This window comes from Hibiscus syriacus, unplaced genomic scaffold (assembly GCF_006381635.1).
Source record: "Hibiscus syriacus cultivar Baekdansim isolate YM2019G1 unplaced genomic scaffold, ASM638163v2 tig00110890_pilon, whole genome shotgun sequence".
NCBI lineage: Eukaryota > Viridiplantae > Streptophyta > Magnoliopsida > Malvales > Malvaceae > Hibiscus > Hibiscus syriacus.
In genome coordinates, this window is record NW_024062900.1 from 4,212,255 (window position 1) to 4,284,343 (window position 72,089).

The following is a 72,089-nucleotide window of genomic DNA, read 5'->3' on the forward strand; positions in this document are numbered from 1 at the left end:
CGGAAAGATGATCAAGCCATTCAGACCTAGTGCAAAAAAGGTCTATAGTCTTCCATTCATCAGGGTGGTCATTCATTAGTTTCCTTATATGGATCCACTGAATTCCTTGCCCGTTACCTTTGTTTCGGAGTCGGTCAGTCACCCACTTTTCATCAACTCCTGCAATCTTAGCCAGTCTGTTCTTGAAAGGCTGACTCTTGATGTGTTTGATATAGGCTCGCTCCAGTTTAATGCTTTCATAGTGCAATAGTGTAGTATACTCCTCGATGGTAGGTACCATGTCCTCTTGGTTAAAAGTGAAGCAACTGTATCCCGGGTTCCAGAATTGAACCAAGGCTCTGATTAAGGGCTCACCGGTCTTAACATGAAGCAAAAGTGCAATGTCACCATACCGCTGACTGAACTTCTGTTTTTGATCATTCTTCCAACTATCCCAGATGTCTCGAAGTTCTTGCACATTGTTTTATTTTACACTGATAGAGGCATAGCTAACAAGCTCTGACACATAACTTCCTTGAAGAATGTCTCCCTTTTCTTTCTGAGTCTTCTCGGACCATAGTCGTACCTCGGGGTTTTTAATCTCCTGTATTACAACACCTTTGTCCATTAATGCAGATTATTTATGGTTAACAAACACGTTTTTTTGGTGGATCAACACCTCTTTTGAATGATACAGATGATGGAAATAAAATAAAAGAGAGGAAAAAAATGAAAAGAGTTAGTAAGGTAATGATAATAATCAAAGCAATCATGAAAATAAAAGTCCTACCCCACATGATATCTACCTAACATGCTTATTATTCCTACCCGGACATGATCTCTATCCCGCAAGTTGATTTTAAACAAGTCCTAACCTCATAAATTTCTAGTTCACATGTTTTGAACAGAAAGTAAAGCAGAAAATAATTTTGGCATCCTAGGGTTTAAAACGAGGTTTTGGGGTAGACCCTAACTCCTTGTAATCTCCGGGTTTAGGTTCTAAAAAAAGGTACTCGAGTTCTCCTTGTCGGTGCCCCATTGGGCTTACCAGACCCTTAGTCCTAAACCCATCAAAGGGCTTGTGTGGACTAAGTTAAACTCGAGAGGAAACATTCCCTTATGCCCATACGGAGAATAAATTCACACGAAGGCATAAGGTATATGAATCCCAAAGGTTACTTGCTAGGCGCATACGATGAATAAATTCACACAAAGGCATCGCTTTTACCCCCACTTAAAACGGGTTCGGAGCTCGGATATAGAGCCTTTGGATGAAAAATCTTTAAGGGCTGAAATCATTAAAAACGGTCAGTACAACTATTTACTCGAAAATATAATCAAAAGTAAGTAATAAGGATCGAAATGTTACCTTAAAATTTAAACTTACCCTTTTCATTAAAAAGATAACTGGAAATTACCTTAGCCTGACTCACTAACCTGTGTCCCCAGCGGAGTCGCCAAGCTGTCGCAACCGTATTTCGGTTGGGCCCCGGGATTGGGCTTCGACTTGAAAAATGTGGATTGGGAGTCGCCACCGATCATTTATTTAAAAATAAATGGGTTGATCGGATACCCTATTTCTTACCTGATCTGCGTCTTACCAGAAATATGTCGGGCTCGGGAGTCGGTTACGGTCAAGGAAGGATTAGCACCCTTGAACCGCCCTTTCGGTACTACGTAATTTCTCGTTGTCTTAATTAAGAAAATTGTAATTTTAAATTAAAAGGTAAAATTTGATAATGAATTACTTACCTCTGATTAATTGACGAAAATACCCTTAAAAAGTCATAAGATGTGTCAGAGGGAAAAATAAATAAATGAAAAAATAAAGAATAAAAATAAGTAAAAAAAATAAAATGAAATATAAATAAATAAATGAAATATTAATATATATATATATATATATATATATATAAATGAGTAAAATAGAAAAATAATAATTATGACAATAATAATAGTAATATGAAAATATAATATAATATAAAAAACTAAAAACAAAAATAAATAAATAAATATATAAACCAAATATAAAAGTATACATATAATGATAATTGGCTTATAAATAAACTATTTAAAACATACATATATATGTATAATGATAAAGTAAAAAAACTAAATAAACATAATTACAATATATATACATATATATAGTAATAATATGCTTATAAGTAAAATATTTTTAAAAAAAGTATATATATATATATAAATAGTAAATATAGTATTAAAAAATAACCAAATGAATATAAATAAATAAAAAATATATGTATAGATAATAATAATATATAGTGTAAAAAAATCAATTGAAAATCATTTAAAAGAACATACGTATATATTTTATATAATGATAATGTAAATAATAAATAAATAAAATATCTATACAATAAATAAAAGGATTATAAAGAAAAATAAAGATTGGGGCCAAATTTGAAAGACAATTAACGTTGATATTACGCATTAGGGGGATAAAAAATGAACACGCCTCGGGGTAGATCTAGGTTCGAAACTTCGAAACCCCACCTATTTTTGGTCATCGGCGCAACCCACGTTTTGGGTTATTCGAACCAAATCTCAAAACAAATAACGTGCACATGCGAGAAATGAACGAATAAAAAAATTGCTACCTTTTATTTCCTTTTCGAATCGTTTACAATAGCTTTGCCTTTGTATTTTCCGTGTTTTCCTCTGTATTTTGTCTGTAAATCCTCTTACAATAGTGAGTTACAATGGCTATTTATAGTGCTTGTGGATCCTATCTTTAGGAGTTTAAATCATAGTAGAACTCTATCCTATTTTTAGGAGTTTGAATCCTAGCAAAATTCTATCCTATTTTTAGGAGTTTGAATCCTAGTAGGACGAAAATGTGTGTTGACAATGTGGATGACTTAGAGGAATGCCGATGCATTAACAAAGTAGAAGAAAAGAAATTCCTTGGAGGCAGTGAATACCTAAGGCTCGATGAATACAATGTTTTTTACCAAGACCATACAACCGAGATGCATGAACAAGAAAATTTTGGCCCAGGTGAATTATTCTCAGAAGACGATTCTGAGAAATATGACCATGACAACAGAAATCTAAACAATGAGTGCCCTGAAAACAACACCAATACAGGATACAAAGGAAAGACAAAGGATCAATCGAGGCTTCTTCATAATAAATCATGTATGAAATTCTAACCCTTAGATTATGATGAAGTTAATTCTCCAGAGTCATCTTTACAATCTACACTGAAATTGGAACTTAAAACTTTGCCATCACATTTAAAGTATGAATACCTAGGAACTGATGAAACTTTACCAGTAATAATCCTTGCCAATCTAACCTCTAAATAATAGAATAGTTTGTTGAATGTTTTGTCACAGCACAGAAAGGCTCTAGGATGGACAGTGGCTGAGTTAAAGGGAATTAGTCCTACCATATGTATGCAAAAGATCAATTTAGAAGATAGTCATAGCACTTCGGTGGAACCCCAAAGAAGGCTCAACCCAATCATGAAAAATGTAGTCATGAAGGAAATTATAAAATGGCTAGATGCGGGAGTGATTTACCCTATATCCGATAGTTCATGGGTCAGCCCAATGTAGTGTGTGCCAAAGAAGGGTGGAGTGACCGTGGTTAAAAGCGAACATGAAGAGCTCCTTACCACTAGAACAGTCACGGGCTGGCACATATGCATGGATTATATGAAACTTAATAAGGCCACAAAGAAATACCATTTTCCCCTCCCTTTTATAAACCAAATGCTTGATAGGTTAGCGGGAAAAGCATTTTATTGTTTCCTCGATGGATACTCATGTTATAATCAAATAGCTATAATACCAGAGGATCAAGAGAAACCACTTTCACATGCCCATATAGTACCTATACATTTAGACGAAGGTCGTTTGGGATGTTTAATGCTCCAGCTACCTTCTAAAGATGCAGGATGGTAATCTTTTCAAACATGGTGGAAGAATGCATGGAAATATTTATAGATGACTTCTCCATCTCAGGTGATGATTTTGACCGATGTCTCGATAATTTATACAAGGTACTGAAATCATCCATTTGAATTTACTAATGACTGTTTGAATGCATTCACAGATTTGAAGAAGAAGCTCTCGGCAGCACCAGTCGTTATACCACCAGATTGGAACGAACCTTTTAAGCTCATGTGCGATGCTAGTGACTATGCACTCGGAGCGGTGCTAGGGTAACGAAAAAGTAAAATCTTTCATGTTATCTATTATGCAAGTCTTACTCTGAATATTGCACAAGTAAACTATACCACAACTGAAAAAGAACTCTTAGCAGTAGTATTTGCATTCGATAAGTTTAGGCCATATCTAATAGGCACTAAGGTAATTATGCATACATATCATTCTTCCATTAAATATTTGATAAATAAAAAATATGCAAAGCCTAGGCTAATTCGATGGATATTATTACTACAAGAGTTCGATTTAGAGATCAATGATAGAAAGGGTACAGAAAATCAAGTGGTTGACCATCTGTCTAGGCTAGATAACAAATCTGATTATCCTGACATAGAAGAAATTCAAGAGGATTTCCCTGATGAGAAAATATTATTTGTCACGGCTGCGCTGTGCTATATTGACATAGTTAACTTTCTTGTTAGTGGTATTGTTCCTCCTGATTTATCTAGCTAGGGCCAAAAGAAGTTTCGACATGATGTGTGACACTACTACTAGAATGAACCATTTCTATTCAAGCAAAGTGGAGACCAAATAATCCGAAGATTCATTCCAGGAGAAGAGCAACAAGATATTCTACTCTAATGTCACTCGTCACTGTATGGAGGGCACTTTGGTGGAATAAGAATAGCGGCGAAAGTGTTTCAGTCCGGATTCTGTTGGCCAACCTTGTTCAAAGATGCGCATGAATTCTATAATTCATGTGATAGATGCCAACGAACATGAAACATATCAAAACGGCATGAGATGCCATGGCAAAATATTATGGATATTGAACTTTTCAACCTATGGGTAATAGACTTCATGGGACCCTTTCCCACATCATTTGGAGATTTATACATTCTATTGACAGTGGATTATGTATCCAAATGGGTTGAAGCCATTCCAACACCTAAAATGATTCCATGACGGTGTTAAACTTTTTTCACAAAAATATATTCACCTGATTTGGAACACTATGAGCTATCATTAGCGATGAAGACACACATTTTGACAACAAATTGATTGCCAAGGATTTGAAACGATATAGAGTGCGACATAGGATTGCCATGGCATATCACCCTCAGACTAATGGACAATCCAAAGTGTCTAATCGAGAAATCAAATAGATCCTTGAGAAGGTAGTCAACCCAAGTAGCAAGGACTGGTCGCCAAAGCTAGATGAAGCTCTATGGGCTTATCGCACAACGTTCAAGACACTACTGAGAATGTCCTCGTTCAAATTGGTCTACGAAAAATAATGTCATATACTTGTTGAACTTGAGCATAAAGCCAACTGGGCCATCAAAAAGTTAAACATGGATGCTCAGCTTGCTGGAGAAAGAAGACTCTTGGTATTGAACGAGATAGATGAATTCAGAGCACACGCATATGAAAATGCCCACCTATACAAAGAGAAAACAAAACGATGGCATGACAGAAAAATATTTTCAAGGAAATTTTATTCTGGACAAAAAGTACTGCTCTACAATTCACGCCTTAAGTTATTCCCAGGCAAGCTAAAATCACGATGGTTAGAACCCTTCATCGTGCATCAAGTCCATAACAATGGAGCAATAGAAATCAAGAACCAAAATGATGGTTCCATCTTCAATGTGAACAATCAGAGGCTAAAGGAGTACAAAGGAGCCCTAGTCATGCGTGACAAACCGAAATTAATGGCACATGATGCCCAAGAGTTTGCCTTACTTATTTGAATAAAATTCGTTGCCTAGGCAACAAAAATTTGAATTTTGTACATAAATAAATTAAGTTATTTTCTTCTTTCATTATCTATTTTATTTTATTTTCTTTATTTCTTGTAGGCATGCATAGTACACGTGGCAGCATGGGGAGATAGAGCATGCATGAAAAGAAAGGAAACCCTAGGGTAAAAGGTTTACGCGGCACAATTAAAGAGGGAAAACAATATTTTTCCCCCACTTTACGTCCAATCATATATTTCACATTCAATGAAAATCTTTTTCCCCTCGTGCAAAGACCAATTTACATCAAAACTACTCATTACTTTCCAAAAAAAAATGCCCAACTCCTTCTTCTTCTTCATCGTGCCTCACTCTCTCTCTACCAAGCAAGAAAATATTTCTTTCTCGCAACAAAATCTTCCCCATCGCAGCCGCTAATTTCACCTTAGCAACCAAGTACCATGGCTGTATCGAGAAAAACCCCAGCCCCCAACACCGAACTTTGAGCGTTTCCAGACAGCCGAGGCCGAAGCACGCATCAAATCCTCCAAAAATGACAAGTGTATTTGGAATATGGGTTCATCTTTCCAGCAGAGGATGAAGAGCCGTTTGGACCAGAGGTAATGGACATGATAAAGAAGCACAACTTGGAGAAGTTCGCTCGCCATCCCAAATCCGTAGCACCAGCTATGGTTAGAGAGTTCTACGCCCATCTCGAAGACCCGTCCAGCCACACGGTATATGTCCGAGGGAAGCTCCTTTGATTTTCCCCTTTAGCACTCAATAGATACTTCAAGTTGGGGGAAAGTGGAAGAGCAACACAAGAAATTTGTGGCCGATGAAGACCAGGAAACATACAACGGAGTTCTATAAGATTTATGCTTCAGGTGGGCTAAGTTCGAAGGGAATGCCCCAATGAGGAAGAGAGTCGATCACCGAGCCTTCAAATCAATCGTGAAGTTGTAGAACCATTTTCTCAAGGGCAAGCTTATGCCTAAATCTCAAAACACAACTATGCTCGTGAAAATATTGATGCTCTTGCACTTGATAATATACGGGATGAAGATTGGCATTGGAGAACTCATCTTCGAGTAAATCCACGAGTGTGCAAAACGAAACCAGGGAAATATATTGTTTTCCAACTTGATAACCGCACTGTGCAGGAAAAAGAAAGTCCCCGAGGAGCCCTTTGAGGATTTCATTAAATCCAATGAGGGTATCACCAAGAAGAAGGTACCCGAGATGATGAATTTCGATGACAACGCCCCGTATAAAGGTCTGGAGCGGGGAGCAAAATCGGTTGCCGCGGCCAGAATGACCGTAGTGGTTACGTACACTCGAGAAACGTGTGAGAAGATAGGGTTCCTAGAGGATCACATGGAGATTTTTTTTTTAGTATGTCAAGGCAAGGGACGCGCAACTCAACGCCTTTTTCAAGGAGTTGCTTCTGATCACAACCGCAAATCTGCCGCCCTTCCCCAGCGTTATCCTCAAGTACAATGCTGGTAGCAGCACATTCCATTCTTCGACATCAAATTTCCCCCCAGAGGTTCCCCCAGAAGTACCCACAGATGTACCACCACTGGCAATCCATGTCTCGTCTGTACCAGAGGAAGGCCAAGGCGACATAGAAGATTTCCTCAGCTCCTCATCTTTCTCGACCTCCGAAAGCAATCAAGATAGCCCACCCAACTTCTTCTTCGACGAAGCTTTTATACCAGCCCTGAAGCAACCCAAGCGTGATCCTATTCAGTTCCCTGTCAATCAAGCACCGCCAGTCCCGGAAGTAGCTCAAAGTCCAACAGTAGTTCCTGCACAACCAACTCCTACTGCCGAGCAACCAACTACAGCATAAGCCTAGACCAATAAGAAGCAAATCAAGCGAACGGTAGGCCGTATACTTCAGCTGTCACCCTCGACGACAGCAGCAGTAGACTCGGGATCAGAGAGTCCCTCTCCTCCCAAACGACGTCAAATGAGGGCGTCCAGTCAAGCCACCCAACCACAGTAAGTTTACATTCTAGATTTTTTGTCTTACTTTTTTGCATTTTCATATAGCATCATTTAGTTTTAGTTCTCATCCGTTGAGGACAATACATCCCTCAAGTTTGGGGGAGGTATTGTGTCATATTTTGCCATACTTTGTTAAAAAGTAATTGATGATAATTGGTTGAAAGTTTTAGTTGTCATGACATAAGTAGGTTATAAGATTATTGTTAGGGATGAATTAGGGATGCCAATGATGAATGCATAATTTGATTGACTAGGGTAGAAGTATTGTTAAGACGTTTATGGAAGAGAACCAACCCTACGCCTGATTCTTTAAAAAATTTACAAACACAATTGTAGGTTGTCCCTTCTTAAGGTAACCTGTAAAATTTTTAGGAAAGAAATTTATGATTGTCGAGACTTCAAAAATATTGTAAGGTTAAGGTAAAACTCCCTTGTGTTTAAAACTTGAAAAATAAAATAAAAGGGACACTCCTCTATGCAAAGGCATAAACAGAAAACTCCATAAGAAATTAAGAGTTGTTGAGGAATATGAGTGAATGAAAGTAGTCACAGGATGACTCTGCCCGACTAGCTTGGGGTGGAAGGTATGCTCCCTTTCATCTAGAGTGTGGGACGACAGGTGTGATGAGCTGACTCCCCAAACAAATAAAAAAAAAGTTGATAAATAACTAGGAGTATAAACTAAGCCTGACAAATAATTTGATGCCTTGACAAACCAGAAGCGCTTACTTTAAGTTTTCTACTTACCTTTATGCATAGACTAGTTACAATCATGCACACACAATAGTAGGAAATCCTGACTAGGGAAGGGACTTAACTATTTATGCATAGACTATTTATGTGGTTTAATTAATGTTGCAGAGGAAAAAGGCTTTGCTTAGATTGTGAATGTGTAGGAAACTTACAGAGGAAGAACATTTCAATCGTGACAACATAATTTACAAAGGCCAATGGAACAGATAAGAACGTGAGGAGCAGATTTATCTCATCGAGGCAAGGTTTATTTGAAGAATCTGAAGTGGGTATGATAAAATTGCCTATGTTACACGATAGTTGGATAGCCTACTTCACGTGCAAGCAAGCCTTAAATGTTCTGACAGCCGCCAGCCGCTTTTCCTTTTTAAGTCTGGGCAGATAACAATGATTATTTAAGGATTCTCAAAATCATGCGAATCCCTAGGAGATTCTTCTCTATAAACAACCATCCATAGCCGCAAAAAAAAGAGAAGGAAGAAGAGAGATAAGAGTTTTACTCAAGGCGTAAACGAGCAACTACAGTGCTTTCTCATCGTTCACCCACCAACCTTCCTTGGCGTCCTCCATATCCAGACTATAGCAGAGCTGTGATCAGGTCTCGAGAGAGGCTGATCACCGAAGCAGGCATGGTGTTGAACAGAATTGTCGCGACAGAGCCCTGGTTTTTTGGAGTCGTTCTTCCTTTGTTCTTAATCTCTTTATATATTTGGCATTGTAGTAAACGTTGAAACTTGGATGTTTTTTATAGCACAATGATTGTCTTACTTGATGTTAAACTTTGTGTTGCCTAAACAATTATTTTTTGTTTAATGAATGATGAATTATGTTTTGCTCATGACTGTTTTGTTCATTGTTTGAATATTTTACCTTGACTCTGTAAGAGCATCGAGAGATCTCCTGGGGTTTAGGTAAAACATGTCTTGGCAATATAAGAGCATCGAGAGATTGCCTTTTGTCTAGATAGTGATTCTTAGATTCGAGAGAAATAAGATAGATCCTCGTGAACAAGTGAATAAATCCTGGATGGTGAAGTTCTAACTTGTCTACCTTAGAGATAAGGAGCGGGTTTCAATCGACTAAAAGGGATAGATGATAGAGTAGGATAGACAACGACTATAATTCACGCTGAGATGTATTGCTACAACAACAGTCTATCAAGCCAAAGGTTGTAGTTAACGCTGAGTAGTATTGCCATAGCAAATCCTGTCTGGCAGCTTAAGCAAGTCATAATAATTCATTTTAGACTTAGAGTAATTATTGTCGATACAAAAGTTTAGCATAAGTGCTCTGTGATAAGTCTAAATATGTGAGGTTGTTTGAATCATAGTAAATCAACACTTGTCTTTATTTTTATTTATTATGCATATTTATTTTGCCTCAACTAAACTTTTCTGCAATCATTATAATATTTCCTTGTTTTGTTAATATTATTTTCTAAGTTGACAAGCCAATAGGAATTAGTTTGTGACAACTAGTTCTAGTTGTGGTGAAGATAAATTTCTAATCCAATCCCTTTGGAGACGATACTCACTCACTACTATATTACTTGCATCGATTGTGTATACTTGCACATATTTGCTTGCCTTAGCATATACATTTACAAGCGATCACACACCTAGGGGACAAGTTCTTCCTTGGGTATCCCTTCATCAATTCCTGAGCTAACAAAGTATTGTCCACAATACCTACCTTTGATAAAGGTTGACTTACTTAGAGAAATCATCCCTAGGAAATACCTAGTCACCAAGATCTTTGTTATTATCTTGTAAAAGATTAAACAACAAGAAATAGGACTAAAATCCCTAGCCCTACAAGAATTGGGGATTTAGGAACTAGGAAAATAATAATTGCATTAAAAGTAAGCAAAATATCTTCCCTAGTAAAAAATTGTCTAACAATAGCCAAGAAATAACACCTAACTACCTCCCAAGCATATTTAAAAAATCAAGCAGTAAACCTATCTGGCCCAGGACTTTTCTAATTACCTTATTTTTAATAAAGCTTCCTCAATCTCCTTATTAGTAACCTCCTTCATCAACTTTCCTTTAACATCAGAATTCAGCTTGAAATCAAGCAGATATGCTAACTGATCAACCTAACACACCTGAACATTAGAGTCCATATTCCCTATTAAGTCAGTAAAAAAATCTAACCATCTCAGTAGACATGCTATCAAAATCCTCCAACCTATTCTCATCACCATCATACAACAGCCTAATTGTATTCTTCTTCTTTTTACCTATAACAATGGAATGAAAGAACCTAGTACTTCTATCCCCCTTCTTAAGCCACTGAACCTTGGTTTTTTGCTTATGAAATGAAGCCTCAGCAACCTCCAATTCCTAAAGTTCAGCCTAAATCATCTTATTTTCCTCCAACTTCCTATCCTCATGAGTAAGATTAAAAAATTGTAGTTGTTCTAACTACCCTCTCTTAGCAGCCACTCTACTAGAAATATCATCAAAATAATTCTTGTTAAGATCCTTCAACTTGGGTTTCAACCTCTTCATTTTACCAAAAAACCTCTCCATGGAACCACCCTCATCTCCTCTTGCCAAGAGCCCCTAACAGTGTCCATAAACTCAGTATGAGAGGTCAAACAATTGAAGAATTTAAAAGGCTTAGATGATTAGTCTGATTCTCTCTATGAGTCCATACAACCTCAGGACAATGATCTGAGACTCCTTGATCCAGAAATTCAATAAATGACTCAGGATAAGCAACCAACCATTGAGCATTAACCACAACCATGCCAATCTTCCTAGCTAAGAAAGTTTCCCCTACTTATTAGACCAAGTGTAAATAAGACCATAATAAGGATGGTCCATGACCTCAACCTCAACCACACACTCTTAAACTCAACCATATTAGTAGATTCATAAGGGCCAACTACCTTCAGGTCTAAGCTTTCATCAACACAAGTGAAGATGTTAAAATCTCCACCTACCAATTAAGGAGAATCCCCAACATCTTTCATTAAATCCCTCAGTTGGCTTCATATACTCCTTCTAATCACCCTAATATTACCTCCATAAACTACAATGATGAACACTCTGCAACCCACATTACCCCCACGAATAGACATGGACTGATCATCCTTCGCATCACCCTAAAAATAAGTTCTTTTCTCTAAAAGATCCAAATTATCCCATTATCAGCAGTATTATGATTAGAACATCAATTTCAATCAACAACAAACTTAGAAATACACCTATTCATTTTCACTCTCCTTATTCTAGATTCCATAAGACAAATCACATCAACCTTTAATTTTACCATTCTATCCATTACCTGACCATGCTTAAGGGGTTTATTAAATCCCCTTATGTCTAAAAAAACATACAATCGATGTGTCAAACTGTCCTCTCTTGCACGAACTAAATTAGACTCTACAACTTTATCAATATGTTGTTTCTTCTTAGCCTTTATTTCATTTAACAGTGTATCAACTCCTAGTGAAGCTGCCCTTACCTTCTTGGCCTTCATGTCATTTAACAGTGCAGCAACTCCTAATGAAGTTGCCCTCACCTTCTTGGCTCCCTCTATGCCTCCAACATTAGCCAAAACCTCAAATATATTTACAGATCCAACAATTTTCTTCTTATCCTTAGGCCTACCCCTAGTCTTCTTCATTTATGACAAAAAAACCTGTAAAGTAGGAAAGTCCTTATAAACACTCTTCTCCCTTCCTGCCACCTTGACAACTTGCTTACCCTCCCTCTGCATTACAACATATTTAGTTTCACAAAGTCTCAATTTCAGCAACAACATATTCATTCACCCAAGAGGTTTCAGTAGAATCTACACCCTCCTTCACACCACCAGTCTCCTGAACAACATTCCTATTTTTTATAGCAGCATACACTTTCCTAACTTTTTTTACTCCCGATACAGATGCAGTCTTTGCTACACATACCTTCTTAGTGTACCCAAACATTTTACAATGTACCACAACATGAAGGCATCCAATACACCATAATTGAAACAGAAACAATTATTTATCCCCTAATAAAACATCAACAAACTTTGGGATCACATCTCCTACACCTATTTCAACACAAATTTTATAATACTCCAACCTCTTCCTAAAAGTAATAACTGAATCCATATAAAGAGCAGCACCTATAGCACTAGCTATATAAATCAAACCAATCGTTGAATAAAATTCTAGTGGCACATTATACAAATGAAGCCATACAAACAACCTAGAAAGATCAAAATTAAGCTTTTTTAGCCCTGGTTCCTATTTTTGAAGAATCAATAGCTTATTTTGGATATACCATGGACCGTTTTCTAAGACCCAATTTCTAGTAGCAGTTGAAATAAAAGAAAACACATACAAATTGGGCCTAGCAAGACTCACCTAAACAGGAGCTATTTTCCCCTGAAGCAAATCAACAATTCTCTGAATTTAGATAAAATTCGAAGAGGAACCAATGAATTGGCCAACTAGCAACAACTTCCACTCAGAAACCCCCTGTTCTAAGACATCAAAAGGCGGTTGAACCACCATGATCCCCTCTCTAACCATTAGAGAAAAATACTCCAACGACTGACCAGTCGTACCCATGAACAATTGCTTCCAATCAAGTTTAGGAGAATCACCCAAAAGTCAAGAGAAAATGAAAACCAACCCACCAGAATTAACAGCAAAATCCAATCAAAGCCAACCGAAGCACCACCATAATTTTCATATATTAGTGTAATGGACGATGTCCCCTAAAATTAACACAACCTTTTAAATTTCGTACACCCGAAATTAGAAAATGAAAGTTATTTATGTTTCTCTCTTCAGCAGAATATTTTTGAGAAAAAATATTGAAAAATATTAAATTGTATATATGATTAGGTTGTGAACAATCTCTTATATAGGAGTGGTACGTAGATGCATAAAAGTATTAAATGATAATTATATACTCCAAACACTCTAAATATATGTAACTCAATACTAATAGGGGTAAATGAATCAAGCTTGAACAAATAAGATTGTATTCGTGTTTATTTGTTTATTTTTAAAGATGTTCATGTTCGGTTCGCGTTCGTTTAAATTTTTAATATTGTGTTCGTGTTCGTTTACTTATTTTTGAAGGTGTTTATGTTTGTTTGTTTACTGTTTATGAACATGTTCATTTAATGTTCATGGACATGTTCGTTTATATGTTTGCAAACATGTTTAATTATATGTTCGCAATAGGGATGAGTATTGGACCCAAACCTGAAGGGTTCTAACCCTACCTCACTCGATCATAGTTTTTTCCTAAAAAGATTCAAATTCAGGTTAGATCAGGTTTTTTAGAAAAATGTGTTTGGTTCAGGTCAAGTTCGAGTTTAAGGTGAAAATTATCCAACCCGACCAGACCCGAAAAATAATTTAAATTTACCTTATATATTTTAGGACAATTACATTAATAATCCTCTATATATTATATTTTTAATTAGATCCCTATTTTTTATAACTATATTTATTTTAGATAGGGTCGAGTCATGTTCAAGTTTTATCTAAAAGAAGTCACCCCTAAACTCCGATCGAATAGGGTTTCAAATGGAGGGTATATATTTTTAGAGTTAGGTAGGTTGATCAAAAACCCGACCTGACCCGACTAATTCTCATCCTTAGTTCGCGAACATGTTCGTTTAATGTTCAAGAACATGTTTGTTTAACGTTCATAAACATATTTGTTTATATATTCAAAAAATTAAATGAAAACAACTAATGCTAAAAAAGATGGTAAAATTATGACACTAGTACTTAAACTCCTCAAGCTTCACAATTTAAACACTAAATTTCACTACGTGTTCAATTTAGTCACTACATTCACCAATATTTTAAAATGTAAAAAAAAAAGTAAACAAGCATATAATCGATCTTTTTCATAAACATAAACAAACAATTTGATAAACGAGTCTGCTCATAAACATAAACGAATGAGTCGATAAATGAGCTTTAAAACGAGCTTGATCGTGAATATAAACGAATCAAACACACCTATGTTCGTGTTCGTTCGTTTATTAAATGAACATAAAATTTTTGCTCATAATCGTTTATTTATCTTGAGAAACAAACGTTATACAAATGATTCAGATACAGTTCACTGAATGCTCTATTCATTTACACGCCTAATCCCTAAAATAGTCTCTCACTATTTGCATTACTAACAAATATGGGGGCGATCCTCTCAACACAGTTTTCTCTATTTACAAATGCCAAAATTCAAACTCTTAACCTTACTTAAATGATCTAATAACCTAATTCAATTAATTTCTGCAATACGTTGGTTCGGATAATTTCTTAACCAAAATCAATAAAGTGTTGGGTTCAATCTTCAGATTTTGGGGGAATAAAGGGATGTTAGCGGCCCATCCCATTGGTCCATTGAAGTTCAGTTTAGACCGAGTTTCAAGGGTCCAATAAAAGCCCCGTTAACTGCCAAACAAGCCGTAGTTCTCCTTTAAGCTTTCAATCCAAAGCACCCTTTCTTTTCATGGTTGGATTCTAAGACACCCTTTCTTTTCATATTATTTTGGTTGGATTCTAAAGCAAACACACACTCGATCAAATTTCTCCATCAAATTTCCCGGAAATTGAATCCAAATTTCTCCTTCGCCACATCTCTTCTGTTTCCTTATCGTTACTGGAAAATGTTGGAAAAGACAAAAAAATTGTTATGAAATTTTTAGTTTCAGTAGTTTGATCGAGCTAATTTAACGTAATCTCAGCTTAATTTAGATAGGATTTCTCTGCTTGAAACTCTTAGGTAGCATAAACCTTAAATTTGACCATTATTTATGCTTTTTTCTGTAGCAAACTTTTTGAGCAGATAAATTATAAGCTTTCTTTTGGTTAGTGTGCTTGTAAGTTGTTGCTTATGTTTCAATTTTCCAAAAAAGCAGTGTAATTCTGATTTAATTAATTAATGAAACTTTCGTGTATTATCACCCGGGCGGGAGGAGAATGGAAGCAATGCTCCTAATAGCAGTGATAGAACAAGAACAAATTGGACGCCTGCAATGGAACGATTTTTCATTGATCTTATGTTAGATAAAATGCATAGGGGCAATAGATTAGGTCATACATTTAATAAACATTTACATTTTTTTATTAATCTGTTCATAGATAACTCTCAACCATTTAACATTGAACACTCACACCCCTTGCATTCCTGTAGCACGAACTCGAGATCTCAAATAATAACAATAATTTATTTACCACTGAGGTCACTCACTTCGTGTAGTTACAGCACCTTAGCTTACTAATACATGTTCTCTTCCTCACATATTTTCTGCAAACTAAGCCAGGCATTCCTTTTTACTTCCTCAAGAGACATGAAATTTTTTATGATTGGGCTTTTTCCCCTGCATGTTTCATAAATGATATGAAATGGATTATTATTGCATTTAAATGTATTCATCATTTGGCATAACCTTTTTTTTCTAATGAAGAAAAATGAACAAACTTTTCTCTAATTCTCAATTCTAGGTGTTGGAAGTTCCATTCCGCAGCAAGTGACGAGAACCCAAATATTGAATGGACACCAGCCATGGATCAATCCTTCATTGAGCTTATGCTGGAAAATCTTAGAAAGGGCAATAAACGTAAGAACACTTTCGGCAAACAAGCATGGAATGATATGCTTGGTTCATTCAATGCCAAGTTCTGTTTTCAGTTCGCAAAAAGCTTTTTATGGTGTAGATATAGGAAACTTTTGGGACGATAAACAAAAAATGATAGTTGCTGATGATCGTGTTTGGGATAACTATACCAAGGTATATCTCTATCTGCATTCAACTTGGAAATTGATTGATTAACACATTATAATTTCCTTCGTTATATTTTAGGCACATCCAGATGCTCGTACCTACAGAATCAAGAAGATACTGAACTACCAAGATTTCAGGTTGATTTATGAAAATGCAAGCAATAGTGTAGTTTCAAGTCATACACGCCAAGGAAGATGCACTGGGCCTAAATTGTTACCAACTTGGATTGGTAAGTTTTGTTTGTGTGCAAGTAACTTTGAAATTTCTCTTTAGAAGGGTAGGTAGTGTAATGCATCCGATTGTTGGGCGAAGTTAGCAACATTGAAAATTGACAATAAATGTGGATAAGCTATGCTAATTATTTTCTTAGCCTTTTAGTGCTTGATGTATTTTTCCTGGTTGAATATGGATCTCTGCCTTGCTTATCTTATTACTTTTTCTTTCTGACAGCAAGCTATAGGAATATTTGTCTATGGTGATAGATATTTGAATAAATTGGTCATGTTTTCATACCTGAGGCGTGGAAACAAATTGTTGCAATGTTCAATGTAAAGTTTGAATGTCACTGTGATGAAGAGGTTTTGAAGTCCCAGGCCAGACACTTGAGGGGCCAATATAATAGTATAAAGATACTACTCGAACAGAATGGATTCTCATGGGATGAAGCACGAGAAAAGGTCATTGCTGCAGATTATGTTTGGGATGCTTACATGCGGTGAATTTCGGTATATCTCTAACTTTCTGATCTCTTTGTGTCATGCTATTATTTTAGCTCAAGTGTAACAAATGCAGGCACATCCCAACACCCAATCATACAGAAACAAAATATTGCCCGACTTTCACAAGCTGTGTTATACTTGGTCAACAAAGTTCTAATCAAAGGTACAGTATGGCCCAAAGGGTGTGTCTGGGTGTGTCTTGAAAATGAGGACCCAGATTTTGGGGATTGGTATGCATTTTCTTATCTAATTCCTAAACTACCCATAATCCCCAAACTAATTAAATTGGAGGCGATTGCGCTTAAGCACACTCAAACCTACGGCCTCCAGGTTGTTGTAGTAGCAACGGTGCCAACTGACCTAAGACTCAATTGGCCGTATGCATTTATTTTGAACAGAAATGCATATTTTATCAAGTTTCCCCTGGCTGTAATGAGGCTATTTTCCCATGGAATACATTGTAGGAAATGACTCTCAATTCCATGCCAGTAATGGTTTTTCAAGGATAAATTGGACTCTCCGATGGAAAGACATCTTATTGACCTTTTGTTAGAGCAAGTGCGTAGGGGATTTTTCTTTATTTATCGTACAAACTAACCTGAGAATGAACTTGCCTCCGGAATCATGTTTCGGTTGTTTGGATTTTTTTGCTTTTTATTTTGGGTTTAAGTTGGGTCTATCACATCAGTTTTCTTTCTCTTTTAATTTTATTTCAAATAGTTTCAACTTTTGAACTATTGGGTAATTATGCTATGCGGCAATTTAATTTAAAATTTAAAGTTAAAACTAGTGATTTTGAAAAATTTAATAAAGATTGATAAAAATTATAATATTTTAGGCTAGCGTAAATTAAAATGTTATATTTTACTAATATTTTTATTGAACATAAAATGTTGTCAACCGAAAATATTACGAAGAATGTAGTATTTTTTATTTAACTAAAAAAAATTAAAAAAAATAATATTTGAGGTTGTTTCTGTAACACCCTAAACCTGATTAGACCTAAAATACCACATAGGTTGCCGAGGCAATACCTGATTTTCAAAACTTGTTCATTTTTATTTTAAAATATATTGCATGATACCAAAATATACATATATCACAGTTATAACTAAGTTTAAAACAAATAATACAACTCAAAGTTTAATAAACCAAATACATGAGTAAGGTTCTATGAATACACATGCCCATTAAAGCTACAGTGTAGTATTCTAGAAGAAATATTGGAAGTCCTACTGTTACGGTGCTCCTCAAATGGCTCAAGTTAATAACATGCAAATAAAAAGCATCTAAATGTTGTGCTTACAAAGCCTAACAATATAATCGCTAATCTAGAGCAGCATTATGTGTCTAAAAAACACAAGCATGCTAAATACATGGTACTAAATAGTAGGTACATGCATGATCATAATCAAACACTACATATTTAAGGTTCAATTATTTTATCGTTGTAGTAGGAGTATCATGCTTCCCTTAATCCTCTACTAAGGGCAACGTCATGAGTACATCTCTATTGGGTCTCTAACCACAATGACTAACTATTGTGCATACTCTAAATACGAAGGGCATTGTTCAATCTCTATTGTTACTTCTATTAATTTATTAAGCTACTTTATTATAGTTCATTAACACTGAAGGGCATTGTGGTCATCTCTACCTCTAAGGTCTCTAGGTGTTTCATGAATTTAAGACGAATATTGTTACTACTGCTCACTTGATATACTATTTTCTATCCCAAAGTTCAACTTGGGTTTGTTACTTGGTAGTGACACTCTAGTCGCTCTTATCATACTTCTTCTCAGCTCACCCTTGAACCAGAGGAGCAATTTGTGAGTCATCGCTTTATCGATATTCATATGATACATGATTTCCCTATCACATCATTCGTACAATACACCACCTCGATTTCAAACATATAATTCACAATGATTCATCATTTGCAATCGTTCTTTGCGTCATTAGGGATATTTTGGTAATTTATGCTACCTAGGGGTATCTGAGTCATTTCATATATTACAACCTTTTCTAAGCTTAGTTGTATATATTATAGCAATCTATAGACATTCGAATTCAACAACCAGGGATTTAAAAAGCAGTCCGCGACCATGATAGCACCCATGATATAGCGATAGAACTACCTTTTGCGACCATTATTATATGATCGTGACCCTCTTGACCGGAGTCTGCGATGATCTGGCTGTCTCGGTATCAATCCTGGACTATCACTGGGTCACATTGAACTGTCTAACTCTCCTGCTCAAAATCCTCTCGACCGCCTTAGCCTGGCGAGATAACTCAACGAAAACTCAGGGAGGGTTAACTGCTAGGTTTGACAGGATATCAAGGTGTTGGCCTTCTCTGAACCTACAACAACGACATTCTTTTATGGAGACCAACTCGGGCGCGTACCTACTTATTCATAGAAACTCACACTCGTACTATATCAATATTCGGTCAGCTTGGACCACATGCATAAACTATTCTCTCAGATCATCGGTGTAAGCCTCACCAATGTATTTCTTTTTGAACTCGAAAAGCAACATCTCATATGTCGACATCTCTAAATCCAGTGCCAACTTGATGGTCTCCCACTATTCTATAACGTCACCTTTGAGCAAGGCAATGACACACTCAAGTCTACCCTCACGGGTGAGTTACAACTGTCTAAGGGTACGGAGGGTCTCTCTGAGCCATCGATCGGTTGTTATGGGATCCCATCCGCTGTAACAAAGAATTCGATCGTCTTGTATCTACGGAGCCTCTCCATTAGAGAATCTTGAGAAATTACCGCTGGTTGAGGTTAGGGTACAGGTGGGGAAAGTGGTGCAGCTGAAGTACTAGGTAAGGACCTAATGAACTACCCAAGTACGAGGTGAGGTCCCTGAAGAATGTCGCCTCCTCAGCCCCCAGATCTATTGAGGTGTTCTGCCGGTCGGAGTCCAGAAAAAACTCATCCATAAACCTATTACTGTGGAAGCAAGACTCTTTACCCTACCATCCTGAATGTGGGTTGGATCATATGCCAACTGAAATTAGAAAGAATAGGGGTTACTATCGTCATTCCAGTCTTAAAAGTACTCTTTACACTCTAGAGGTATATACACTTATAGACACTGAGTCTAACCTATGGGTCCTAGAACTGACTAAACATGATGCTCTAATACTACTAAATGTAACACCGTAATCTAGTACGACCTAAAAATCAGTGGATCACGATGTCATACGGGACCACCAAATCAACTAACCCAAAATTTTCTTTTAAGCATAACTGATAATAAAACATCTTATACAAATCCATCAATATGGAAAATAATAAAAGAATAGTATTTAAGTTTTACAAATACGGGGGAGCTCCCAAAATATACAACGTTGAGTTTAAATAAAGAGTTATGATTGATGTACAAAGGTCCATAATGGTACATGCCTTCTAAAAGTGATTCAAGACATACTCTCAAATAATTGGGTTGTTATGGTCTGCTGCACTAGAATGCCTGGTGAAGATAACTCCCTACGAATGGTCTCATAACCTACGCACAGAAACACATTTCGAACGTTGAGCTTACGAGCTCAGGGCCTCACTAAAAATTATATTATACAACATGCATTCGTTAAATGTGCTAGTGAGTGGCACAAGTACAAAAGCACGAGGGATATTGGTCTACTATACCATGGAGGACATCAAGGTACGTCTGAGGGTTCTGCATCTCGGAGCTCACACACCCCTCTAGCCTACTTGAATACCCATAGGTACTCTTAGTAAGATATGGAATCTGCATCGGAAAGGTACACCCGGCTTACTCACTCCGTTGAGTCTTGGGGTATCTATACTCAATTGGTTGTAAAGTGCCTTGCCACTGACTGACATATAAAACTGTATGATCATATTTGCTAAAATGACTTGGGTGTCCTAATTGTGTCTCGAGCATCAAACGAGGCTAGTTTTATTTCACTCTATTTTTTCTGTTTTTAATTATTATGAGTTGATTTAGTGTTCTTTCTTGTAGTTTTATTTTATGGTATTCTAGCATGATATTAAGGTTAGAAACCAGATTATGTATACTCATGGCGAGATCTTTAGCAATAGACTAATGGAAGCATGATACTCTGACAATTATGATAGTAGATGTATCTTAAATAAATGCCTTAGTAACATTGATGACATAGTAGTATTGCTTTTGTGATTGTACTTGTTAGCATGCTTAATTTATGAATGCATATAGTATAATAGAGGTATTTATGATGCGAGACTTGCGAACTTAACGTTCAAAATCTGTTTTTGTTTGTAGGTTTCAGGTTTCGTAAAGTACGATGGAAAAATAATATCATCAGAGGAGTCTCAGGGGAGAACAAGAGTACAATGATGACATTTTAGTGGGCATGTATAAGTCATGATTTGAAATGAGTCGACTTTTAATATTTTATTTATCGAGTTTTTAAATTAGGGCACCACTTTTGTAAATGGTTATGGTTTCATACCTTGTGTAAACATTTTAAAAGTGATAATTTTAAAAAAAGGGTTAGTCTCTTTGGTGATTTCATGTGACACTCAAAGTCAGGGGATTTGGGTGTTACATTTAGTGGTATTAGAGCTAGATTTAGTCGGTCCTAGGTTAACCTAGTCAAGTCCTACTGCCCTCAAAAGTTGTAGAGTGTACTCGCAGATTGAGACTCCGATATCATTAGTCAATCAATGATTCGTAAGTTAATGGGTTAACCTTGAGTAATAAATGTGTAATAGAGATAAACCTATAAGAAAAATTTTAGAGGATTAAATTCTGAATGATAACTCTAGTGAGTTTGTCATAAACAGGTGCTAAAATATACATGAAAGGTTTTAGTGAGGAACCTAGCCTCTCATTGGGGGATGAAGCTTAGAAAGTGTTGTTTTGAATCTATAAATGATAAGTACTAATATAGAAGTGTAGAAAGTGTTGTTGTAAAAGAAAAGTTTTATGCCTTAACGATAGATTTGTGTGAAAGGGTAATCTTATCAGGGTGATGAGTGATTCATTAGAATACGAGTCGATTCGACTATCTCCATCTAAACTTTCATATGTCGTAAGTGAGATTAAGTTTTCTCCCTCTAACTTACCTTGAATATTAGAGTGCGTAATGAAAGCGATAACATCCCTAACAATATTTCTATTATAATTTGAGATTCTCTTAGGACCTCATTTTTATGAATCATATTCAGCTACCTGAGCTATTCTGGGAGAAAGGTACATGTTATTCCTCTAAGTAAATGACTCGTGATGGGAAAAATTCATAAAACTAGTATATTAGTAAAAGTGACCTTCTATCTGATTCTTATAGATTGTATGTTCTCAATTTTATCTTAGGGGACGATACTTGTGGTAGGTGTCTCCACAACCTTCATGACTATGAATCTTCGTTATGATCTTGCCATTTTGATGTTTGATTTCATCAATGTCATTCTTATGTGCTCGATCCAAATCTGGAACCATCGAATAAATTGTTTAATTAATTCAGTAAGTGAAAATATCCTCAGTTTTGAAGATTTTCTACATGTTATCCTTAAGCAGTGTTCACATGTGATCGGATTGATCTTTTCCTTGCCTTGATAAGTGAATATCCTTCCAACCTTGTTAAATGAATACTCTGATGTTTCTAGTGATACTTCTCAGTTGAATGCCATATGAAGGCAAATGGTCATGTTAATTTCCAAAATAATAACCTCAAACTCTAATATGAGTCGTTATTGTGATGATCCTTAGGGTTGTTCATAAGAGAATCATTAGTTTGAGTTTGTGTCAGCTTAAACTCTTGAAATTCAAATTTTTGAAATGGAATTTCGTATTTTATGCACTATAGAATTTCTCATAACTTGTTAAATTCACTCGGATTCAAGTTTCCTTGACCTTGATGAATTCCTTAGAGTATGCCTCATGTTCATTGATCAAAAATGATATTCTTTGATCAATTCTCGATGGAGTCTGATAATCAAGCTAGACCTTAGAGTATGTCTCATATTCGTAAATTAGCCCAAAATGTGAAAACTTATATTGTGAATTCTTCGGATGCTTCGCGCGCTTCGTTAACTTTCTTTTCGTTAAGTTTTAGACATTCTATTACATTCATATGATTCGATCAACTCTAATTTTCAATAAGTTTTTATGTATCTCATTTGAGATGCATCAGGGGTTCATATCTATTCCATACTAAGTTTGGGCAAAGCAAGTATGGTAAGAACCCCCTGATCATGTTAGTGTTCGTCTTATTGTTAAAATTTTGTTCAGCCTATGTTTTACATTACATTCAATTGTGTCATCTTTATTTCCTCTAAGGTGTTTTTTCTCGAACCATAGTATCGTGGAACATGTAGGAGGAATGTTCACAAATTAAAGATTTAGTTTCTCTTAATTCGATAAAATTTGACCAATATCCTTTGAATCTCTCGTGCATTCGTAATTTCGTGGTATAAAAGAAAAAAATATTAATGTTAGATAACTTTTCCATCGTAATTCTTCAATGATATGCAAAATATTCTGAAATATTTCGCTTAAAGGTATGCAACTCGAATGTATGAACTAGTAGTTTCATTTAGGAAATTTCAAGGACAAAATTTTCTTTTAGGATGGGAGAGTTGTAACTCCCTGAATATCGATCTAGTAGTTTTGTATCGACCCAATAATTTATTTAATAGAGTTATTGTAGCATGAAGTTCCATTGGATCAAAATTGGGATCAATCGAGTAAGAAATTAACCGTATATGAAATAAAAAGAGTATTTTTAAGCTTGTGATAATAGAAGAGGGATTTAGATAGTAAATTTCCCATTTAGGAAAATTATGGTTGAATAGGGAAGAATTGTTTGTTTCACGTGGGCCTATTTTGGGTAATATGAAGACTCTTTTTTCTCATCTCTTTCTAACACTTCTCTTCCTCTCATCTATTTCCTTCTTTTTCTTTTTTCTTCACCCAAGCAAAGCTAGAATTAAGGGCTTCTCCTTTCTCCATCTTCTTTACCCCATTCAAAAATCTAACGCGAGCTTCACGATCTTTGAATTATAAACTCTAAGATGAGCTCAACATCTTCTTCAATGGTGCCATGAACTCATTTTAGGTTTTGGCACCTCATTTTAGGTTTTGGGAGAGTTTAATCTTCAAGAACTTCCTCCCATGATTTCCATTTAATTATCATGTAGTTTAGTTATTTAACACTTAGTGTCCTTCTTTTTCATGTTGGAACCTTGTGGTGACTTTTGGGTGGTGAGTGGTACAAGAACCACTAAAAAGGAAAGAATTAAGAAGGTCGGTTCTTAAAGGATATAGAAAGATATTTGGGTAGCTAGAAGTTGAGGTAACACATTACTACTCTTCCTTACTACTTGTGTGTTTAAGGTGAGTTTAAGGGTGTTTCCTAAGCAAAACAGTGTGTTCCTGAGCACTAGTATCGATACTTGTTGAATTAGTATCAATACTATTCATATTCTGGATGGAAACTAAGTTTTTACGAACTCGGTAGAGATACTCGCTCATCTAGTATCATACTTATCCCTTAGTATCGACACTGAGGATTGTAATATCGGTACTGAAAGCTCAATATCGATACTGGTGGGCTGGTATTCATACTAGATAAACTGGTATCCATATCGGAGGACTGCTATCCATACCTGATGAATTGGTATCTATATCAGATGGATTTGTATCCATATCGAAGAATGAGTATCCATACCAAAGGCTTGATATAAATTCCTAAAGTGGTTGAGTGACCTTTATGATGTTAACTAGCCTTGAGAGTGAAAAGGTTAATATATATTCGAGATTGGGCATTTAGCTTGAGTGCGAGGTTACTAAAATGCCCTTAGGGCTAAAATTTACCAAATTACTCTTTTGGGACATAGTGAATGTAATAACCTATACAAGTAATAGTTTCAGTTGCATATTGGTTAAATAATGATATGAGACATTTTGCTATATAACAAGAAGTTGTTCATGAACAATCAGTAAGAATAATACAAATGACTAATATTAGGGTTTTTTTCTAGGTAGTATTGGTACTCTATTCATAGAGTATCGATATTGTTTGTAATATATCGATACCAAAGGGAAAGGTGTTGATACATCGTTAAGTCACAAAATCCAATAGTCATTTTTGGTATCGATACCGAGAATGGTATCAGTACCCTAGAATAGAAGTATCGATACTCCAAGTAATAGTATCATACTTCAAAGCCTTTTCATATTAAAGAATGTATTTTTGGTATCAGTACCAATGGTGAGTATTGATACTGAAGGGTTGATATTAATACAGAAGAGCTTAGCATCGATACCATCATATTGAATTGGGCAAGAAACCTAACTTTAGCTTAAGGGCTTGAATAAATATCTTAAGAATCTTATCTAGGAGATGCCCTAAGACTTACTCTTGTATAATGTTCTAGGTGAAAGAGTGACCGAGATAGTAATGAGTGAATATATAACTATCATGACGATTTTTTCGTTTGGTAAGGATTTGGGAGTCGTGTGTTTGACGGAAATTAAAAATGCTTTGAAAAGGTTAGAGTCGTTATCGACCTTTAGGGTTAGGTAGGTCGAATATCTGGGAAATTGTCCTTTTAAATAATTTTAATAAAAAAATTAAAAAGACATGAATGGTCTGCGTTTTAAGAGATTCTGGGCCCGAGAGTCAATTACGATTGGTGAATGATTAGCAACCCCGCAGCGCCCGAAATCTATATCGTCAATTATACTATTGTCCATATTATTATAAATTTAAGAATTTTAATTTATAATCCCTTAATCCTCGAAATATTTTTAGAATATTTTTATAAGAAACAAAATCATTTTTATTTATTTCTAATTAAGGAAGAAAATAACTCTCTAGTTATGTTAAGGAAATTATTCTTATGTTTTAATTGAAATAATATTGGCATTTTTTACATTTTAGAAAATTAGGAAAAATATGACACAATTTGTTTATTTTTAATTAACGATGAAAGTAACTCTATAGTTGTGTTTAGGAAATCATTTCTTATAATTTAATTAAAAATGTTAAGAAAATGTCATTAAAAGTTAAAAAAAAAACAAATAATAAAACATAAAAAACTAAAGATTAAACAATTAATCGGGTTATTGAGAAGAGGAAATTAACATGTATTTATTAGTCAATAAAACCTAATTTAATTTTAAGTGACCACTTGAAAATTATTTATTTATTTGTTAATATTAAAATTGAACGTATAGTTATAATTTGAGCATTCTTTTCAATATTAGAAAACAAACAAATATCTTTCAATTAATCTCAATTATGAATATATACTGAGTTTCTAAAAATTTTAAAAGTATTTGGACTAATTTAAAATAAACTTAACCTAAAAGGCTTGATTTCCTAAATTTGTTAGTCTAATTTTAAAGATCTTAAGTCCTAAAGGCTTTAATCTAATCTAAATTTTTAATCTAGTGATATAATTAATAAAGTTCTAAACCTAAAATTTAATTCTAAACTTAGAAATTAAAATGAAGAACTAAAATAAAACAAATCTAAAATCTAAAGGGCCTAAAAGTCAAGTTCTAAAGAGTGATTAAATCTTCATCAATGGTTCAGATGCAATCTTGCTCGTTCACGCGTTGCCATATACGATGACGCGACGACCATGCATCGTCAACACTCCAACAATGGTGACTGTCTCCGGTGATGACGCAACACTCTCTTGGTCATTGGATGAAATCTTTATCAATGTTTCAGATGCAATCTTCCTTGTTCACTTGGACTCATGAGTTACAACATTAATTACTTCCTCAAAAGTTGGTGCCTCATTAAATGCATTGTCCCCTTCAAAATTCAAAAGTCAAATCCCTTCCCTCCAAGAACAAAAAGTGGCGGCAACAGTTTATATTGGAGCTAGTTTTTTATTTTTAAAAGACAAATGGGCTTGTATTAATTTGGGCCTCATTTTATTTGTAAAATGGATATTTATTTTGTAATATAGATATTATTTATTAATGGATATGGACTCTATTTATTTTAATAGTGATTTATTTTTGTAAAATGAAATGAACTAACATAATAGATTTTATTATATTAATATACTATATTCTAACATGCAAATTATATTGTAACTAACATCAATACTACATCCACAATAAACCAATTCTGAAATATATAACTAATATAATATATACATCATTCTATGTAATATGAAAATCTTATATCATATGTATTTAATATGTAACACTAATGAAATAAACTATACATTTAACACAAAAACTATATACCATCATTATATTTACAAAAACTACATACTAAAACTAATACTAAAACTAATACTAATACTAATATTATATTTAAGGCATAATGCAAACAAATACTCCTAATGTTTGACGGTACATGCAAATTTGACCTTATTGGTTTTTTGGAACATTTCACCCCACAACGTTTTATTTTGATTCAAAAGTCACCCCGTTAGATAGAAACTGTTAGTTAACTGACGGTCAATGTCTTCAGCTGACTAAGCAAGCACATGTGGACACAAATGATGATGTGGCGTGTCCACATCACTAAGGTATGCTGACGTGGAGTTGACACGTCAGATTTTATTTTTGTTAAAAAAATAATATTTTTATGAGAATTTTCTATCAATGAGAGAGTGACATGTGTAAGGGGACTCGAACATGGGGCAAAGGCATGAAATGGTATGCCTCTCGACATCTGGCCAAACGGACTACTCAATTTTATAATGAAACAAAACTTTATTTAACTTATAATTTTTTTCAATTTAATTAAACAAAATAGAAAAAATGCATTATATATCACATGCAGATGAAATCAAACCAATTAACAGTTAAATACACAACAACTACTTGACGCGAGTTGTAAAAGCTGTGGAGATGATCGTTAAACCAAAACTGCTCGAAGAATTAAATAGCATGGAATTCACCTCGGCTCTCGTCTGTAATCTACAACAGCCTAGTTATTTCCCTCTTGACAACGATAACTGAGACCTACTGTTTGGATCCATTTTATGATGTTTATGGGTACAACGAAATCGAGAGATTTTTTATCCGGAATATACAAAAGTGGAAGGAATTCTAGAGAGATGTAAACAACTGTAAATGGAGACCGTAAATGCTGTACAATTTATGAGATCCTTACAAAATCATCACATGAATAGAACCGACCATGCTTCATCATGGAATCGTCAGCCGGCAAGATACCTAAAACTCAACACCAATGGCGCTCGAAACACCACGACTGGTCTAGCAGCATGCAGCAGATTCATTATAGATGATGTAGATAAATGGATCATGGGCTTCACCAAAGCAATAGGACGATGCTCGATGCTTGATGTAAAATTGTGAGACATTTATGTTGGCTTGTGCATGGCATGGGATATGTCAATGAGACATGTCATATTGGAAACCGATTACAAGGAAGTCCTTTCCATTATCGACTGAGGAGGTTTTTTCATTATTTTTAGATTACTAGAAAAAGTTTGGGATCCAATATTTACTTATACTCCGTGGAAACTTAAAAAAACCGCGGATGGAATAGTAAAATTGGCGTGGACAGTACCTTTCGTATCCAATCGTTCTCACTACCACCTACGCATAGATAATTCCCTTACTGCAGGAGGATAGCTGTAATGCTCCAAGACTTGAGCAATAGGTTCTAGTTTATGTTTTACTCTTAAACAAATCAACGCAGTGTAAGAAAACATTTTAAAATATAATCCATTTTAGCACCAAACATTTCGTAACAAAAAGAGTATTCATTTTAGAATATAGTGAAGTTGTTGTTTGCAGAAAGAGTGACGAGAGATTAGAAAAGAATCGGGACAAGTGAGATGAGAGGCAGAGCTTTAAGAAAGAAACGAGCTTTATAATGCACGTGTTTTATTTTGTTTAATTAAATTGAAAAGAAATTTTGGGTTAAATAAGATTTATTTAATTATAAAACCTACTAGTCCGCTTGGTCTGGTGGTAAGAGGCATACCATTTCACGCCCTTGTCCTAGATTCAAGTCCCCTTACATGTAAAATGTGTTTTTCTTCATTCCTCTAAAACCGTACTAATAGGAGAGCGACATGCCATGTCATCATTTGTAAAAAAGTCTCATAAAAATATAATTTTTTAATAAAAATAAAAAAAATAATTTTTTTAATAAAATCTCATTGGTAAAAAATTCTCATAAAAATATTAGTGATGTGGACACGCCATGTTATCATTTGTGTCCACATGTGCTTGCTTAGTTAGTGGAAGCTTTGACCGTCAGTTGACTAATAGTTTCCATCCAACGGGATGACTTTTGAATCTAAATAAAACATTTTGTGGTCAAATGTTCCAAAAATACAATAAGGGCAAATTTGCATATACTGTCAAACGTTAGGGGTATTTGTTTGCATTATGCCTATAATTAAAAACTAAGAACTATATACTTATATTTACTATATTTAACCAAAAAAACTTTATTTAAAACTATATACTATATATTTATTTATAAAACCATAAGACCCATTTTAAAAAAAACGCCACCACCACTCGGATAAAATGGGTGATGACAACTGCCCCTCTTTGCTAATTTCTGTGGAACGGGAATGAAGTAAAGACAAAAAAGCACCAATTTTATTTGACCAACCATTATCACCAAGATCTATATTTTTCAATTGCAAACCCTTCAAAATCTTGTAACAGTTAACTCTGGTCCCCAAACGATACAAACACTTCTCAATCTTTAACAATCTTGGGTGGAACAAACCCTTTTGTATAACTTATTCTCATTCTATAATTATCTTGAACATAAATGATGGAACCTTATATAATAACCTCTATCATTTCATAAAATCAAACAAGGTCGAACATGTTGATTTACATCCTTCTGTGATGAAATCGAGCGAAATGATAATGTTGACCCACATTCTACTGTGATATTATCGGAAAAATATTGATGCTGGCCTATTTCATTATGTAATGGAGTAAAGTTAAATGGAGTACTGATCTAACTCTTTCTGTGATGGAATCAAGTACAAGGATTATGTCATTCCACCTCATTCTGTGATGGAAATGAACAAATGGTTGATGTCGATCTACCTCATGCTATGATAGAATCTATTGCGACATGATTGTTGATCTACCTCCTTCTATGATAGAATCGAGCAAAATAACCATGTTAATCCACCTCATGCTATGATGAATCGAAAAAAATGTCAACACTAACCCACTTCCGACTGTGATGAAGTCGAGCAAAAAGGTGTTGATCCAACTCCTGCTGTGATGGAATCAAGCACAATGGTAATGCATTCCTCCTCATTCTGTGATGAAAATGAGAAAATAATTGATGTTGGTATACCTCATACTGTGATAGAATCAAACGCAACAAAGGCATTGATCTACCTCATAACGTGATAGAATTAAACAAAATAACCACACTGATCCAACCCTTTCTCTGATAGACAAATAAAACCACATTGTTGATTCATCTCCTTTGATGATGGACAAATAAAGGAATACACTGATCTAACTATTACTGTACTGGATGAGTGGAATGTGTATGTTGATCCACCTCTTTCTATGATGGATGAACGAAAGGAAGTCGATCCAACTTCTGCTATGATGGTTACAAGCACCAAAAGTTGATGTTGAAACCAAATTAGTTCTCCTGTATGAACTTGTCTGACATCAAACAAATTCCTGCCTAGTATATTGATTCATAAGTTTTGAGTTCCTTATTGAACTCTGACTTTCGTTGGGGAATGTCTACTTTGAAATCTTGTTATTCCTGCAAAAAATATGAAATGTATGAATGAACATGCATGATCCTATTTACAAATGCCTAAATATGAATGTATGACGTTAATTATATCAGGAAATCTATTTTTGTCATCTTGGAAGAAAGACACTAAGTGTTAAACAACAACTAAACTACATGAAAATCAAATGGAAATCATGTGAGGAAACTCTTGAAGCTTAAACTCTCCCAAAACCTAAAATGAGTTCATAACCACAATTGAAGAAGATGGTGAGCTCATCTTAGAACCTATAATTCAAAGATCATGAATATCACCTTAGATTTTTTTAATGAGGTGAAGAATATGAAGAAATGATAATCTTTTAACACTAGCTTTTCTTAGGTAAAGAGAAATGAAGAAGAAAATATATGAGGGGAAGAGAAGTGTTGGGAATAAATGAGAAAAAGAGTCTTCATATTACCCAAAATAGGCCAATGTGAAATAACAAAAATCTTCCCTATATCAGCCATATTTTCCTAAATGGGAAATTTACTCTCTAAGTTATTCTTTCATCACAAGCTTAAAAATCCCTTTTTTATTTCATATAAGGCTAATTTATTACTCGATGGATTTGAATTTTAATTCAATGAAACTTTATGCTATAATAATTCTATTAAATAAATTCTTGGGTCGACATGAAAATAATAGACCGATATTCGAGGGTTACACTTTCTTTCTCATTTCCTTATTCTCATTTCCTCTATAAGTGCCATACCTAATAGTAAGTTCCTGAGCATCTTGTATGTAATGTCTCAAATGGGGTTAATAGTTTTGGGTTAATCCAAGTGAGTTAAGTAGACTCCATTAGCCTTGTTGAGAAGCTTGGACCAAGCTAGCTTTGAGTTTGGGCTTGATTTGGGCTCAATCATGTTACAAATGGGTGTTTTTAAAACAAGGATAAAATTAGGATGGCGAGGAAGTAATCCATTTTTTTAAAACAAAAATTGAAAACCAATTAAGGATTGGTGATATCACGTCTGAACCTTTGCTTTCTTTTTTTCTTCACAAGCTTCGCTTATTCCCTTATTCTTTCACTCATTCCTTTTCCCTCTTACAAGAGCAAGGTGTAAACTTTTTTAGTTATTATTCGCATTCTGAGATTTTAAGGTAATAATCAAAACCACCATCTCCTTAACTTTCAGTCAAGCTCCCAAGTGAAAATTTTGGTGAAAAAACCCAAATGTGGGTTTAGTAGGGGTTTTGGAAACCAATTGTTTTAGTTCGATTTAGAGAGATTCAAGTCTCTAGAAACACTTTGAATTCATCTCTAACTTCCCAACACCATTGGTGACCCTTGTTTTGATTTATTACTTAGTAAAAGAAGTTGGAGAAAGTTCCAAAGCTAAAGGAAAAGAGAAGCTCACTCTTGGTTGAGCCTTGGGTGCTTCCATCAGCTTAGAATACAAGGTAGCTCACTTCAAACTCAGTTCTACCACATGTAGGTTATTTAAATATGTTTGGGAGGTTGCATGAGTTAAGTAGCATTTTCATTGTAGCAATCGAAAATCAATGTTTCTATCATGTTTATAGACTCTTTATGACCCATTAATCATACAATAGACTTTAAAAAGAATAGTAGGTCTTTTAGAATGGAAATACTACATTTTTTCGTGTCTAAACAGGGTATTTTTAGCTAGGGTATCAGTATTGGAACAATTACCGATAATGTTTCTTAAAATAAAGAGTAAATTTTATAGGGAGTATTGATACCTATTCAAAGAGTATCAATACTTTAGGGTTGGTCTCGATACCATAGGGTGGTATAGATACCCAAACTATTACTGATACCACAACATCAAAGTATCGATATCCATATAGGAGTATCGATAATACCCACAAAATTAGCCTAAATCAGTCAATTAGTGTCGAATATCTAAAGGTGGGTATCAATACCCAAGGTTCAATTTCGATACTGGAGGGCCAATATCGGTGCAAGCGTGTAGTAATGGATAATAATTAAATGTTTTCAAGATTAGACTTGAGGGGCCAAACAATACTAGAATATCATGAAATAAAACTACAAGTAAGAACACTAAATCAACTCACAATAATTAGAAACAGAAACAAATAGAGTGAAATAAAACTAGCCTTGTTTAATGCTCGGGACACAGTTAGGACACCTAAGTCATTTTAGCAAATATGATCGTACAGTTGTATATCTCAGTCAGTGGCAAGGCACTTTACAGCCAATTGGGTGTAGATGCCCCAAGACTCAACGGAGTGAGTAAGCCGCGTATTCCTTTCCGATGCAGATTCAAAATCTTACTAAGAGTGCCTATGGGTATTCAAGTAGGCTAAAGGGGTGTATGAGCTCAAAGATGTAGAACCCTCAGCCGCACCTTGATGTCCGCCATGGTATAATAGACCAGTATCTCTCGTGCTTTTGTACTTGTGCCACTAGCTAGCACATTTAGTGAATGCATCTTGTATAATATAATTTTTAGTGAGGCCCTGAGCTCGTAAGCTCAACGTTCGAAATGTGTTTCTGTGCGTAGGTTATGAGACCATTCGTAGGGAGTTATCTTCACTAAACATTGTAGTACATCATACCATAACAACTCAATTATTTGAGAGTATGTCTTGAATCACTTTTAGAAGGCATGTACCATTATGGACCCTTGTACATCAATCATAACTCTTTATTTAAACTCAACGTTGTATATTTTGGGAGTTCCCCCGTATTTTTAAAACTTAAATACTACGCTTTTATTATTTTCCATATGGATGAATTAGTGTAAGATGTTTTATAATCAGTTATGCTTAAAAGAAAATTTTGGGTTAGCTGATTTGGTGGTCCCGTATGACATCGTGATCCACTGATTTTTAGGACGTACTGAATTATGGTGTTACATTTAGTAGTATCAGAGCGTCCGATTTAGTCAGTTCTAGGACCCAAGCGTTAGAGTCAGTATCTGTAGAGTACTTTTAAGACTGAAATGACGATAGTAACCTCTATTCTTTCTAATTTCAGATGACATATGATCTAACCCACATTCAGGATGGTAGGGTAGAGAGTCTTGCTTCTACAATAATAGGTTTAGGGATGAGTTTGTTCTGGACTCCGATCAGCAGAACACCTCAGTAGATCTGGGGGCTGAGGAGGCGACATTCTTCAGGGACCTCACCTCGTACTTGGGCAGTTCGTTAGGTCTTTACCTAGTACTTCAGCTGCACCACTTCCCCCACCTGTACCCTAACCTCAGCCAGCGGTAGTTTCCCTAGATTCTCTAATGGAGAGGCTCCGTAGATACAAGACGATCGAATTCTTTGTTATATGGGATAGGGATCCCATAACAGCCGATCGGTGGCTCAGAGAACCTCCGTACCCTTAGACAGTTGTGGTTCACCCGTGAAGGTAGACTTGAGTGTGTCATTGCCTTGCTCAAAGGTGACGTTATAGAATAGTGGGAAACCATCAAGTTGGTATTGGATTTAGAGATGTTGACATGAAAGATGTTGCTTTCCGAGTTCAGAAAGAAATACATTGGTGAGGCTTACACCGATGATTTGAGGGAGTAGTTTTTGCATGTGGTCCAAGCTGACCGGATAGTGATATAGAACGAGTGTGAGCTCCTCTGAATAAGTAGGTACACGCCCGAGTTGGTCTCCATAAAGGAATATCGTTGTTGTAGGTTCAGAGAAGGCCAACACCTTGATATCATGTCACAGCTAGCAGTCGACCCTCCTTGAGTTTTCATTGAGTTATCTCGCCAGGCTAAGGCGGTCGAGAGGATTTTGAGCAGGAGAGATAGATAGTTCAGTGTGACCCAGTGGTAGTCCAGGATGGATACCGAGACAACCAGATCATCGCAGACTCCGGTCAAGAGGGTCGCGATCATATAATAATGGTCGCAAAAGGTAGTTCTACCGCTATATCATGGGTGCTATCATGGTTGTGGGTTGCTATTTAAATCTCTGGTTGTCGAATTCGAATGTCTATAGATTGCTATAATATATAAAACTAAGCTTATAAAAGGTTGTAATATATGAAATGACTCAGATACCCTTAGGTGGCATAAATTACCAAAATATCCCTAATGACGCAAAGAACGATTGCAAATGATGAATCATTGTGAAATATATGTTTGCAATCGAGGTGGTGTATTGTACGAATGATGTGATAGGGAAATCGTGTATCATATGAATATCGATAAAGCGATGACTCACAAATTGCTCATCTGGTTCAAGGGTGAGCTGAGAAGAAGTGTGATAAGAGCGACTAGAGTGTCATTACCAAGTAACAAACCCAAGTTGAACTTTGGGATATAAAATAGTATATCAATTAAGCAGTAATAACAATATTCGTCTTAAATTCAAGAAACACCTAGAGACCTTAGAGACAAAGATGACCAAAATGCCTTTTAGTGTTAATGAACCAGAATAAAGTAGCTTAATAAATTAATAGAAGTAACAGACAAATAAACCCTCGCATAACATTCTAGATGAGAGAACGGACAAGATTGTAGATAGTGAGGGGATGAACTCACTTTAGTGTGTCGAGTTATGTTTGGGTGTATCTAGGCTACCTTAGGTTCCTTAGTGAGGCATTGTTAGTGTTGTGTGGACTCTGAGCCCTTAATCATGCATGTATAGTTGCATCAGTCCAATATACCAGATATCTTTATAGCTTGGCTCGATGCTATGTGATACGAGCCAATGCTTTGGTAGGGCGAGAATTTTACTGATACTAAGTGATATTGGGTTCATCCTCCATGATCTACCTGATGCTATGTGATAACAGGAGATCATTTAGTAACTTAGTGGGAATTTCACCGATATTATGTGATACTGGGATTTCCCCACAACAGTCTAGTATATGATGCTATGTGTACTAAATACTAGTAGTGCATCACAAGTCGTATTCAGATAATACACAATGGTGTGTCATTTTTTTCATTTAGATAATGCACAATAGTGTGTCATGTGTCACATTCAGATAATACACAACAGTATGTCATGTGTTGCGTTTAGATAATGCACAATAGTGTGTCATGTTCCGCATTCAGATAATATACAGTAGTATGTCATGTGTCGTATTTAGAGTATGCACAATAGTTAGTCATTGTGGTTAGAGACCCAATAGAGATGTACTCATGACGTGGCCCTTAGTAGAGGATTAAGGGAAGCATGATACTCCTACTATAGCGATAAAATAATTGAACCTAAAGTATGTAGTGCTTGATTATGATCATGCATGTACCTACTATTTAGTACCATGTCTTTAGCATGCTTGTGTTTTTTAGACACATAATGTTGCTCTAGATTAGTGATTATATTGTTAGGCTTTGTAAGCACAACATTTAGATGCTTTTTATTTGCATGTTATTAACTTGAGCCGTTTGAGGAGCACCGTCACAGTAGGACTTCCAGCATTTCTTCTAGAATACTATACTGTAGCTTTAATGGGCATGTGTATTCATAGAACATTACTCATGTATTTGGTTTATCAAACTTTGAGTTGTATTATTTGTTTTAAACTAAGTGCCCGATTTATAAAAGTGTTTTTATAACTGTCATATATGTATATTTTGGTATCATGCAATATGTTTTAAAATAAAAATGAACAAGTTTTGAAAATCAGGTATTGCCTCGGCAACCTATGTGGTACTTTAGGTCCAATCAGGTTTAGGGTGTTACAAACACAACCTAAAATATTATTTTTTAAACATTTTTAGTTAAATCGAAAATACTACATTCTTCGTAATATTTTTGGTTGACAACATTTTATGTTCAATAAAAATATTAGTAAAAATATAACATTTTAATTTACGCTTAGCCTAAAATATTATAATTTTTATCATAATCTTTATTAAAATTTTCAAAATCACTATGTTTTAACTTTAAATTTTAAATTAAATTGCCGCATAGCATAATTACCCAAATAGTTCAAAAGTTGAAACTATTTGAAATAAAATTAAAAAGAGAAAGAAAACTGATGTGAATAGACCCAACTTAAAACCCAAATAAAAAGTCCAAAAAATCTAAACAACCGAAACATGATATCCGGAAGGCAAGTTCATTTGAAAAGGGTAATATGGTCAGAAAACCAAAAAAAGGAAAAGAAAACGCAGAAAGAATGGGAAGTCCGGGTCGTATAAAAGTAGCATCTCAGTTCTGACATCAGATTGTCAAAAGCCAAACCAACTGCAGCTTTTGTTGTTTCCAATCTCAGGTTAGTTTGTACGATAAATAAAGAAAAATCCCCTTTTCAAAACACATCATTTATTTATTTTTTTCTATAATAAAAACAGTCTTTTCTTCTTTTCAATGTAACCCTAAAATTTTCCTATTTTGGGTTTCTTTTCTCACCCTACACTAACAATTCTATTAAAAACACTTTTTCCCTTTTGACATTTCTTCAATCTCAGACTGCTCTCAATCTTCATATCAAAGGTACGAATTCCACCCCCTCCAACAATGGTTAATCTTTTTCTAAAATATAATGATTGGTTTTTGATTGAAAAATCCATTGATCAATTGCCATTTTTTGCTTCTTTATTGTGTTTGTTCTTTCGAGTAAATCTAGATCAAATTCCTGTTTATAGTGTCGGATACGAGTAAGTTTTATTTTTTTCATAAAGTTTTTCCATGTATTTGGAGGGTTTGAAATCATATCATCTCAAGGAAAATAGAGAATCGGATCAGTATGTATAGATTTCTATCATAATTGCTGGTGATTTGTGCCTAGGCTCGAGTAAATGTTGATTTGAAGCTGTAATGGAACTTGATATTCCCATGGCAGGATATTAGTCAGAATAGGTTTCGTGAAATAAGAAAAAAAAATGGTTTCCGTTCAACGGAGATGATTGTTCTTACGAGGTTTATTCGGATTTCGATGTTTAGATGCAATGAAAATGTAATGCCTAGTTGAAGTTTGTTTATTGGAGGCAGATGTATTAAGTTTTGGGTGAAGCAGATTAGAATGGATCAGCAAGGACATGCGCAGCCCCCGGCTACGAAGATGATGGGTAGCGGAGCTCAAGTTCCTTACTGTACTAATCCGTATCAAAATCAGGTGACTGGGGCGGCCCAAAATCCAGGGACGGTTGTGACATCAGTCGGAGGTATTCAGTCCACTCCGACGGTTGCACAACTTGCACAGCACCAACTTGCTTATCAGCAAATCCACCACCAGCAGCAACAGCTACTTCAGCAACAACCCCAGACATTTTGGGCAAATCAGTATCAGGAAATCGAGAAAGTTACAGATTTCAAGAACCATAACCTTCCCTTAGCCCGGATCAAGAAGATCATGAAAGCCGATGAAGATGTGAGGATGATATCTGCCGAGGCCCCTGTCATTTTCGCTCGGGCATGTGAAATGTTCATCTTAGAATTGACATTGCGTTCGTGGAATCACACGGAAGAGAATAAAAGGAGGACACTTCAGAAGAATGATATCGCTGCAGCAATTATCAGGACTGACATATTTGATTTCTTAGTTGATATAGTTCCGAGAGAGGATCTGAAAGATGAAGTTCTTGCATCGATTCCACGTGGAACAATGCCTGTAGGAGGGCCTGCTGATGCATTGTCTTATTACATGCCTGCGCAACACGCACCTCAGGTCGGGACTCCGGGAATGATAATGGGGAAGCTGGTGGTGGACCCTGCTATCTATGCCCAGCAGTCTCACCCATACATGGCGCAGCAGATGTGGCCACCAGGTCTCGAGCAACAACAGTCTTCATCCAATCATTAGCAGCTCTAGCATAGAATTTAAGAAGGTAATTCGATACTTATAATGGGAATTGAGAATTGAAACCTTAGAAAGTAGTAGAACAAAGAATCAGAACGAGTTAAGATTGCATTAGCACCGAGGGGTTCGATTTGTTGCTTTCTAATCTTTGCCCACTTTCCAAATTGATTACAGAGTAGTTCCTGGAGACATCCTGAGAATGCTCATCGGGGCGGAATAAGGAGGCTTCTCTCCGGGTTAAAAGCCTTGATCAAGTTTATAACCTGAAGAACATACTTTCTTTTGTTTGTTTGTAAATACTATGCTTGAAAAATGAAACAATTTACCTTTTCCTTTCTTTTTTTGGATCTCGTTTCTAGTTGGAATGCTACTTAGAGATGTGAAAGAAGAAATACCTATCTATTATAAATTTTATTGAGTAGTATTTCCTAGTGTTTTATATTAGGCCTGTTAGCATTGTTTTATACGGTGGATCCAAAAATATTTTAAAAGGTGTATACACATATCTTAAGAACATTTAATTTTTTTTAATGAAATAAGTAAAAATAAATTTTAAGGTAAACTCCATTATTAAAATAGTTAATTATTCGAAGAAAATTTGATGTCCACGCTCATTAAGTTGTAGATTTGTCATTGGTGACAAATCTATACTATTTTAATGAAAAATAGTATTGTTTTAGTTGATAATTAAGAGAAATTGGATTATGCATAAATGTTAAATACGGTAGATTACAAATTAAAATCTGTTTTAATGCGAGTTATTGAGATAAGAAAAAAAAAAAGATATGCCACTGATATGAGGTTCTTACTACCAAATCCAGCTGGGAGAAGACAGTTGCAGTACACCACAAAACAGAGGACACCTATACAAAAATAATAGGCATTGATCAAGTCTATTTCTTCTTCAATCTCTTCTTTCCTCTAAAAAATGTCCATTTCTACGCAAGATTCAGATCCTGACTGTGACTATTGGTGTTAAAAAAATGATTGATCCGACTCAATAATCTTACGATCCAAACTTAAAAAGCGATAGTTCTCTAAAAAAATTATTTAATCTATGATTTTTTGGGGTAAATGGGTTAGATCTGAGCTGAATTTTTTTTACAACCAGGTATTTGACCCAATAGTTTTAAGGATAAATTATGCATTTAATACCTAAAGTTTCACTTTTGATTCGTTTTAATATCTTAAGTTTCAAATTTTACAAAATTATACTTAAAATTTGATTTTTGTTTTATTTTGGAATCACATCGTTAAAAAATTAATAGACGAGGTGATGTGCCATTTTTTTGTATATTAATATTTATATAGCCTTTTAATTATTTTTTATTCAACTAATAAGGTGGTGACATGTGTTACCACCTTATTAGAAACAAAACTAAGCTTAAACTCCAAAGGGAGAACTTAGCAAGAATCAAACCAGGGTATCCAGGGGAATGCAAAACACTCAACCGTTAGAGCTAGCACAGACAATTAATTCCAAACTGTTTATTTAACTTAAACTAAACTGTAACTATAAAATTAAAGTGTGTATTTAATAAATACCAAAATTATTATTTAACATATAAAAATATCAATAAAATTAAATAATTTCTCATTTAAGTTTAAATTTAAATTTAAATTTAAAATAAAAATAATTATATAAATATTTTATAAAATCAATATTAGTTTATTTTAAAAATTACATATATTGTATCATAAGTACTACAAAGAAATGCTTACAACGAGACTGTCACCAAAACAATCAAAGATGCTGCATTTTGGGTTGAATCAAAGCATTTCAATGTTGAAGAACACAAGATCATTACACTTTTCTTCATCTTTTCACTTCTCAAAATCAAAAACTTTTCTTTTCTTTTTTTTTTGTTGTAATTTTCGGATTTTTTTTTAATTTTCGATTTTTTTTATTTTCAAAGATAAATTCTTACTTGGTTCAAACCTTTGCTCTGATTACCACATGATATGAGGCAACCTGTTGATTGAGGACCTCTTCGATTGTAATGGATCTAGAACGAAATAAGTAATTCCTTTGCAACAAACTTACTAAAACTAAGGATGATGGTGTGGGTTGTATAGTTAAGGCTATGGACGAAAATGACTAAGAAAGGATAAAGAAAGGATGAAGAAAAGAAGGAATTAGGTTGCTGAAAAATTTAGAAGGGTGAAAGGTGGAAGATGAATGCTTGGTGAAGATGAATGCTTGGTGAAGATGACAATGGTGAAAGAACAATTCTGGAAATTTGGTTAACAAACAAAGAACAAGGAAGAACCTATACTAAAAAGTATAAACCCGAACCTTATACATTCAATTTTCAAAGGACTTGGCTAAGAACCCGAAGTATCACAAGTTTGGCTAAGAATAGTTCTAAGAAGAACAAACATTGAGAGAAAAACCTCACAATAATTTTTATTCATAAAATGTCTAACATTTGCACTTACAAAATTACAAAATATATAGGTAAAAGAGAGATATGGTCGACCATCACTTGTGGCTACAAATTAATCGGGTTTTGAATTTAAAAATCAAATGAAAAACCACCACGTAACTCCCTTGTGTTGCTGCCCATTTGTGTGGCTGATTTTGAATGCATCTAACATATTTTGCATGTGTTAAATGAGTGGATAAGGAGGTTAAAACGTCCATGCATAGAGGGAAGGGTTGAGAATTTGATGTGATCCAAATCAGCATCATGAATGTCCTTGCATCTCCAACCTTTCACAATAATCAAAGGGGGATTTTCTCTAACTTATTCTTTCTTTATACCCTAGTTATGATAATAGTTTACAAACATTACATTTATAGCTATGATGATGATATTATGTAATGCATGAAGTTATTATTATGAACTACATATTTATATGTTTATTTATTATATTACATAGCTTATATTATGCTTTCTTTTGTAGGTGCATAGGTGACCACATGATGGGAGCTAACTTAAAGCTAGTCCAAGAGATAAGGAAACTAGACTAGGACAACTCCGGGACAACTCAAGAATATTTTGGGACAAAGTTGCCAGCTACCCTCCGAGCTTATAGCTGACTTGAGTTGGACTTATGAGCTAGCTAGACATTTTATTTCAGCTGGAGAGTTGCACCATCACCACCACCACTACACACAGAGTACTTCAAATATGGCCTAGGTCAATTTTTGTGGAATCGTACCTTTTCGCGAAGAGTTGCCATCCCAAGAGGTGTCCTTTCACAAGGAGCTATTCGAAGACTCACCTACTTGTCATTCATCTATGGTCAGCTCATCTTCAGCTTATACACATGGGAAGTAGCTCAATTAATGAAAAGTTACCTTACCCACAATGTGACCTTTCATGACAAGTTGCTACCCATTGGATACCATGTCACATAGGTGCACGTTTGGTGAGCTTGTTGTAGCCATATGAAGCTTAATTTGCAAAGAGACATGAGACAACCTTCATCACCATTCGGCCACACCATTTACACACGCCTAGGAAATGCCCAAGGCTTGGCACTAAAGTAAAGAAGCATCTAATCATTCGGCCAAGGGATATGTCTTTAACCGAATGGTCATGCTCCTACATAAAGAGTTAGCAGAACCAACTCCAAGGCCAAGGGACATCTTTATTCATCCATACATCATGCATTTTAATATAAAGTCATGTATCTAGCCGAATAGGCATGTAATTATTCGGTCAAACCCTTGCAAGGTTATAAATAGGCTTTGGCATTTCATTTGTAACACAACCCTTTTGAATATAAACTCTTTGTGAGAAATTCTCTCTTCAAGTTCTTTAAGAACTACATCGATTAAGCAAACTTTCAAAGTTTGTGGCATCAATACCTTTTCATAATACTTTGAGTTCCTAGTTCTTATAACTAGAGGGTTCAAGTCCCATTATACCACCCCTTACTTATGTTCATAGAGAACGAGGATAAGCTTTCTATAATTTTTCTTCTTCTTTGGCTCATTTAAGATACTATCCTTATCCATCACTATCATCATCACCATCATCTTCACGCCTACACCATCTCCATTTTCATTACCATTTCAACACCATTGAAACATTCTTCATCATTCATCAAGGTCAACGTCCATCATTACCATTGGAGGTCGAATCAACTTACATTTGAAGGATCTTTCTACAACACTTCCACAACCTACATTTGATAACAACTCTATCCCTTTAATTTCTTATTATTTCATTTATTTCTTTCATTTCTTATTTCATTAATCCATTTCTTCCATTATTTTGTGCATATTGCTTATATATTCAAGTGTGGCATTTGGCGTCTCTCCTAGATCGGGAAACAACAAGGCTGCTAACTTCTCCATCATTGAAGAGGCTTGGATATCCCTACATCAGATCTTAGTCGGGTTCACAATCAAATTGCTGCAATAAAAATAAAAAGAAAGAAGAAAAACAAAAAGAAAAGAAAAGAAAAGACTCCTATACCAAATTTAGAGTACAAAAAGAAAAGAAAAGAAAAGAAAATAAAAGAAGAAATTCAAAAGCAAAAGAAAAGTGAAGAAAAGTTGCAATTACACTCAAAAGGAAGCACATTACAACCTGCCTAACATTAAACTTGAAGGAGGTATCCTTGCTGTTTCTTGTGAAGGAAGATAGTAAGTGTTACAACTTGGGTCGTAAGTTATCTTTATCATTCCCTTTACTTCATTTCCTTTGCTTTCATTTTTCCCTATTCATTACCTTATCTCTTCTTACCTATTCTATTTTACCTTTACCATATCCATTTCTATACCCTAACCATTTCCTATAGCCGACACATAAACAAAGAAACTTGCTCAATCTTGAGTTAGTTCTCTAAAGGACCCACAAGAGAGAATTGAGCGGAAAAAGGAAAACGAGAGGGTGGGATCAGAAAAAGCCAAGAACATATCCCCGAGTGTAAACACGAGTGCGAGTGGAGTGAAATCTGAATTTTCTTTGGAGTAACCAAGAGAGGCTTTGTGAGCTTGCTGGTAAGGTTTTTAATTTATTTTTATTTCACTAACCATGTCTCAAAGTCACAGAGGAAATACAAGACAACCGAATTTACAAATACAAGCACTCATTGGCGAAATGATACGAATTTTTCGTGAATAGTTTGATGCTCTTCATGAAAAGATAGATCATTGTCAGGATCTACCACCAGCCCAGAATAATGGAGTTCATAGGAGATAACAACAACCACCTCCAGAAAAAGATGTTCAAGAAAATATTGACGACGGAGAACAAATAATGTTCCAAGGACCTAGATGTGCTATTGTTGATGAAAACTTGAGTAATATCAAGATTAAAATTCCTCAATTCCAAGGAAAGATTGATCTTGAAGCCTATCTCAAATGGGAAAGCAAGGTGGAACATGTTTTTAGTTGCCACAACTATTATGAGATAAAGAAAGTGATATTGGCAGCCATGGAGTTTATAGACTATGCATTAATATGGTAGGATCAACTTACCCTTAACATAAGGAGGAATAGAGAAAGACCGATCTCAACTTGGCATGAAATAAAAGGTATAATGCGGAAATGATTCATTCATGTTCATTATCATCGAGACTTGTTTCAAAAAATACAAAATCTCAAGCAAGGCTAGAGGATTGTGGAGGACTACTATAAAGAGATGGAAGTGGAAATGATCTGAGTCAACATTGAGGAGGATTGTGAAGCAACCATGGCTAGATTTCTTGCCGGACTTAATCCAAAAATTGCCAACACCTTAGAGTTATACCATTACATTGAAATAGATGAGATAGTGCAAATGGAAATGAAGATAGAAAGACAACTCAAGAGGAGGCATACATCTCGCAATATTGTACCCACACCCTTAAAATGAAGTCCAAATAACATAAAGAAGCCTACTCCTTCTCATGTCAAAGAACAAGCTGAATCTTCAAAGGCTCATCAAGTAAGTAAAGACCTTAATCGAGGAAAACAAACCACTAAATGTTCGAGAGATATTAGGTGCTTTAAATATAATAGGAGGGGCCACGTATCTACACAATGTCCTAACCAGAACACCATGCTCTTATTTGGAAATGGTGAAATCGAATCTGAATCTGAAGAAGAAGAAGAGGCACCAACTGAAGTCAATGAAGAAATAACCGTTGCAAATCCCATTGAAAGAGGAGAAGCTCTGGTAGTAAAAATAAGTTTGAACACTCAAGTAATGGAGGACAATGCACAACGAGAAAACATCTTTCATATCCGATGCCATGTGAATGAAAAGATATATTTTGTTATCATAAATGGAGGAAGTTGTACTAATGTGGCCAACACAATCATGGTGGAAAAACTTGGCTTGAAAACAATGAAGCACATGAGTCCCTGTAAGCTACAGTGGCTCAATGAACGAGGGGAACTCAACGTTAACAAACAGGTGATAGTTCCTTTTTTCAATTGGAAAATACAAGGATGAGGTTATGTGTGATGTTGTTCCTATGTATGCTAGCCATCTACTTCTTGGAAGTCCATGGCAATACAACAAAAGGACTATCCATGATTGTTTTACCAATCAATACTCGTTCAACCATAGAGGGAAGAAGATTATCCTTACTCATTTAACGCCAAAACAAGTTCAGAATGATCAAATCAAAATGAAACAAAGTGTTGAGGCTATGAGGAAAAGAAATCATTAACAAGCATGGAGGAAACTGATCTAAAGACAAGTGCTTATTCTTCAAAGTGCTTGATACAAGAGTGCCTATTGACAAAATGCAAGGTTGAAGATGATTATTCTAACTTTAAAAATGCTGAATTTTTCTTTTACTTGTAGGATGTACCAAGAGACAACATTTTCAAAATGAAGGTTTAGGAGACGTGACCTTTAAAAATCCAAAAGATGTGTCTATTGAGCAGTAAAAGTCCGTAATTTTTCGTTCAAAGGATATGACCTTAGGAGGACCAATGGGCGTGACTCATGAGGATTCAATGAACACGACAATTTGAAAGTTATGGGTCATCACATTTGGAATGTCAAGGAACCCAAACTTTCAAAACAAAATGACATGGACATATCTCGCACAAGTTTCTATTGAAGAGATCCCCATTTTTGACGAAACAACAACTATGGAATGGAAGAACGTTGAAGAAAAACCACCTTTCGATTTGATGTACCAAGAGATAATATTTGTCAAAATGAAGGTTTAGGAGACATGACCTTTAAAAATCCAAAAGATGTGACTATTGAGCAGCAAAAGTACGCAATTTTTCATTCAAAGGATATGACCATAGGAGGACCAATAGACGTGACTCATGAGGATTCAATGAACATGACAATTTGAAAGTTACGGGTCATCACATTTGGAATGTCAAGGAACCCAAACTTTCAAAACAAAATGACATGGACATATCTCACACAAGTTCCTATTGAAGAGATCCCCATTTTTGACGAAACAACAACTATGGAATGGAGGAACGTTGAAGAAAAACCACCTTTCAATTTGAGGACAAATCATTTTAAAGAAGGGGGATGATGTGATCTAAATCAGCATCATGAATATCCTTGAATCTGCAACCTTTCACAATAATCAAAGGGGGATTTTCTCTAACTTATTCTTTTTTTATACCCTTGTTATGATAATAGTTTAAAAACATTACATTTATAGCTATGATGATGATATTATGTAATGTATAAAGTTATTATTATGAACTATATATTTATATGTTTATTTATTATATTACATAACTTATATTATGCTTTCTTTTGTAGGTGCATAGGCGACCACATGATGGGAGCTAACTTAAAGCTAGTCCAAGAGCTAAGGAAACTTGACTAGGACAACTCCGGGATAACTCAAGAACATTTTGGGAAAAAGTTGCCAGCTACCCTCCGAGCTCATAACTGACTTGAGCTGTACTTTTGAGCTAGCTAGACATTTCATTTCAGCTGGAGAGTTTCACCATCACCACCACCACGCAAAGTAATTTAAATATGGCTTAGGTCAATTTTTTTTGGAATCATACCTTTTCACGAAGAGTTGCCATTCCAAGAGGTGCCCTTTCACAAGGAACTGTTCGAAGACTCACCTACATGTCATTCATCTATGGCCAGCTCATATTCAGCTTATACACATGGGAAGTAGCTCAATTAATGAAAGGTTACCTTACCCACAATGTGACCTTTCATGGCAATTTGTTGCCTATTGGATGCCTTTTCACATAGGTGCACGTTGGTAAGCTTGTTGTAGCCAAATGAAGCTTAATTTACAAAGAGACATGAGGCAACCTTTGTCACAATTCGGCCACACCATTTTTACACGGCTAGCACATGCCCAAGGCTTGGCACCAAATTCAAGAAGCATCTAATCATTCGGCCAAGGGAGATGTCTTCAACCGAATGGTCATGCTCCTACATGAAGAGTTTGCCGAACCAATACCAAGGTCAAGAGATATCTTCTTTCATCTATACATCATGCATTTTACTTTAAAGTCATGTATATACCCGAATATGCATGTAATTATTCGGCCAAACCCTTGGAAGCCTATAAATAGGCTTTGGTATTTTATTTGTAACACAACCCTTTTGATTATAAACTCTTTGTGAGAAATTCTCTCTTCAAGTTCTTTAAGAACTATATCAATTAAGCAAACTTTCTAAGTTTGTGGCGTCAATCCCTTTCCTTGATCCTTTGAGTTCTTAGTTCTTATAACTAGAGGGTGAAAGTCCCAACATACCACCCCTTACTTAAGTTTATAGAGAATGGGGATAAGCTTTCTATAGCTTTTCTTTTTCTTTGGCTTATTTAAGATACTATCCTTAACCATCACCATCATCTTCACGCCTACACCATCTCTATTTCCATTACCATTTCAACACCATTGAAACATCCTTCATCATTCATCAAGGTCAACGTCCATCATTACCATTGGAGGCCGAATCAACTTACATTTGAAGGATCTTTCTACAACACTTCCGCAACCTACCTTTGATAACAACTCTATCTCTTTTATTTCTTATCATTTCATTTCTTTCTTTCATTTCTTATTTCATTAATCCATTTCTTCCATTATTTTGTGTAGATTGCTTATATATTCAAGTATGGCATTTGGTGTCTCTCCTAGATCGGGAAACAACAAGGCTGCCAACTTCTCTATTATTAAAGAAGTTTGGATAGCCTTACATCAGAATTTAAACAATTTCACATGTGCTTTTAGTTTGAATTCAAATCTGCCCAATGTTGAATTTCCACACATGTGCATAATGTCACACATGCCATGCACTCTTGGATAGGTATATAACGCCCCACATGCTTCTCACATGCTTGTAGGATTCTCTCCCACACGTATGACACATTTGAGCTGCTTCTGGACTTGTTAGCTTGAATTGAGCTAGTGGAGCTGAAATGGAGCTGAACGGAGCTAAGGTAAGCTGAATTTAGTTAGCTGAAAGTGTAGTTAGTTAAGTTCAGCTAAGATAAGCTGCATACACTCCTTTGAGCTTCAACCGAGCTAGGATTAAGACCTTAAGCTGCTGCCCTTTATTGTTCCTATATGAAAAACATAATAACATCCATCAAAGTATGGAAAACTTATTGTAAACTTACTAATAAGCTGAAAATACCATGCAAACACACTTATGAGCTATAAAACTTATTAAAAATATAAAGTAAGTAAAATATATAATGCACACACTTATATATCTAATGAAACTAATGCAAATGCATATAATTACTTAGTATAACTAAGGTGATGTTACACACCAGTATGTAACACATTGAAAAGCTTAGTTTCTAAGGCATAAACATTATGGAATGATTCAAAAACTTGTAAACACTTAAGAGAAAGAGCTTCCCTAAAATGCTTTGCATTAGAACGTGTGATAGATCCGGTTGGTAAGACCTACAGATTAACTTCTGATGTAAGGTAATCCTACCTTATTATTGATTGATTGTGGATCTAGGAAGGAAGCAAAACAACCTGCATAAGTGAATAGCTCAAATAGATGGTTTGGTGGTAGATGTAAAGATGAAAAAGTGGGATATTTATGATATGAGAAATGGTAGCGGAAGATAGTTGTTATGGCTATGGTTTGGTTGATGAAACAATGGGAAGTTGTGAGGATATTATCTTAAAGAAGTCTCAAACAAGAACCAATGTTAAAGAAAAAAAGACCTAGACTTTATATTGTTTCTTTAAGGGGTGGTAACAAGGACTTAGACCCACTATCTCTATGGAGATAGGAACCACAAGTATCAAAGGAAAGGGGATTGACACCACAAGTAATGAATTACTTGATAAGTCGATAAAAGTCACAAGGACTTAAGCAAAGAGAATAATCTCACTTTAATTGATAAGAAAGGAGCACAAATGAATATGACTAGCCTATTTAATGTTTTCAAAGGGTTTAGGCTGAATAGATACACGATGGTTCAACCAAAGTTGAAACCCCCTTGAAAATACATGATTTTTAATGAAAAATACATGATTTAATGAAAGTACATGCTTTTGGCCGAATGGTAAGGTTTTGGTTCGGTCCTAAGGGTATTTTGAATGTATTTGAAAGTTACTTGGCGCCAAAAATGAAGAGGAATGAGCCTTTGGCCGAATAGGAAGCTTCCCTTGCTGTTTTGGCGCCTATTTGATGTCACATAGAGCGCACATGCTTGAATGATGCACATGGAAGCCTACTTGAATGCACATGGGTCTTCTTGAAATGATTTGGGGAGATTGCAACCATAGGATGATGTCTTGAAGTCCTTGGGCACCCTAGAGATGAACTAGCTTCAAGGTAAGCTAGGTGAATGTCTTGGTAGCTAACTAGGTGAGCTATAGATTGAAGAACTCAAGCATCAAGCTAGTCAGCTTTGGTATTCTCAACTCATCAACTACTCTCTCAGCTACTTCCAGCTAACTTTAGTCCACTTTTCAGTAATTTGGTCCAAAGCTCTCCTCCAGCTAAGTTTAACTACATGCTAACTCCTCCAGTTAAGTTGAAGTTTCTTAAGTGATGAAATGAGCTACCATAACGTTCATGAGCTAGTTTAAGCTGCTATGCTTTTCCTTTTAGATAACCAAGCTACCATAATATGCCTTGATTTGTGTTTCACCTATAAGAATCAACAAACAAACAAATTAAGCAATGTGTGAGATCATTTAAGGTAAAATGTATGATGTTGTGATATGTTTGAGTGATAAAAGCTATGAATGCATGTCATGAGCTAAGTACATAATGATATAACATATGTAATCTAATGTATAGGACCTAGGAGCTAAAATGAATGCACATGAGCTAACAAATGAATGATTAAGCATGCTGCCATTTCATGAATGTAATGAATCATGCTTAAATGGATGCAAGATTAATCTAACATACTTATAACATTGTGTATCAATCATAAAGATGCGGATCTTACAACAACATTCATAACTAATTTATTTCATATAAATGAATATGTATGGTTAAGGCATGACTATAACAAGCTATATCATAAATATATTTGTTATACATAATGCAAACAACATGTGAATAATAAAAGAATAAGGTAATGCTAACTCACTTTGTTTTCATGGATGCTTTCATAGATGAATGAAGTTTGATTCTGGTCATGCATGTATCATCCCCCTTCTTAAAGGTGATTTGTCCTAAAATCAAAGACTTGGGTCGAGATGTGAATTATACAATGAACAGATTCATCCTTCAATTTGATTCATTGCACTTTTCTCCTTGACAAGTTGTGCTTCTTTGAAAACGTATGAGTCCAATTGTGTTGTCCTCTTTTGTGAATAATTATCTTTAAAAGACATCCTTTTGGAAAGTATTCTAATAAAGGCCTTTCTTTGGAATAACTATTGCCAATAGATACCTTTTTAGAATAACATTCTTCCAGAATTATTTCTTTTAAAGACAACTCTTCTTCAATGATTTCCTGCATCAAAATTTCTAAGGAAGAGTAACATACCTATTGAGACTCATTCTCATGTTGCGTTGAATCATCTTATCCTTTTGGAAAGAGGCGTGTCCTTTGTTCCAACATTTGTGTAGTTTCCTCCAAAGGTGGCATTGCATATTCTAAGGATTGTATCTCTTCTATGCATCGTATTTCTTCACTTTCTCTTCTTGAATCCTCATGATTGTTGGTGAATAAATTTAACGTTTGATCTACTTTAGGTAGGTGGATAAGGTCAACTCTTTCAATCTTTGTGTCCATCCAAGTAATGGCTTTTAACAAGGTGGGCGAGGCATGCTTCACACTCTTGTGTTGGACGATTTTGATGTACTAATCAAACTTAAAATGACAAATGATCTTGCCATCATAGATTGATAGAATAACACCATTTACATGAACCAAATTGCTATAAAATGAATAAAAGTTACAAAATGAAAAACTCATAACAAAATGAATAAAACTAGCAAACCAGGGTGGATGTTTAATGGGCATCGATTGCTTGATGATTAGATTCTCCATTTGTTACTGAATTTTCTTCAAGATTAATATTGCACTTGGGATGTCAGAATTCACAATTCTTGGATCTTCAATTGGAACATTCTTTTGAACTTCAATAGGTACATCCTTTGAAATGTCAAAGGACATGTCTTGTGGGTCACTAAAGGTCATGACTATTGGTTCTTCAAAAGACATATTTCTTGAATTTTCTACTTGAAGTGACATGTCTATTAGATTTTCCTGCACAAAAAAAGAAAGAATAGGAGTAGGATTAGATAAAATCTGTTATTCACCCTCATTTTCCTTTTCCTATTTGCTCCCAGATTCAATCGTTTCAATTTTCTCATTTTCAACTCTCTCCAAGCTTATTTGTTTCTCATGAAAAACTTCTCTTTCAACTTTCTTCATGGCTTTAGTTTTCTCCCATTCCGCTATACGTAATTTGAGGGTAACCTGGCATTCATGGACTTGACTTGGAATCATAGGTGCCAATATGATTTTCTTTCCTTGATGTTGGAAGGAATACTTATTTGAAAATCCATCATGAGCAGCCTTCTTATCAAATTGCCAAGGACATCCTAATATAATATGTCTTTCACTCATGGGCACCACGTCACAAAGGAATTCATCATTGTATCTTCTAATTGAGAAAGGGATAATAACTTGTTTGGTTACCTTAGCTTCCCCCACATAATTGAGCCACTGAAGTTTGTAGGGATGAGGATGTTTAGAAGTCTTTAAGCCCAACTTTTCCACCATGTGAGTACTTGCTACATTTGTACAATTCCCTCCATCAATGATCACCACACAAACCTTATCTCCCATGTGGCATTTTGTATGAAAAATATTCTCTCTTTGTTCATCTTCTTGACTTTGGATGTTCAATGTCCTTTTAACTACAAAGATGTTAAATGGAAGAGACATGTTAGCAGATAAGGAAAAAGGAAATGTGTATAAGACCTTACCAATAATATTATCACAAAGCCTCACGAGTTCACTCCAATAAAACTTGAATGTCACTCAATTTGCTCGTGTTTGCACTCTAGGACTTCAAGGCTTTTACTAGTCCTCTTCTGATCTCACATGCTCAAGCCTTTTTCCTCTCAATTCTCTTTATCTCAAGTTCTAAATGACTTTACTCAAAACTATTTCAAGTAAAGTTTACTTATTGTGTGTCGGCTGTAAAAGGGTTAGTAGGAATGAAAAGAAAATAATAATGAAAGGGTGGCTTTGAAATAGAAAGAAGAGAATACGGGGGTTACTTACACAAAGTCACTTCATAACCTTCTATCACCACAATCAATTTAAAGGCTTACTTGAATGGCTTGGTGATGAGAATTGTTGTTGTGTGCTTTCAACTTTTCTTTCTTTTCTTTTCTTTTATTCTTTTTGTGTGCTTTAATTTTCTTATTTTGGAGTGCTTCAATTTCTTTGCTGATTTTTGATTTCTTTCACTTGCACTTCTCTTGCACTTATTTTTGTATTTTATTTTTGTTGTTGTTGTACGTTTCCTCTTCCACCAAAGCTCTAAATACCGCTTTATGTAAGGTACTCCTACCTTATTGATTGATTATGGATCTAGGAAGGAAGCAAAACAACCTGCATAAGTGAATGGCTTAAATAGATGGTTTGGTTGCAGATGTAAAGGTATAAAGGTGAAAAGGTGGGCTATTTATGATATGAGAAATGGTAGCAGAAGATGGTTGATATGGCTATGGTTTGGTTGATGAAATAATGGGAGGTTGTGAGGATAGTATCTTAAAGAAGACTCAAAGAAGAACCAATGTTAAAGAACAAAGACCCAAACTTTATATTGCGTCTTTAAGGGGTTGTAACAAGTACTTGGCCCCACTATCTATGTGGAGATAGGAACCAAAAGTATAACGGAAAGGGGATTGATGCCACAAGTAATGAATTACTTGATAAGTCGATAAAAGTCACAAAGACTTAAGCAAAGAGAATAATCTCACTTTAATTGATAAGAAAGGTATGTCTACAAATGAATAGCACTAGCCTATTTATAGTTTTCAAAGGGTTTAGGCCGAATAAATACATGATGGTTCGGCCAAAGTTGAAACCCCTTTGAGAATACATTATTTTTTTAATGAAAATACATGATTTAATGAAAGTACATGCTTTGGCCTAATGGTAAGGTGTTGGTTCAGCCCTAAGTGTATTTTGAATGTATTTGGAAGTTACTTGGCACCAAATATGAAGAGGAATCAGCCTTTGGCCGAATAAGAAGCTTCCCATGGTGTTTTAGCGCCTATTTGATGTCACATGGAGTGCACATGCTTGAATGATGCACATGGCAGCCTACTTGAATGCACATGGGTTTTCTTGAAATGATTTGGGGAGGTTGCAACCTTAGGATGATGTCTTGAAGTCCTTGGGTAGCATAGAGATGAACTAACTTTAAGGTAAGCTAGGTGAGTATCTTGGTAGCTAACTAGGTGAGCTATAGCGTGATGAACTCAAGCTAGTTAGCTTTGGTCTTCTCAGCTCCTCAACTACTCTCCCAGCTACTTCCAGCTACCTTTAGTCCACTTTTCAGTAATTTGGTCCAAGCTCTCCTCCAGCTATGTTTAGATACATGCTAGCTCCTCCAGCTAAGTTGAAGCTCCTTAAGTGATGAAATGAGCTGCCATAACGTTCATGAGCTAGTGTGAGCTGCTATGCTTGTCCTTTTAGTTAACCAAGCTACCATAATATGCCTTGCTTTGTGTTTCACCTATAGGAATCAACAAACAAACAAATTAAGCAATTTGTGAGCTCATTTAAGGTAAAATGGATGATGCCGTGATGTGTTTGAGTGATATAAGCTATGAATGCATGTCATGAGCTAAGTACATAATAATATAACATATGTAAGCTAATGTTTAAGACCTAGGAGCTAAAATGAATGCATATGAGCTAACAAATGAATGATTAAGCATGCTGCCTTTTAATGAATGTAATGAATAATGCTTAAATGGATGCAAGATTAATCTAACATACTTATAACATTGTGTATCAATCATAAAGATGTGGATTATACAACAACATTCATAACTAAGTTATTTCATATAAATGAATATGTATGATTAAGGCATGACTATAACAAGGTATATCATAAATATATTTTTCATACATAATGCAAACAACATGTGAATAATAAAAGAATAAGGTAGTGATAACTTCCTTTGTTTTCATGGATGCTTTCATTAATGAATGAAGTTTGATTCTGGTCATGCACGTATCAGTTTCCTTTGCTGGCTTAGATGTGTTCACATCAGTCTTGGTAGCTAACTAGGTGAGCTATAGCTTGAAGAACTTAAGCTAGTTAGCTTTGGTATTCTCAGCTCCTCAACATCTACTTCCAGCTACCTTTAGTTCACTTTTAAGTGGTCCAAATCTCTCCTCTAGCTAAGTTCAGCTACATGCTCGCTCCTCCAGCTAAGGTGTAGCTCTTTAAGTGATGAAATGAGCTGCCATAATGTTCATGAGCTACTGTGAGCTGCTATGCTTTTCCTTTTAGCTAACTAAGCTACCATAACATGCCTTGCTTTGTGTTGCACCTATAGGAATCAACAAACAAATAAAGTAAGCAATGTGTGAGCTCATTTAAGGTAAAATGAATGATGCCGTGAGCTGTTTGAGTGAAATGAGCTATAAATGATCGTCTAGAAGCTAAGATAACATGTATATAAGCTAGATAGAAGACATAGGACGTTCATGACCTTTATGTTAACATATATGAGCTAGAAAAGAGATGCATACATGTAAATGAGTTAACAAACATGGATTTAAAGCTAGTGAGCTAATGTAAACATAACATGAGCTAGAATAACATGACATGAGTTAATGAATGAATGAATACATGATGCCATGATATGTAAATGATATGCAAAAATAATAAATAAATCTAAAACACATTTTAAACATAATATAAAGCAAAATAAAGATATGGAAAAATATGTTATGCATGAAAATTATATAATATGCAAGTGAATGATAACATATGATTATTCAAGCATAATTTAAGGAGAAAAAGTATGCTTATAACATTAAGTGATGTTTATAGAAGATAATAAAGGATAAATTAAGGAATAACTCCCTTAGAATCAGCTTTGAATAAAATGCATGGTGTGATCAAGTCATAGAGAAAGTTGGAGCTAGTTTGGATCGTATCACCTAGGCTTACCTGGCATGGTAAAAGAAGGTAGAGCACATCTTCGGGTGCCATGATTATTCCAAACTCAAGATGTAAAACTCGCTGCCCTTGATTTTACAGATTATGCACTAATATGGTAGGATCAATTGACATCAAGTAGGAGACATAATGGAGAACATCCTATCACTACATGGGATGATATGAAAGTAATGATGCGAAGGCGATTCATTCCAGCCCACTACCATCGGGAGTTGTTCAACTGTCTTGAAAACCTTTCATAAGGTAACTGAAGTGTTGAAGATTATCACAAAGAGATGGAGGTGGTCATGATTCGAGCCAACATCTATGAGGATCGAGAAGTCACAATGGCAAGATTCCTAGCGAGACTTAATTTGGCCATTACGAACGTGGTCAAGTTGCAACAATATGTGGAGATGGAAGACATGGTTCATATGGCCATGAAGGTGGAAAAGAAACTCAAAAAGAAGGGTGACAAACGATCTTATTGGATTGCAATACCAAAATGGGGGTAAAGTTCATACAAGAAGACTCATCTATTTCCAAAGCCTTTTAAATCACCTCAATCCGATATCGAGAGCTTGAGATATGATCGATCTATAGAAGATAGTGCAGGATGGAATTTTGTTACGGGAATTTTATGCATGGATTATTTTGATGAGCTTGAGCCAAGGGAGAGTATTTTCAGCTTCATCCTAGTGACAAGTCATTGAAGGACTCTTAATTAACCCATTCACGACATTCAAAGGTGATTGTTATCATCAAAATTCATGGGCTATTCATATTCTTCATGGGAACATGAAACGAAGGGTGATTTAATTCACTTATTAAGACAATTTTCATCTTGGAAGAATAAGAGTTTTCAACCCCTTGGAAGAAATTAAATCCATGTTCAGCATCAAATTGTCTAGATTCATCCCCAAAATGATCTAGAATATTCATCCAACTTTGAAGATAAGAAGACAAAGATTTCAAGTGCATTTTATTGCTAAATTGATGAAAATGTTTTCATCTTTTGAGTCTTTCATATGTTGCTTAGAAATACTATAAATAGGCACCTTTGAGATTATTTGTAGAAACATTTCAAAATATAAAACATCTTTGAGAGGTTGTTTTCATTATTGTTCTCTTGTATAACTTTATCGACTTCAAGATAGTATTGTAGTCTTTATCCATTTCCTTTTGTTATAGCTTTGGTTCTTAGCTCATCTATAGCTAGTGGGTCACGTTCCATATCCTACCACTTTGTTTCCACCTTTAATATGTTACTGGTTCCTAACTCTTATATAGTTAGAGGGTTATAATCCATTTACTTGAGATTCTTCTTACTATACACCAACTCCCTACTATCTTCACCAACCTTTTCATCATTTATATTCCTGAATCAAAACCAACACTATTCTTACGCTGCTAATCTATTTCAAAATATCTTTCTTCTTTCCATTTCCATATTCTATTTATCTATTTATATTTTACATTGTTGTTTGCGAATTTAAGATTACATGCAAAGTATTGTGGAGTTCTTAGTATAATCAAGATCGAACATTCATGTATATTAATCGAAACATATAATCGAATTCATATCATTTGGTATTAGAGCTAGCCAATTTAGTAAGCGTATCGTATCATTTTCTCTCTCCTGGGTTAGAAAAAAAAACAAAAGAAAGAAAAAAGTTTAAAGAGGGAGGGAATAATTCTTTTCATCTTTAAAGAAACAATATTTACTTCATCTTTATATTTCATTATTCAATTATGTTACCATTACTTACCATATCTTTTCCTTGTAATCAATTTCTCTTTACTATCCTTGCTACAAAGCCACAATTGTTTCATCCAAAATCCATTATACACTTGTAAGCCTTGAGGAAGTTCCCAAAAGGAATTGAAATCAAAGCACGATGCCAAAAGGTAAGAGTGATCATCAAGGGTAACAACTATCCCGAGGGAAACACGAGTGGGAGTGACTTTTTCTTGGAGTGTTTGGTAAGGTTTCTTCTTTTATTTGTGAGATTTTTTTATTACAAATTATCTCTCATCATTCGGGAGACAATTCTCCAATTACAGGTAACATTGAACCAAACCTACAAATGCAAGCCATGGTGCGTGAATTGACCAGGATTTTAAGGGAAAAGTTAGAACCTCTCCATGAACGTATGAACCATATTGAAGAGTACTCAAGGATTTAGAGAGAAAGAAGATACCAATCAAGGAGGAAATGAAGAAGTGGAAAGATCAGAAGAAGATCATGCATCACAACAAAGAATGAGAAATCAAGGTATAAGGCCCCAAAGGTTTCGTCCATTAATGAATGATAATCTTGTTAATATCAAGATTTCCATTCCACCATTCCAAGGCAAGACATATCTCGAGGCTTACCTAGAAAGCGAAAAGAAGGTAGAGCACATCTTCGGGTGCCATGATTATTCCGAACTCAAGAAGGTAAAACTTGTTACCCTTGAGTTTACGTATTATGCACTAATATGGTAGGATCAATTGACATCAAGTAGGAGACACAATGAAGTACATCCTATCACTACATGGGATGAAATGAAAGCAGTGATGCGAAGGTGATTCATTCCAACCTACTACCTTCGAGAGTTATTCAACTGTCTTCAAAACCTTTCATAAGGTAACTGAAGTGTTGAAGATTATCACAAAGAGATGGAGGTGGCCATGATTTGAGCCAATATCTATGATGAGCAAGAAGCTATAATGGCAAGATTCCTAGCAGGACTTAATCCGACCATTGTGAACGTGGTCGATTTGTAACATTATGTAGATATGGAAGACATGGTACATATGGCCATGAAGGTGGAAAAGAAACTCAAAAGGAAGGGTGCCATACGATCTTATGGGAGTACAACACCAAAATGGAGGCAAAGTTCATACAAGAAGACTCCTCCATTTCCATCCCACGAAAGAGTGGGATTGCCCAAAGGAAGTAAGCCTTTTGTTGAAACCAGCAAGGGTAAGAGTACAACCACTCCAAATCGTTCTAGTGACATTCAATGTTTTAAGTGTTTGGGGCATGGACACATTGCAAGTGAATGTCCAAATCGCAATACTATGCTTCTTTAAGATGATGAAGAAGAAGAATCGAAATAAGAAGAGGATCTGAATGAAGATGCTACCATTGATGAAGAAGAATTAGAGCATGCCGTGGAAGGAGAGGTTCTTGTTGTCAAAAGGAGCCTAAACGTGCAATCCAATGAAGGAGATGAACAACGTGAAAATATCTTCCATACTCGTTGCCACGTTGGAGGAAAGGTATGCTTTGTTATTATTGATAGTGGTAGTTGCACTAATGTTGCTAGTACCTTAATGGTAGATAACACTTGGCTTGGCAACAACAAAGCATCCACAACCTTATAAGTTGCAATGGCTCAACGATGGAGGAGAACTCAAGCTGACCAAGTAAGTTCAAATTGCTTTCTCCAATGGGAAGTATAAAGACGAGGTGTTATGTGATGTCGATCCAATGAACACAAGCCATTTACTACTTGGTAGGCATTTACAATTTGATAGGCAAGTGATCCATGACGGGTTTACCAACCGGTATACATTCACCTATGGGGAAAGGAAGATCACTTTAGCTCCACTTCCACCAAAGAAAATACATGAAGACCAAATTCAATTGAGAGGAAAATTTGAAAGAGCCAAAGGGAGACCAAAATGGAGGTAAAAGGAAAAGAGTGTGATCAAAATGAGGGAAGGAAAATCACCATTCTTTCTAAAGAGAGAGAGTTGAAAAAGTGTTTAATGATAGCAAAGGAAGCACTTGTACTCATGTACAAGGAAATTTTTTTGAACACTAACTACCTTGATCAAAATTTGCCTGCTTTTGTTGTGTCTTTATTGCAGGAGTTTGATGACCTATTTTTGGAAGAAATACCAAGTGGGCTGCCACCTATTCGTGGCATAGAACATCAAATAGACTTTGTTCTTGGAGCCGTCATTCCAAACCGACCAGCTTACTGAAGCAACCTCGAAGAAACTAAAGAATTGCAAAGGTAAGTATATGATTTGATGGCAAAACACTACGTGAGGGAAAACCTTAGCCCATGTGTCATGCCGGTTTTACTTGTTCCAAAGAATGATGGAACTTGGCGTATATGTGTGGATTGTCTAGCGGTAAACAAAATTACGGTAAAGTATCGTCACCCTATTCGTCACTTAGATGACATGTTAGATGAGCTTAACGGTTTTAACCTCTTTTCTAAGATTGATCTTAAGAGTGGTTACCACCAAATACAAATGCAGGAAGGTAATGAGTGGAAAACAATATTCAAATTGTAGAAAGGCATTTATGAGTGGTTGGTCATGCCTTTTGGCTTAACTAATGCACCAAGCACATTTATGAGGTTAATGAATCATGTTCTTAGACCATTCTTGGGTAAGTTTTGTGTGGTTTACTTTGATGACATTCTAATATATAGTAAAACAATGGAAGAACATGTTCAACATTTGAGGTCAGTTTTACTTATTATGAGGAAGGAAAAATTGTTTGCTAATTTATAAAAATGTACGTTTTGTACTAACAGGTTTGTTTTCCTAGGTTTCGTTGTGAGTTTTGAAGGCTTAGAGGTTGACAAAGAGAAGGTTAATGCCATTGAAGAGTGGCCACGACCATCAAGCATTTCTCAAGTTAGGAGCTTCCATGGACTTGCAAGTTTTTATCGGAGATTCGTCCCCAACTTCAGCACCATATCCACCCCACTAACCAGTGTTATTAAGAAGAATTCTAATTCTTTTGGGGGGAATATCAAGAGAAGTCCTTTAATAACATTAAAGATTGTTTAATTCATGCCCCTTTACTTGCTCCACCTGATTTAGTTTAACTTTTGAAATTGAATGTGATGTATCATGTATAGGAATTAGAGCAGTCTTGTCTCAAGGTGGACGTCCTATAGCCTATTTTATTGAGAAATGAAATGGAGCTACGCTTAACTATCATGCCTACGACAAGGACAATGGAAACATGGCAACCTTTTGCCAAAGGAGTTCATCATTCACACCGATCATGAGATGTTGAAATATATTCAGGGGCAGCATAAACTCAACAAAAGGCATGCCGAATGGGTGGAGTTTCTTGAAACCTTTCCATATGTTATCAAGTATAAGAAAGGTAAGGAGAATATAGTTGCCGATGCATTATCACGGAGGTATATTCTTTTAAACACTTTGGAATCAAAGTTGTTGGGTTTTACTTTTATTAAAAACTTATATGTTTCTGACTCTGATTTTGGAGAAATTTACAAAGCTTATGAGAAAGAAACGATTGATAAATACTTTAAGCATGATGGTTTTCTATTCAAGGAAGGGTGACTATGTGTCCCTCAAGGTTCCATGCGAGAATTTATCATTAGGAAGCCCATGAAGGGGGATTAATGGGACATTTTGGGATAGCAAAGATTTTTGCGATACTTCAAGAGAACTTATATTGGCCCAAGATGAAACAAGATGTGGAAAGGTTATGTGAGCATTTCATTACTTATAGGAAGGCCAAATCTAAAGTCATGCCACATTGATTTTACACACCATTACCCATAATGGAAGCACCATGGATGGATATTTCAATGGATTTTGTGCTAGGGCTTCCATGCACAAAGAACAACAAAGACTCCATCTTTGTAGTTGTTGATAGATTTTCTAAAATGGCTTATTTTCTTCCCTGTGACAAAACTAATGATGCCTCACATATTGCTACTTTTTTTTTAGGGAAATTTTAAGGCTACATGGCATACCCAAAACTATTATGTCTGATTGGGAAGTGAAGTTCTTAAGCCACTTTTGGAGAGCCTTATGGAGTAAGATTGGTACTAAGCTACTATTCTCCACCACATGCCACCCTCAAACGGATGGTCAAACTGAAGTGGTGAATTGAGTACTTTCCATGTTACTTCGATCCATCATTCGAAAGAATTTGAGAACATGGGAGGAGAGTTTACCACATGTGGAGTTTGCATACAACCATTCAATCTATACTACCACGGGATGCACGCCTTTCGAAGTGGTGTACGGGTTCAATCCTTTAGCACCAATAGACTTGTTACCATTACCCGCTGATCAAATTGTGAATAAAGATGGACTTAACAAAGCTGAGTTTGTTAAGAAGCTTCATCAACAAGTTAAAGAGAACATTGAAAAGCAAACTAAGAAGTATGAGCAGCAAGCAAATAAGGGTCGTAAGCGAAATACGTTTGAGACAGGGGATTGGGTGTGGCTGCACACGAGGAAAGAAATGTTTCCTACACAATGAAAGTCCAAATTAATGCCTCGTGGCAATGAACCATTCCAAATAGTCAAGCAGATCAATTACAACGGCTATCAATTAGATCTTCCAGGTGAGTTTAATATCAATGCAACCTTCATTGTTGCTGACTTGTCTCCTTATGATATAAGTGACGATTTGGGGACAAATTAAATTAAAGAGGGAGGGACTGATATGATCGCCAATAGTTTACATCACACGACCAAGGGCTAAAGAGTTTTAAGCAGCTATAGAGAGTATGTTTACATCAAGCTTGCGGAGTGATGAAGGAGGAATAATAAGGGAGGAACACTTTACTTTGCTTATGCATCAATTTGCATGAGAATTTGAAGTTTCCATAACATTCATTGCATTTAATAAGTATGTTGTTCATTTAAGCATGCATTGCATATAAATCATCTAGTTCATTTGGGGAAGTAGTTAATTTATGCCCTTTAGATCCTTTAGTAAGCTACTTCAATATTGCATCTAGTTTATTTAATAAAATTAGTTCATTTATTAAAATAAATCTTTATTGTTTCATGCATATTTTTAGTTATAGATCGAATAAAGTTCACCTTTGTGTCTAGGAGCATGATAGAAGTTGAACGACTTCATCAGATACAAGAATGTCAATCAGAATATCTTCCAATTCTGGACGCGATACAAACGTGTTTAGTTCCAGAAATCAATTGAGAATTATTACTCTATCTCTTATCTTTCCAACGCCTTTGAATCACCTTAATAAGATATTAGGAGCTTGAGATATGATCGTTTTATTGAAGACAGTGCAGGGAATTTTGTTACAGGAATTTTATGCATGGTTTGATGAGTTTGAGCCAAGGGAGAGTCTTTTCAACTTTAACCAAGTGACAAGCCATTGAAGGACTCTTAATTCACCCATTCAAGGCATTCAAAGCTGATTGTTATCATCTAAATTCAAGGGTTATTCATATTCTTCAAGGGAGCATGCAATGAAAGGTAATTTAATTCACTTATTAATACAATTTTTAGCATGAAATAACAAGAGTCTTCCACCCCTTGGATGAAATTAAGGCCAAATTCAGCTTTAAATTATCTAGATTTATCCCCAAAATGATATAGAATATTAATCCAACTTTGAAGATAAGAAGACAAAGCATTCAAGTGCATTTTTTGCTAAATTGATGAGAATGTTTTCTTCTTTTGAGTCTTTTCATATGTTGCTTAGAAATACTATAAATAGGCACCTTTTGGATCATTTGTAGACACATTTAAATATATAAAACATCTTTGAGATGTTTCTTTCATTCTTGTTCTCTTGTAGAACTTTACCAGCTTCAAGGAAATCTTGTAGTCTTCATCCAATTCCTTTCGTTATAGCGTTGGTTCCTAGCTCATCTATAGCTAGTGGGTTGCTTTCCATATCCTACCACTTCGTTTCCACCTTTAATATATTGTTGGTTCCTAACTCTTATATAGTTAGAGGGTCAGAACCCATTTCCATGAGATTCTTCATACTATACACCAACTCCCTACTATCTTCACCAACCTTTTCATCCTTTATTTTCCTTAATCACAACCATCACTCTTCCTACACTGATAATCCATTTCAACATATTTTTCATATTTTCATTTCCATATTTTATTTATATATTTATATTTTAGAATGTTGTTTGTGAATTTCAGATTACATTCAAAGTATTCTGGAGTTCTTACTAGAATCAAGATCGGGCATTCACGTATATGAATCGAAACATATAATCAAGATCATATCACATGACCAACCTTCATACTATACACAAGGATGCACCACAAGGCTCCCTAGAACCCCCTTGTGCGTGCCATATAACCAAAAACCATGTGCCTTGCATGTGAACTCTTTTACGCACTAAGATGAAAGGCTACATCACCATTCGATCAAGCACTTCCACCTTTTCAATTTGGCACCAAGATGAATACCCAAAGAAACCATTTGGCCAAGGATTATTTCTCTTCATCAAGGTCGAATCATCGTCTCTTTTTAACAATTTATTATGTCATTTTAAAGGATCACAAGGGCTGGCCGCAACACCATGTAACCACTCGTCTATGCCCCTTCAAAGCCTATAAATAGGCTGTGATATTTCATTTGTAATCACACTTTTCATATATTTTATTAAAGTGAGATTTCTCTCTTTTCTCAAGTCCTTGATGAATTTTGTTGACTTATCAAGTATTTCTATACTTGTGGCCTCTATCATTTTCATTTGATACTTGTGGTTCCTAGATTATTATCTAGTGGGTCAAAGTCCTTTCTACCACCCCTTAATTAGACTTATAAGGTTGGGTCTTTGTTCTCTTATAGCACTGGTTCTTCCTTAGTCTATTAAGATACTATCTTGCCCATTGTGCCCGTATAAGAGAATACATCTATTTGTCATAAATGAAGTTGTTTAGTGAAGCACCACTTAACTTTCACTAAAATACGCAACTGGTCGTCCTTCTTGAGTCAATTATAAGGTTGGGTCTTTGTTCTCTTATAGCACTGGTTCTTCCTTAGTCTATTAAGATACTATCTTGCCCATTGTGCCCGTATAAGAGAATACATCTATTTGTCATAAATGAAGTTGTTTAGTGAAGCACCACTTAACTTTTCACTAAAATACGCAACTGGTCGTCCTTCTTGAGTCAAAACAGCACCTATACCAATTCTAGAACATCATGTTCTACTTCAAAAGTTTTATCGAAATTAGGTAGTACCAATAATGGTGCTTTAGTGAAGCATTTTTTAATTGCCAAAAATGCTTCCTCTTGTTCTTTGCCCCATATAAAGATTTAATTCTTTTTAATTACCCGGTTAAAAGAGAGGCAATAGAACTAAATTTTGGCACAAACCTCTTGTAAAAGCTTGCAAGTCCATGGAAACTATTGACTTAGCTAATTGACGTAGGTCTTGGCCAATCCTAAATTGCTTTAATCTTTTCTGGATCTACTTCAAGTCCCTGTGAACTTATAATAAATCCTAAGAATGAAAGCTTGTTAGTGCAAAAAGAGCATTTTTGAAGGTTGGCATAAAGCTTTTTCTTCTGAAGAGTTTCAAGTACTGACCTTAGATGTTGCACATGATCTTTCAAAGTATGGCTGTAAATCAGAATATCATCGAAATACACCATACAAAACTTATGAATAAAGGGCCAGAGTACATGGTTCATTAACCTCATGAAAGTACTAGGGGCGTTGGTTAATCCAAAGGGCATAAACAACCATTCGTACAACCCTTGCTTTGTTTTGAAAACGGTTTTCCATTCATCTCCTTCTCGCATGCTTTTCGTAATCGTCTCTTTTTCAACATTTTTGTATGACTCCATACTTTTCTTCAACTGAATCTGGTCTTCATTCACTTGACTAGGAGAAAGTGGTGTCAAAGTGAATTTCTTACCATTATGGGTGATATAATATCTGTTGGTAAACCCATCATGGATTGCTCGTCTATCAAATTCCCATGATCTTCCCAAAAGTATAAGTCCATCATATATTGGTACAACAACAGAAAGAACTTCATCTTGGTATTTTCCAATTGATAACGGGATAACAACTTGCTTTGTTATCCTGACTTCTTCTCCATCATTTAACTATTGAAGTTTATACGGATTCAGATGCTTAGAGGTCTTCAAGCTAATCTTTTCTACCATAAGGGTACTTGCAACGTTTGTACAACTACCTCCATCAATGATCATGAAACAAACTTTTTTGTTTACATGACAACGATTATGAAAGATGTTTTATCTTTGGTCATTTTCTAATATTTGAATGCTTAAAGCCTTTTTAACGACAAGAACTTGTCCTAAAGCTGTATGGAACTCAAGTCATTCTTGTGACATGGTTAGTGAAATAAAAATAAATTTAAAAAAAAATTAACAACATGCTCGCAAAAGCCTCACATGGTCTCTCCAAAGAAAATTCAGATTTCACTCCACTCACAATCGTGTTTGCACTCGGGGATATGTTGTTGGATTTTTTTTGATCCCCTTCTGATCTCACCCTCTCTGTTCCCTTTTTGTGTTGAGTTAATCGATCGACAAAATAGCCAAGAGGGGGTGAATTCGAAATAAAAAATATGGTGAAAGCTTTTGCAGAAAATAGAAAGTGATTGCACATCGATTTAGAGTGGTTTGACTTTCTCGACCAAAGTCTACGTCCACTACCTTAGCTATCCACACTAAGAATTTTCCAACAAATTCACTAATTTGTTCTCTCTTTTGAGGACAAAGAGTAACCTTACAAATCCCTCAAGAATTATACCCCAAATTCTTAAGAACATTCTCTCCCAAAGAGAAATACACAAATTTGCAAAATTACAGAAAAAACCTCACAAGGTAAGATGTTTGCACAATTCTAGAACTAAGAAAAAACACTCCAAAATGAATAAAATTGAGCACAATAAGTGTTCTTGAAAGCAAAATGAATATTGAATGAAAAATAGGCTTGAAATGCTCAAACTTGATGTTTAAGGCTTTCTCTTTGATTTTTTCTGAATTCTGGTTTCTTATATCTAATCAATGGCTCCTGAGCTTGTTTAAATACACCTTGGATCACTTCTGAATGTTGGGGGATCATTGGTGAATTCATTAGAGTCGTTATTATGTGAAAACAATTAAATAATACAGTTGGGAGCGTGTGTGCATCGGTACATTATCTGTAAAATTCAAATATTTCGACCGTTATAAGACCTAGTGCATCGGTACACTTGGGGTGAATCGGTCACTAATTATATTCGATGTTTCAAAAGAGCCAGGAGTGCATCGATGCAGGGTCTGTGCATCGGTACATCAAAAGCATTCTATGTTTCATAAAAATCTATAGTGCATCGATGCATGATATGTGCATCGGTACATCAAAAACATTTGATGTTCAATAAAATTAGGTGTGTATCGATGAATTCATTATTGCATCGGTACATCCCTTTCAAAAATTATTATTTTTCTCGATTTTCGTTTGAAATACTTTGTAGAAATTGTTTCAAAAATACTTTAAGTTTAAAACACGATTTTACACTTTAGTAAGGATTGAAATTGACCTTTAAAAAACTTGGAGTAATATTTGTGATATTCGAATAATTGAATCTAATATACCTTAAAAATGATTATAAAATCTTAAAATTCAATAATACTTAATTTTTTTATCGAAACATCAAAATGTTTTCAACAATCTCCCCATTTTTTATATAACAAAACATTTAAATAATTTTAAGATTTTCTTTGAAAATTATTTTTGAAATCAATTTTGAAAATTACTCCCCCTTACTATATTCTCCCCCTTTTTGTTAAATCAAAAAGACTCAAAAAAGTTTTTAAACAATGTTTTGAAAACTTAGCTAATTGATATTTATAAAGATAACTTAAGCTGCTAAGAACACAATCAAGAGAAAGGTTAGCCATTAGTTTCATAAATCAATATTCATTAATAATATGTAATGGTAAATTGGTCATATTTATCTAAGATGTAAATGATGCCAAAAATTAATAAACCAATATAAATTCAACCAAACCAAATATATAAATATAAGTATTTAAGTACAAACATCCAAACATCCATAACAAATTTAATCATCCAAAATAAAACAGTCCAAACACATACAAAATGTTTTAACAATGAGTCCTAAGTTCGATCCAAGAAAACTAAATTAAGTCAAGGTTTAATAATCCAAAAGAGGATCGGGAGGAGGAGGATAATGTGCTCGCATCTCGAGTGTGAGCGCATCTAAACGTTCATGCATCTCCTGTTGAAATGCCAATTGTTAAGCCCCCATAGTGGTTAAATGAGACTCTATGAATGCAAACCTCTTGTTGTGCCAACTCATCCTCGGGTACGTGATCGTCAATATCTTGCATAAGTTATTGAAGCTCTGGATCATCGTCATCCACTACTGCCGGAGGAGCTTGTGAAGAGCTAGCTCCCGGTGTTTTCTTAGTGGTTCGAACCCATTTATCACCTTTCTTTTTCCATCCTGATTTCTTTAAGGATGTGAGATTTAATTGGTTCTGGAGAGGGATGGGAATATCACGAGAAAACCTTAAGCCCGAGTTTGATAAACAGATTACTGAGGAGACTGTCGTAAACTAAAGTTTCTACATTTTTGGATGGGACACCGTTTACGGTATCTACTAATTCACCAAAAATAATATGTGGTAAATTTATATTATTGTTATGTTGGATACAATGTATCCACCATAAATCTAAGACTCTAAGAGAGTAGTACCTAGCTCTGGATGGTCTAAACCACCAAGAGATCATCAAACGAAGGAATCGCTCGTGATAAGTTCTTAAGGTACTTGCACTACCCTTAGCTTTATAGGGAGTAGCCACCATTTCTCATTCATTATCTAGACTCACGTTGTCTAGTCCAAAATGGGTACCGATTGTGTTGGAGTTAATAAAAATAAATTCACCTAAGAGATAGGATCGAATTCCTATGGTTTCGGTTTGACGCTCATTTTAGACACAGACCACATTAGAGTAGAAAATGCTGACTAATTGGTGATAAACGATGGGCTGAATTTGAAACATATTATCAAACTTCCAAGAACGGAGGATAGGAAGATATCGGAAGTTTATATCGACCATTTCTTGAATAGATGGGATACTGATGCAATCACGTTTTCATCTACAAAGGTAGTACTCTTGAACATTTTTATACTGAATTTACTTTATACTAATTTAATAATATATGTTGTTATAATACATTTCATGTCAAATACAAGTTATGTAGTTAATAAATAACTTAGTATGAACACATCATTCACATTATTATTTTTATATGTTAAGCATGTTAGAATAGTCTTATATTTATATTAAGCTTGATTATCACATATATATCATGGCAGCATACTTATCCCTCATTTTATTAGCTCAAATGCATTCATATTAGCTCTTAGACTTTATACATTAGCTCACACATATTATGAGATGATATGTTTAGCTCATGACATGAAAACATAGCTCACAATATCATAATCATGCATGAGAGCAAGGTATTTAGCTAATATCAACTCAATGCCATGGAATTACCTTGTTTCCTTGTATATGTAGGTACATGGGAGCATAACACACATTGGGGTAGCTTGGTGGATTATTTGGACATCATATGCAGCTTACAAACAGCTTACAAAGTACAAGCTAGCTCATGGAACACTAAGGAAAGCTCAACTCAGCTAGAGGTGCTCAAGGCTAGCTAATCTCAACTAGTTGGACTATTTGAAGCTGAGTTGCCAAAAGTGATATCAATGGTAGCTGAATGTAGCTGAAATGTTGTTATGGAGCTTACAAGGTCTTGGTTAGGAAGCTTATTCACAAAATAGCCCCTTGTTTGCTAGCTAGCTACACACTCAAGCAAGCTTAGAGGAAGACACATGCACGCCCAAGATGATGCACATGACCAGCCGTCATCCCATACACAAGGCTGCACCACAAGGCTCCCTAGAACACCCATGTGTGTGCCATATGACCAGCCCCTATATGCCTTGCTTGTGGTCTCATTTAGGCATCAATATGAAGAGCCTCCTATCCATTCGGCCAAGCACTCCCTTCTCTCCAATTTAGTGCCAACTTGAAGGAACACAAGAGCTATTCGGCCAAGGTTTATTACCCTTCATTTAAACCAGAACATCATCTCTATTTTTAATTAAATTATGACTTTATAGGGAGATACAAAACTGGCCGACCCACCATGTCTCTATTAGGCCATGCCCCTCTATTTCCTATAAATAGGCCATCAAAATTCATTTGTAAGCAGACCTTTTAATTAATTAAAGTGAGAGTATTCTATTTTCTTAAGTCCTGGTGACTTTTATCGACTTATCAAGTATTTTAATACTTGTGGCGCCAACCCCTTCTCCTTGATACTTATGGTTCCTATCTCCATATAGACAGTAGGTCCAAGTCCTTAATACCACCCCTTAAAGAAACAATACAAAGTCTGGGTCTTTTCTCTCCATAGCATTGGTTCTTCTTTGAGTCTTCTTTAAGATACTATCCTCACATGCATCCCATTGTTTCATCAACCAAAACCATAACCAAATCAACATCCTTCCACTACCATCTCTCAAATATTAAATATCCTACCTATTCACCTTTACATTTACTACCCTTAACCATCTTTTTTAAGCCATTCACTTATGCTGGTTATTTTACTTCCTTTATAGATCCACAATCATTCGAGAAGGTAGAATTGCCTTACATGTTCACCTTTACATTTACTACCCTTAACCATCTATTTTTGAGCCATTCACTTATGCAGGTTGTTTTTCTTCCTTCCTAGATCCATAATCAATCGAGAAGTTAGAATTGCCTTACATCAAGTGGTAATCAGAGCTTTGGTGGAAGAAGCAATGTGCAACAATAGCAAAAACAAAAATATAAAAAGAAGTGGCAGTGAAGTGCAAAGTGAAAGAAATCAAGAAAAATCTAACAAAGAAAATCAAAGCACTCAAAAGAAGAAATTGAAAGCACTTAAAAGGGAAGAAAAAGGAACGAAAAAGAAAGAAAGTTGAAGCACTTATCAACAATTCTCATCACCAAGCCATTCAAGTAAGCCTTTAAATTGATTGTGGTGATAGAAGGTTGTAAAGTGACTTTGTGTAAGTAACCCCTTTTATTCTCTTCTTTCTATTTCTAAGCCACCCTTTTCATTATTATTTGCTTTCCATACCTACTAACCTTTTTTGTAGCCGACGCCCAACAAGTAAAATCTACTTGATACGATTTTGAGTAAAGTCCTCTAGAACTTAGGATAAAGAGAATTGAGAGGAAAAAGGCTTGAGCGTGTGAAAGATCAGAAGGAGGACAAGTAAAAGCCTTAAAGGTCCTATAGTGCAAACATGAGCGAATTGAGTGACATTCAAGTTTTCTTGGAGTGACTCGTGAGCCTTTGTGAGAGTATTATCTGGTAAGGTCTTTTACACATCTTTTTTTTCTTATTTCACTATTCATGTCTTAGAGTCCAGGACAAACCCCATAAAGAGAAGCCCCTAACTTACAAACTCATACCATTATGCATGAAATTGCAAGATTACTGAAATTGGAATTGGAACCTTTTCATGATCATATGGATCAATTTGAAGAATCATTAGGCAACCGGAGAGTAAATCGCCCTAGAATGGAAGAATAATTCGAAGAGGAGGAGGCTGAAGCAACATTAGTAGCAAAAAGAGACGTTCATCAAAATCAGATTGACAACTTCAACAACATTAAGGTAACCATTCCTCCATTTCAAGGACGAACTGATCCTGAAGCCTATCTTGACTGGGTAATCAAGATCGAACACATTTTTGAATGTTAAAACTATACGGAGAAAAAGAAGGTCAGGCTTGCTGCTATGGAATTCGTGGACTATGCCCTAGTCTGGTGGAATCAATTGGTGAGTTCAAGAAGATGAAATGGTGAATGCCCCATCACTACGTGGGAAGAAATGAAGGCCATTACGAGGAAAAGGTTCGTGCCTACTCACTATCACTGAGATCTTTATTATAAGCTACAAAATCTTAAACAAGGGAGCAAGAGCGTTGAAGATTATTTTAAGGAAATGGAGATAGCCATGATTCGAGCCAATGTTGATAAAGACAGAGAAGCAACCATGGCAAGGTTTTTATCTGGCCTCAATCCTGATATTTCTAACCTTGTTAAACTGAAGTATTATGTATAGATTGAATAGATGGTACATATGGCCATGAAGATTGAACAACAACTTAAAAGGAAAGCCTACAATCAGAGTAGTCAAGATTTCGCCACTAAATGGAAGCAAGAGCATAATACCTTCCGGAACTCAACTCCAGTCCCAGCAAAGGATCTTATAGAAGTAACCAAGACAAACAAGTGGGTGAATCTAGCAAGGGTAAAGAAAAGCAAACCAGCACTTTCGAGAGGTCCAGAGACATCAAATGTTTTATGTATTTTGGGGAAGGAAATATTGCCAGTCAATGTCCCACCCGAAATGTCATGATGATACTTGACAATAGAGATATTGTCTTTGATTCTAAAGAACCTATTTATGATGAAGAACCTAAAGCAATCCAAGATGAAGAATCTGAAGAGAATGTAGACCATGGAGAAATGCTTGTTTTGAAAAGGTGCCCACAATCACAAACATCTCAAGAGGATATTCAAAGAAACAACATTTTCCATACAAGATGCCATGTCAAGGACAAAGTTTGCATAATGATTATAGATGGAGAGAGTCGCACAAACGTAGCCAGCACTCTTATGGTTGAAAAACTTGGTTTGACAACATCAAAGCATCCCACTCCATATAAACTCCAATGGCTCAATGAAGGAGGTAAGTTGAACGTTACCAAACAGGTTCTAATCCCTTTTTCAGTTGGTAGGTAAAAGAATGAGGTGCTTTGTGACATTATCCCTATGCATGCTAGCCACATTCTACTTGGTAAACCATGGCAGTATGACAAAAGGGCCATTCATGATTGTTATCACAATTAATATACCTTTAATCATGGAGGACACAAGATAACCTTGGTTCCATTGAGGCCTAAGGAAGTACAACAAGATTAATTGCATATGTGAAAGAGTGTATAAGCATGGCGTAAAGACAAACCACCAATAAAGAATAAAGAATGACAAAACATGAAATCAAACTTCTTTATGAAGCAACATGATGGTTCATTGCTGGAAAATGAAGGGTCTCCTACGAAAAATAGTGATGGTTGGGATTTAAAGACATAACTCTTCACCAAGGGTCTTAATCTTCAAAAGGTAAGTACCTCTTCATTTAAAACCTCTTCTC

At 35.4% G+C, this 72,089-nt stretch overlaps 1 protein-coding gene across 3 annotated transcripts; it reads left to right on the forward strand.

Annotated features, from left to right (window-relative positions):
* The first annotated feature begins 17,254 nt into the window (after positions 1-17,254).
* LOC120144540 (nuclear transcription factor Y subunit C-9-like) lies at positions 17,255-38,890 on the forward strand. 3 transcript variants are annotated; one of them, XM_039158583.1, is made up of 5 exons: positions 17,255-17,271; positions 17,521-17,528; positions 34,821-34,826; positions 37,767-38,577; positions 38,724-38,890. In XM_039158583.1, exon 4 carries the CDS (start codon positions 37,773-37,775, stop codon positions 38,550-38,552), a length of 780 nt encoding a protein of 259 aa, XP_039014514.1. In that variant the 5' UTR covers positions 17,255-17,271; positions 17,521-17,528; positions 34,821-34,826; positions 37,767-37,772; the 3' UTR covers positions 38,553-38,577; positions 38,724-38,890. The 3 variants fall into 3 exon arrangements, with proteins under 3 accessions (XP_039014514.1, XP_039014516.1, XP_039014515.1); XM_039158585.1 differs by lacking the exons at positions 17,255-17,271; positions 17,521-17,528; positions 34,821-34,826 and adding an exon at positions 37,114-37,243 and having other exon boundaries at positions 37,742-38,577; XM_039158584.1 differs by lacking the exons at positions 17,255-17,271; positions 17,521-17,528; positions 34,821-34,826 and adding an exon at positions 37,114-37,243.
* Positions 38,891-72,089: the final 33,199 nt, after the last annotated feature.

Excerpts from the sequence above, each read along its gene's own strand:
- LOC120144540 (XM_039158583.1), top strand. The coding sequence starts at position 37,773 with ATGGATCAGCAAGGACATGCGCAGCCCCCGGCTACGAAGATGATGGGT.